General features: G+C 38.6%; 10 protein-coding genes and 1 long non-coding RNA gene across 19 annotated transcripts in view; 4 read left to right on the forward strand and 7 right to left on the reverse strand.

Annotated features, from left to right (window-relative positions):
* Nucleotides 1-351: 351 nt before the first annotated feature.
* On the reverse strand, nt 352-1,166 carry LOC148415018 (uncharacterized). The gene is made up of 4 exons (XR_015867373.1): nt 1,025-1,166; nt 812-901; nt 622-698; nt 352-526 (listed from the first exon to the last, which is right to left on the reverse strand). It is a non-coding gene; the product is annotated as an uncharacterized LOC148415018 (long non-coding RNA).
* Nucleotides 1,167-2,065: 899 nt separating this feature from the next.
* LOC148415019 (uncharacterized) lies at nt 2,066-7,112 on the forward strand. The gene is made up of 5 exons (XM_088429021.1): nt 2,066-2,217; nt 3,481-3,589; nt 4,095-4,205; nt 5,388-5,466; nt 6,585-7,112. Exons 1-5 carry the CDS (start codon nt 2,120-2,122, stop codon nt 6,674-6,676), a joined length of 489 nt encoding a protein of 162 aa, XP_088285147.1. The 5' UTR covers nt 2,066-2,119; the 3' UTR covers nt 6,677-7,112.
* On the reverse strand, nt 7,060-13,419 carry LOC148415020 (Y+L amino acid transporter 2). Its single transcript, XM_088429020.1, has 9 exons — nt 12,909-13,419; nt 12,195-12,320; nt 11,975-12,119; nt 10,659-10,782; nt 10,397-10,500; nt 9,764-9,860; nt 9,517-9,666; nt 7,874-8,057; nt 7,060-7,794 (listed from the first exon to the last, which is right to left on the reverse strand). The coding sequence occupies exons 1-9, from the start codon at nt 13,417-13,419 to the stop codon at nt 7,724-7,726; spliced, it is 1,512 nt and encodes a 503-aa protein (XP_088285146.1). The 3' UTR covers nt 7,060-7,723.
* Nucleotides 13,420-15,772: 2,353 nt separating this feature from the next.
* ripk2 (receptor-interacting serine-threonine kinase 2) lies at nt 15,773-28,958 on the reverse strand. 2 transcript variants are annotated; one of them, XM_088428696.1, is made up of 11 exons: nt 28,397-28,958; nt 27,754-27,907; nt 26,438-26,593; nt 25,984-26,141; nt 25,794-25,843; nt 25,549-25,710; nt 25,233-25,318; nt 22,554-22,664; nt 22,386-22,476; nt 21,080-21,286; nt 15,773-20,469 (listed from the first exon to the last, which is right to left on the reverse strand). In XM_088428696.1, the coding sequence occupies exons 1-11, from the start codon at nt 28,594-28,596 to the stop codon at nt 20,084-20,086; spliced, it is 1,761 nt and encodes a 586-aa protein (XP_088284822.1). In that variant the 5' UTR covers nt 28,597-28,958; the 3' UTR covers nt 15,773-20,083. The 2 variants fall into 2 exon arrangements, with proteins under 2 accessions (XP_088284822.1, XP_088284821.1); XM_088428695.1 differs by having other exon boundaries at nt 15,773-20,472.
* A 258-nt stretch (nt 28,959-29,216) lies between these two features.
* On the forward strand, nt 29,217-31,592 carry imp3 (IMP U3 small nucleolar ribonucleoprotein 3). Its single transcript, XM_088428699.1, has 7 exons — nt 29,217-29,435; nt 29,523-29,630; nt 29,995-30,069; nt 31,046-31,125; nt 31,224-31,275; nt 31,366-31,438; nt 31,541-31,592. The coding sequence occupies exons 1-7, from the start codon at nt 29,299-29,301 to the stop codon at nt 31,565-31,567; spliced, it is 552 nt and encodes a 183-aa protein (XP_088284825.1). The 5' UTR covers nt 29,217-29,298; the 3' UTR covers nt 31,568-31,592.
* A 496-nt stretch (nt 31,593-32,088) lies between these two features.
* Nucleotides 32,089-35,861, reverse strand: sec22ba (SEC22 homolog B, vesicle trafficking protein a). 2 transcript variants are annotated; one of them, XM_088428697.1, is made up of 5 exons: nt 35,822-35,861; nt 35,639-35,722; nt 34,561-34,670; nt 33,755-34,134; nt 32,089-32,682 (listed from the first exon to the last, which is right to left on the reverse strand). In XM_088428697.1, exons 2-5 carry the CDS (start codon nt 35,711-35,713, stop codon nt 32,528-32,530), a joined length of 720 nt encoding a protein of 239 aa, XP_088284823.1. In that variant the 5' UTR covers nt 35,714-35,722; nt 35,822-35,861; the 3' UTR covers nt 32,089-32,527. The 2 variants fall into 2 exon arrangements, with proteins under 2 accessions (XP_088284823.1, XP_088284824.1); XM_088428698.1 differs by lacking the exon at nt 35,822-35,861 and having other exon boundaries at nt 33,755-33,901; nt 33,974-34,134; nt 35,639-35,812.
* LOC148415024 (uncharacterized protein C1orf21 homolog) lies at nt 35,664-42,604 on the forward strand. 2 transcript variants are annotated; one of them, XM_088428704.1, is made up of 7 exons: nt 35,786-35,991; nt 36,067-36,226; nt 37,554-37,692; nt 39,413-39,492; nt 39,803-39,873; nt 40,693-40,756; nt 41,603-42,604. In XM_088428704.1, the coding sequence occupies exons 3-7, from the start codon at nt 37,602-37,604 to the stop codon at nt 41,639-41,641; spliced, it is 345 nt and encodes a 114-aa protein (XP_088284830.1). In that variant the 5' UTR covers nt 35,786-35,991; nt 36,067-36,226; nt 37,554-37,601; the 3' UTR covers nt 41,642-42,604. The 2 variants fall into 2 exon arrangements, with proteins under 2 accessions (XP_088284831.1, XP_088284830.1); XM_088428705.1 differs by lacking the exons at nt 40,693-40,756; nt 41,603-42,604 and adding an exon at nt 39,939-40,680 and having other exon boundaries at nt 35,664-36,226.
* Nucleotides 37,118-46,095, reverse strand: tsen15 (TSEN15 tRNA splicing endonuclease subunit). 3 transcript variants are annotated; one of them, XM_088428703.1, is made up of 7 exons: nt 45,863-46,095; nt 45,714-45,795; nt 44,850-44,985; nt 44,510-44,688; nt 42,528-42,570; nt 41,597-41,703; nt 37,118-37,720 (listed from the first exon to the last, which is right to left on the reverse strand). In XM_088428703.1, the coding sequence occupies exons 1-5, from the start codon at nt 45,908-45,910 to the stop codon at nt 42,533-42,535; spliced, it is 483 nt and encodes a 160-aa protein (XP_088284829.1). In that variant the 5' UTR covers nt 45,911-46,095; the 3' UTR covers nt 37,118-37,720; nt 41,597-41,703; nt 42,528-42,532. The 3 variants fall into 3 exon arrangements, with proteins under 3 accessions (XP_088284829.1, XP_088284828.1, XP_088284827.1); XM_088428702.1 differs by having other exon boundaries at nt 42,450-42,570; XM_088428701.1 differs by having other exon boundaries at nt 41,597-42,570.
* A 6,623-nt stretch (nt 46,096-52,718) lies between these two features.
* On the reverse strand, nt 52,719-56,812 carry LOC148415026 (Krueppel-like factor 9). Its single transcript, XM_088430180.1, has 2 exons — nt 56,010-56,812; nt 52,719-53,554 (listed from the first exon to the last, which is right to left on the reverse strand). Exons 1-2 carry the CDS (start codon nt 56,521-56,523, stop codon nt 53,313-53,315), a joined length of 756 nt encoding a protein of 251 aa, XP_088286306.1. The 5' UTR covers nt 56,524-56,812; the 3' UTR covers nt 52,719-53,312.
* A 1,859-nt stretch (nt 56,813-58,671) lies between these two features.
* LOC148415027 (E3 SUMO-protein ligase ZBED1-like) lies at nt 58,672-62,693 on the reverse strand. 4 transcript variants are annotated; one of them, XM_088428597.1, is made up of 5 exons: nt 62,535-62,693; nt 62,120-62,242; nt 61,760-61,936; nt 61,433-61,671; nt 58,672-60,264 (listed from the first exon to the last, which is right to left on the reverse strand). In XM_088428597.1, exons 2-5 carry the CDS (start codon nt 62,184-62,186, stop codon nt 59,449-59,451), a joined length of 1,299 nt encoding a protein of 432 aa, XP_088284723.1. In that variant the 5' UTR covers nt 62,187-62,242; nt 62,535-62,693; the 3' UTR covers nt 58,672-59,448. The 4 variants fall into 4 exon arrangements, with proteins under 4 accessions (XP_088284723.1, XP_088284722.1, XP_088284721.1 ...); XM_088428596.1 differs by having other exon boundaries at nt 61,760-62,242; XM_088428595.1 differs by having other exon boundaries at nt 62,120-62,693.
* An 815-nt stretch (nt 62,694-63,508) lies between these two features.
* Nucleotides 63,509-66,937, forward strand: part of apoltp (apolipoprotein lipid transfer particle homolog) — a 35,498-nt gene continuing 32,069 nt past the window's right edge. The window contains exons 1-9 of the mRNA XM_088430217.1: nt 63,509-63,615; nt 63,784-63,834; nt 63,981-64,147; nt 64,231-64,301; nt 64,488-64,650; nt 65,743-65,880; nt 66,277-66,454; nt 66,555-66,691; nt 66,872-66,937. The exon at nt 66,872-66,937 is cut by the window's right edge and continues 38 nt beyond it. Coding sequence (XP_088286343.1) covers nt 63,561-63,615; nt 63,784-63,834; nt 63,981-64,147; nt 64,231-64,301; nt 64,488-64,650; nt 65,743-65,880; nt 66,277-66,454; nt 66,555-66,691; nt 66,872-66,937 — 1,026 coding nt within the window. The 5' untranslated portion in view covers nt 63,509-63,560. The remainder of the gene's footprint in view (nt 63,616-63,783; nt 63,835-63,980; nt 64,148-64,230; nt 64,302-64,487; nt 64,651-65,742; nt 65,881-66,276; nt 66,455-66,554; nt 66,692-66,871) is intronic.

A 66,937-nucleotide genomic window follows, 5' to 3' on the forward strand; every position in this document is an offset into this window, starting at 1 on the left:
GTCACAGTCATTGTGGAACTCCTCTTTGTTTGTAGCTTCATGAGTGCATTATACTGCCTCCCAGTGGTCAAGTTGCACCCATCAGCAGCTGCAAACTTCTTTTGATTGTTGCAGTTTGTTGTAGTCATTTCTATAACTCTATAAATAAATGTTAATTGTTGAATCGCATTTTTAAGAAGTGCTTTTAGTAAGTTTTATTGTGTTGTTATCCCTCCACCATGCCCACATTTACGGTGTTTTGGGAAAAAAATAGCAGCAATCTTTTAATAATTAAGTCATTTCAATCATTTCACTCACAAAGACAAAATGAGATACCAGTGTCTTAGGTTCAGAGTAATCTTAAAACACATTTTTGTTTTCGTGAAATTTTACACATATGCTGCTTGAGAATTTCCTGTAAATTCTAAACCTTTGTAATGTTCTTCAATGTTAGAATGAAAAGCCCTTGTGAAAATAAGGGCTTCAGGTCATGTACAGACTGATGGATGAGTGACCCATTCAATTCCATCTGGAAACTTTCATAGAGCTGAAACACACAAATAATTTAATAGTATGTTCTGAATATGTTTAGGTCTTATGCAATACACAACAGAGTTATTTTGACGGATGGTTTCAAGTTACCTTATCCAAAAGGCGTTGCACATCTGTGCCATTTAAGTGAATTTGGGACAGAACTCTCATTTCCAAAATGGCCAAAGCTGTCAGCAAACACGAAATAACATGTGCACAATTTTAGAAGAATTCAAATAATTCAACAACAATTCAACCTGTATGGAAGTTGTAGACATGCGGAAAGAAAAAAAAAACTTGCTTGGCATTGTGGGAGTGGGAGACACAATGTTTGTGTCTGTCAACGGCTCTGCTGTAGGCGTGGAGGTCACAGTGGTAGAAGGGGCTACAACTATACCAACAAAAATGAATGTGATTTTTAACAAATATCTGCTTTGTTTTGTTTCTATTCTCTTGCCATCATTGTCAATTATTTGTAAAGGTCTTAATCTAGGAGATTCAAGAATTTACTCACTTCTTAGTGCAGCGCATGAGGTCAAAGAGACAATAATCAGTATCAGCCGGAGCATTATGAAGGTCGTGGCGGAGACAAAAAAATAAGTGCGAAATCAATCATGGGACAATGTTCCTTCTGTTCTCACAGATCTCCTTTGACCACTTGTGCCCTATACCAGGAAGAGAAACCTCATCATCACTCACAAGGTGTGTGCACAGTACTGCATTGTTGTCCTTGTCAAGTAAGAATTGAAAGACGAGCAGCGGGTTTAGTGGAAAAACAAGTTAACAACCCTGTAAAGTCAATTCAGAGATGTGCTTAATAAACATGTTTGAAGATAATTGCTGAAAAGATGTGCAAAGACTGACAACTTGGTAGTAGTTATTTGTGGAAAGAGCGTTGAACTGTTTATCAAATTTGAGTTTATCGAATTTATTTTTGGCGTGTGGCTATGGTGCCGCTCGATGCGTTTTGAAGAAGCAAAACGCACAATTTTAGACAACGTAGGACCCATTCATGACAGGTACTTATTTTTCACTGAGGATAAACTAATTCAGCTTTTTGTAAGTTCACAGCTTCAGCAAAGTAATGGATACTGATTTTGTTATGTATATGATTTATAGCATCAAGTAAATCTACTCTTTTTTTTCTTTTTTTTTGCTTACAAAGTTTTTGACTCAGTCGCTACTTCTGTTTTTTCCAATGACCTTTTACACAAGTGTCTGAATCTGTATATTTGTCAAATGTTTTTATTGCCTGCTGTGTATAATTAACTAAGGAACTTTCCATCAAGAGGAAGAAGGAACACTATAAATTGAAGCCAATAAAACCAAGAAAAATCTGATTATTTTCCTGGTGAAAAAAAAAAAAAAATGTCCTTGTAGTTTCAAATGTTTGTTTCATTTGCAAACTTGCTACATATTATGAGGCTACATCAGTTTCATATTCCCATGTCTCATCCAGTGTTAACTAATTTGTGATGGTTCTACACTGCAATGTTCCACATCACATGCCAGTTATCTTTTTAAGCCTTCACATCAGTTTGAGTGGACAAAAAGAGTCCATGCAGTGGAGCACAGAGCACATTCTGCTTTTTGTTAATCCTCTTCAATCATGGACCTAAGAATCCTGTTTACAGCTTCAGCTCTTATTCTCGGAGCAACATTCGCCATCTCGCTGGCGAACGGCACAGCACAGTGCAAAATCAAGTGGTGAGATTTCTTTTGGATTAGTAATGCTTTGCATCTTTATCTGTGCAATATTCAATGATACATTTTCATTCTTGTTTGTACTGCGATGCCATGTATTTGTCTCAGCCCTTAAGAAAACGAACACAAAATAAAGTTTGCATTTTTTTACAAGGAAAAACAGCACTATATAGTATTGTAATTTATAAATAAACACGGCAATAAAAGAGTTAAAAAAGAGGATGCAATTTCAATGAGAAGAGTACATTTGAAAGCAATATGGTATATAAATCATTACAAAAGGACTACCAGTACATAAAATGATCATTGTGAAGTATAACCCCAATATACTATCATATCTTTGAATGTTAATCATTGAAATGAATCACTTTCAAAAAACTATGTTCATGTTCATATATTTCTTTATAACCACAATGAATTAACAGCGATAATAGAACTTTAGTTTCACAATTGAAATCCAACAATTTGCTACTGTATTAGTTAGCTATTTGTGAGTAGCATACTAACACCAACGATAATTGTTCATTACCATCTTTTTCTATTATTTATTACAATAAAATATGATTAAAAAAAAACAATTGGTTTTGACCAATATTTTTGACAAAACATAATGTAGGGCAAAAAATAAAAACTGATTAGAGCTCATTAGCATTGAGGTCTCATCCAGCCTCATAGCAAGCACAGCCTTTTTTTAAACGGAGCAACATGATTGCCTATCCATCCGTTGTTCTTAATTTCACGAGGGCGGCAGGCATGCTGGATGGAAGCTATCCCAGCATTTTTGGCCATTTGGAGTGTCCAACAAACCTACCTTGCCTCTTTTGGGGGATTGAGGGAGGAAAACTGAATTTGATGGAGAATAGTTCCTCGTGTCATAAAGTAGATATTTCATACCGCACGTTAGATACAAAACTCTCAATCTTCACATCACTAGCAATGAAAAGGGCAACCATTTTGATTTTTGTGTATTTCGTTGATTATTGCTCAGTGGGTTAGCACACAGTTCAGGGAACTGAGTTCAAATCCAGCTGGCTGTGGCCTTCCTGTGCGGAGTTTGCATGTTCTCCAAGAGTCTGCGTGGGCTATCTCCGGGCAAACCGGCTTTCTCCCATACTCCAAAAACTTGCATAGCAGGTGTATTGGACACACTGAATTGTCCTTAGGTGTGATTTTGTGCGTTAATGGTTGTTCGTCCCAGTGTGCTCTTCGATTGGCTGGCAACCAGTTCAAGATTTTATGGTAAAACATCTAATGTTTGCTTTACAGGTTATTTGGCATCCCGTGTGAAGATGTTTATGGAACATTGGTGAACCAAATCAAGGCCTGGCAGATCCAACAAAGCTGCCTAGACGCAGGAGAGATATGCTCATATGAAGTCAGACCACTTTATTTTCCCTTTTTTTCAAAGAAAAAAAACTTTTTTAACAGCATTCCCCAGACATTTCATTAGGTACACTTGTACATTGCATTCAGCAAGTCAATAGATGAGCGAGTGCCTTGCTCAAGGGCACTTCAGCACTGAATGAAGTGATCAAAGAAAAATTGCTTAGAGTTGAAGCGAGAGGCTAGCACAACGGATTCTGCTGCTAGAATATTAGTGTGAATTTGTACCTGATATTGTTACTTGACAGGAGTTTGGCCTTTTCAAACAGAGCCACAGAAATGTAAAAATCTCATTGACACACTTGAGACAGCACAATGTTCTCATTCTGTTTACTCCTCAGTAAACGTCTTATTTGACCAAATAACAATCTTTGTCACTTTCACCGATTAGTTATGGCACCATGAGATTTGCCCAGCATGATGTTAACTGCAACCACAGAATAAGTGTGAAAAATAGATGTCATTTTGTCTAACCGTGAGTTGAAACCTTTTTCCAGCTCGTGTCAACTACTCCGTATGTGATAACAGCCACACATACGTCTCCAAAAACGAAAAAAGTCAACGACCTTCAGTTTCTTCTGGAGCAGTCCACCATTTGCAAAGTGACCGTATGTTATTTACACTTTTATTGCTTTAAAACCATTAGAACCAAATGTTCTACTTTTTATTTCCCAAGAGAACCTTTGTCACCCCTAGAACATGCAACCCGACATACACAAAACCTTACAAAATGAAGCTCATGGGCCTCCATTCATCCATCCATTTTCAACCACTAAATACACAGCAAACTGACGAGACAATAATGAACACCTAGACAAGATACAATTGGAGGAGGAAGCTGATTGGCTGACACACAGGTACAGGTTGACGAGGACAGGTGGGCAAAGGCATACTAACAAGACACAAAGGACAAGAACAACATGAATAATTAAGAATAAACACTAACACCACCCCAAAAACATAACTCCAGCATGTCCTGGGTTGTCCCCAGTAGTACATGCCTGGACCACCTTGATGACTTCAGCCCTAGAGCTAAGAGAGCCCACCGTGAAGTCCTCAGACTCCACTTCCTCTGAGGAAGATGTGTCTGTAGAGTTGAGAAGAATTTCGAAGTATTCTCCCCACAGGCTCACAACCCGCCGAGTTGAGGTCAGCAACGCCCTAGCTCCACTATACTACAGTGTTAAAGGTGCACTAATTCCCCCTTCTTAAGATGCCGAATGGTGGATGGGAATTTCCTCAAAGCCATTCGTAAGTCTTTTTTCCATGGCCTCACCAAATGCCTCCCACACCTGAGTTTTTGCCTCGGTGAACGCCAAAGCCGCACTCCGCTTGGCCGGCCGGTACCTGTAAGCTGCCTCCGGAGTCCCTCAGACCAGAGGCCATTAGGACTCCTTCCTCAGCTTGAGGGCATGCCTTCCCACTGGTGTTCACCAGCGGGTTCAGGGATTTGCACCACACCAGGCACAACCACCTTATGGTCAGAACTCCAACCAGCTGCCTCGACAATGGACATGGTCCAATCAGATTCAATGTCCACCACCACACCCAGGACGTGAGAAAAATTCTGCTGGAGGTAGGAGTTGAAACTCCTTCTGACAGGTGACTCTTCTAGACGTTCCCAACACACCCTCACAGTGTTTGAGTCTACCAGGTCAGACTGGCAAGCCCATAAACATTTACATCAAATTTAGTAAATCACAAAGCAAAAAAACCCTTCCCATTGGTCGTGTGTGTAAAGAAAGATGTATCTATTTGATGGCTGATCAAGGTGTTTGGGTCATATACAGGGAGAAGGAATATCTGAGACCTCCAAGGATCCCGCTGATAACAGCACCAACTTCTGTAGCCTCCAGAACCTGATGGATGGTCAGTACATGTACACAGGATGCATGATTGTTTATTCTTTTCATCTTGTGGAAGTTCTTTTTCCTACGCTGCTTCTACCATGTTTATGAGGATGCTGGACTATTTTTTTCAGCCTCTGGCTTGTAATGCCAATGCAATCTGTCCACAGCCTTTACAGTTAGTAGTGCTGACCCATATAATAAAACTTTATTAGAAATTGGATGGAGTGAATTAGATTACAATTCACTTTGATTGTGAGACTATTATGGAGAAAGATCGCTGTCAAAAAGACGTGTTTGCCCATTCATATTTGTACGACTCTCCCGAGACATGCGACACGATTTAACGTTTTTGCATTAATCTCTTCTTTGTATTAATAGCTTTTATCCTTTACATCCGTGGATCTGGATATCCAAAAGGAGATGTCATTTGCACCGTGCATGCGTCAAGCAGAAAAAAACGCCCCAATTAAATGTGAATTGAATGCCAAATTGCAGCTTTTGATAGCTCGTTAGGCTTCAATCTTAAAAAGACGTCATGTAATATTTGACAGTTTTTCATTCCAGACAGCAGGAGGCGCTGCATTTACCATTGTCTGAAGTTATAACTAACATGCCAGCCTCCGGAGAAGTGCAACCCCCATGTAAAATAATTGAATGATAACTAGACCTACGATTGTATTTTAAACATACTGTAGGTAGTTAAAAACACATTTATGTGCAAGTTTTTGAAATTTATAACCATTGAATTGATTCCGTCTCTTGCAGCTGGTGACCTCTGCTTGTAAAAACAAGCACTGCAGTCGACAAACATTAAATGGATTTGGAGTCACAGGTTATTAACTTGCAAGCTACGGTCGTAAATCTGTCAGTCCACTGAACACAATGTAGAGTCGGACTCACGCAAAAACAATTCAAACAACACGATTTAGAGCCATTTTAGTTTTTTTTTTTTTTAACTGTGATCTTACTCGATAGACTATAATATCAACTGGTTAGCAAATCACATCTGCAGCAATTCTCTCTAATCTAATCAGCATCTCTTGTGAATATGATGTATTCTATTTAATTTGCTTATAATTTTGTCTTGAATGAATATTGATTCGGTATTGGTCGTGACATGTACATTTCTTCTTACAGGAAGTAACCTGATTGAAGCTGAGGGATACAAACGCTTCACCAACAAGTGGATCTGTGCTGGCTTTGAGAATGCCAACTGCACATTATCATAAAAAAAAAAAAAAAGAAAGAAAATAATTTGCCAATATATTTTACGTATAGAAGTTTACAAATAGTGTTTCCTGATTGACATTTTACTTACCCCCCATCTAATGGTGTTTTTAACTGATAAAAGGCCAATAAAAAATTGGCTCTGTTACCTTAATATATATCAAATAAAGTGGATAAAAAATGTATGACGTCAGGATCAATCATGATAACTCTTTTAATGCAAGCCATTTAAGAAAAATGAGAGAACCTGCCAGACAATTTCAAGCATTTCTGACAGAGCATAGTTTAAAATTTTCAGGAACATTTTCTCCCCCCATTCCAAAACAACAACAACAACAACAAAAAATGTCAAATGACATTTATTGCTCATTGGTATTTTTTCCGTTGACATCCTTTTACATCAACGACTTTCAAAGTGTCAATGTAATAAAAGCAGCTCACTCCGAAACATGTGCTTGAACTGTATCAATGAAATCTACAGTGTAAAATCACAAAACACATGATACAAAAATCACAAAACACATGATACAAAGACTCTACAAATCTCACAAACAGTGGTACAATCCAAAAGTCCATACGTTGTAAAAGACTCTTTCAGTTCACTTTTCAGTCAAACAAAACAAGGTGCATAATTTAGAAGAAGGCTTTGTTAAAATCCTCATAGAAGATACTGAATGATCTCTACTGAGAAATACACGACTCCTAAAAAGTTAGGGATGTTGGGCTTTTACGTGAGATTTCTGGATCAACCAGAAATACACAAAATTCTTTACAGGTGAAGTGAAATTGACCTTCTCCAAACTGTTGGATGGACACGGAGGGACTCAGGGTGTATCACGTAACTTTTTGCGAGTAACGCCTATTGCTTTTTCAGTCACAAGTGCCTGCTCCCTCAGCCGACATTTGATACCTGCAGGCCTTTTTTTAAACTTGACCTGGTATATGACATCCTCACAGACACGTGCAGGCGTTGTTTTTCTGCTCGAGAAAAAAACATCAGCTCCTCCTTTTAAACGGCGGGTGGACTCGCGACACCGTTAGTCCGAAGCTCACTGTCTTTTCTCATCCGGTTGAGTCAAACAACAGTAGAGTAGCTTTTGGGTGTTTCTGGTGGCAAAAGCTGTTGACAAAGAAAATGAATAAGAATTTCATCCTGGAAATGTGAATAACACAAGACATTCACAATATGAGTCATTTACTGTTTAGCGTGCGCAGAAATTTGGGCCTCCTCTCCTCGGGCAAGTGGATGGCCACGAAATAAACAGGCACCCCCGAAAGAGCGATGGCAATGCCTATGAGGGAGTTGATGGTATCGCCGTACAGGGGGACAATGACTAAAAACAGGCTGCACAGGCAGTAGATGAATGGGAAGAACAAGGTCAGCTGTAGAGAGAGAAATTTACATATTATTTCATTTGAACGGAGATCTAACGAATGTCATTTTAATCTCACCTAAATCATTCTGAGAAACCCTTTAAACCTGTTTCTTTTAAATCTAGACACATTGTGTTTTAGTGGCGGATTCAAAGAATGGCTGCAACATTTAGTTTTGCGCAAGAGGGGCAGCGGTGCTGTTTTCTTTTATCAATCACCAGATAATAAGAAAATAACATTAAAATAAAGCATTGTCCATCATGAAAGACTTGCTCAAACATTGGGTCTTCTTTAATTTGACTTGGCAAAGGGCTTTGCATTGACTCGCTATTTTACTGTTTTAATTGCTGTCATTAACTGGAATCATAACATCCTACAGACAACACCAGTGGAATAAATTTCAGGTGACAAGAAAGGAGCATTGCGGAAGGCAAAGTCAATTTTACGTCTCTGCAAGCAAGGAACATTTCCGTTCAATATATATTTTCACATTTTCAGACTCACTACCCACACAGTTGGTATTTTGAAATAAAAGGTGACTGGTTTGGACACATCAGACTCCAAGACATTGCTTTAGAGGTTCCTGGCATTCCGGCCAATATATTTCAAGAAAAGCCCTCATGGGTAAGTGTTGCTCCCTGCCTTATTTAAAGATCCGTTTTCATGCATAATCATGATAACGTCTTTCTCAGAAATGATGCAGATGATGTTGTGGAGATGTTCAATTTGTCTTGCTAGCAGGTCCTATACAAACAATGGTATGTACCTGCTATTTAAATCACTAATAAAAGTGTAAAACTATAAAAGAATAACATATTATAACTTTTTAATCTCGTTTTCATCTGTAGAACACATTTTCTAATACGATATTAGTATGATAAATTAAATTCAAATTAGTCACCGATTTAGACCTTAATTTTATTGGACATAAAAAATGTATTGCAGTACAACACCAAATTCTTAACTACTTAATAATTATGTTCTAAGACACTGATTCTCAAAGTGTGGAACACATACCGCTAATGGCACTTGGGCACTTTCTAGTGGTACACAAAAGAACCACTACCTATGTTTTCTTTTCTAATAATAGGGGGGCGGCCATTTTACAATTTGCTGTGACTGAAAACACTGTAGCTTATGGCTCAGTTTATGAAAAACCATTGCGTTATATTTTTCTAGGTTTGGTCAGCTGATGTTTCCAAGCTGAAAATGAACATTTTATTGTAAATATTTTTTTTTCTTCACATCTTGACATAACATTAATTTTGGTACAAAACACTATAGTTTCATCATGAATATTTAAGTACTTTTTATTGCTGTTATTTAAGTGCATTTTCATGAACCCTTAGACCTTTTTTTTTCTTGTCACCTTCCATTCCCATTATGCATGCAGACATTTCAGAATACTGTACAGTATTGTGTTCAAGCATCTAGTTTCACTTGTCAAAAATTTATGCACACACAACACCTTCACGGGTCTGGGTCTGTCAGGCTGAGTGAAACGCAAATAGATGAGACCGGCCACAGACAAGCCCACATAGAGCCAGTAGCTAAAGCTGAAATAGTTGATAAGCTGGAACACGTCATCTACGCATAGAAAAATGAGGGCCATCAAGCACTGCAATGAGAACAAAAAAAAGCCCAAATCATTCATTGTCCTAATTGATTGAAATATACAGTATGTTACATTTACTTTCAAGATAAGCAGTTCTTACATTAAACAATAGTGCAGGGATGGGTGTGTAGCGCTCCAAATGGATCAAACTGAGCGTGTCAGGGAGATGACCCTCTCGAGCACCCACAAAGAACAACCTGCACCAAAAGGATATTTTATAGGTGAGATTTCCTGCACTTTCATTGGCACATTAGGGTAACGTGTGTTTGTGAAGAGTGGTAGCAAAAGTACGCACTCAGGTTTTACTACGACTACTCAACACCTACTAATTAAATTGGAAGTGAAGCATTGATACTCACATTGATATGTTTGGCGTTGCACGACTAGCCTAAACACGGCATTTTCATTAATATTGTGTTAGTGGACTATGACTTCAGCAGGAGAACGAAACAAAACAAACAAAAAAATGTTTTTAGCCATTCTGAGCAATAAAAAGTGAATATTTAATCCATACCTAATTCAGAGACTAAATTATTTTTCATTTATAGTTAATAAATTCAAAAAGTACATAATTTGTCACTTCCTGTCATCTCAAAATGACATCACATATGATCATGGCGCAGGTAACAACCAATTACGGCTAAGCCTTTGAACGTCACACGACCATACCCAGCAAACAAGTAAGTTGTGATTGGTCGTTAGAGCCTTACGTTTCGTGTCCCTTCAAGATTACCTCGAAGCAGCAATAATAGATGCATTTAGTCCTCCGTAGCAGGACATGGCCACTGACACAGGGATGATCCACTTGAATGGTCCCAGAACTTCATTCCCAAAAGTCTGTGAAATCAGATTTTGCACACTTCATTCGATTTAACGGCAATTGATTGACCACAGATATCATCCCATACAGGGAAGATACAGTACATGTTGAGTACTGTAGCTTTCCAGGAAGAGCTGGGCTATATTTAGGAGCAGAGTGGCTGGTGATGGCTCACCACAGCGACGGCGTCACTGGCCAGCAGAGAAGGCATGTCCAGAACCACGTAGTAGGCCACATTGGTCATTAGATAAATAATTGTCACAATAGGCATGGAGATGGCAATTGCCAGGGGTAGATTCCTTTGAGAAGAACAGCGCATTGTTATCAAAGAAACACTGTCACCAAGAAGAAAAATAAATAGATGATAATTCGTTCACTTCCAAAGACAAAATTCACATTTAATGAGCCAAGATATTAAATCCCAGGTAACTATATATTTTTTTCCATAAATCTATTTCTTTAGGCAAGTAATAACTAAATAATGGATTATTTTACGTGATTGAGTACCAAAAGCATCATATAATTTTGTAAATAAAGAACAGAATTAATTCATTACAGACATTCACAGTTGCTTAATTTTTTTTCCCCCATTATTTTCAAAGGTTTACGGTCTAGAGTGTCTGGTACCAAAGAAATCAAGTACTAATAATTAATCACTTTAGGTGCTAAATGTACAAAATTAATCAATTACTTTCAGTACTAGAGTAACTAATTAATTTAGTGGTTTAGTACCCAAAATAATCAATTACTTTTGTACTTAATTTATTCAATAAAAGCCTCATTTTATGCCTGGGTTTGAATAATTGGATTCTTAAAAAATGCAAATGTATGTCTTTGGGTATAAATCAAATAAAGAACAGCTATATACCAGGAAACCAAATGATAGATGTGCTGGAGTTTTTTTTTTCCCTCTTGATTTTGCAGACTATGTTACGGTTCAGTTATTGTGGCTTCTTTTATGGATAATTTTCATTTATGACGATAACGTTGTCTGCTGCAGTTTTTTTTTCCCTCTTTTTGTCAAAAATATCAATATTATTTTTAAAAAATCCAATCTTACTACATGGATTTTCAGTTATCACAGCCATTGAAGATTTGCCTCGCTATTTTTCTTGATATTTTTCCTCCTTAAATTATATGTAGTTATTTTTTTACAAAAAAAAAACGTATTGGGTATTTTTGGGAACATAACCCTCGTGATAAACAACATTTCATCAATATAATTAAGTATGCATGCATAAAGTACGATGATGGATTGACTTTTCTGAGGAAGACTGATCGGTAAAGAATTCATTGGGCGGGGTCATATTGTTGGTGGGTGAATGAAAGAACATGTTAAAAAAAATCACAGATATGCACAATCTAATTTTAAATGTAGCATTATGTTTGGACATAACAATGACAGAGATAACCTCAAACCAGCCTCTTGATTAATCGGAGCAAGTGTATTTTATTTTACGTTCACGCAAGTATGTGCATTCTTCGTATTACCTCTCTGGATTCTGAATCTCTTCTGTGACAAAGTTGAGCGTGTCCCAACCAGAATATGAGAACAAAGCTGAGTAAAGGGCCAAAGCGATAGCTGCAGGATCCGTGGAGGAACCCTCAAATGGGTTTTCAAAGCTTTTTGTCTTACCTATGCAAAAAAGTTGAGTTAGCGAAAGCCACTTTATGTTCACGTAGTCATTTTCATTGATTCACCACAACTTACCTTCGATCAATTTCAGGATTCCTACCATTATGATGAGGATGAGGGCTGAGAGTTTAGCATATGTGAAGATATCCTGGACCAAAGTCCCCCACTTCACACAGGCACAGTTGATAAAAATAAGCATGCCTTGAAGAAGCCAGAAGACAGAAGAAAAGGCAATGATTTAGCAAAATCTCAAAGAAGGGGTCCCAAGGCCTTCTCCATCACTGATTTTTCTAAATTATTAGTATGAAATCATCCATTCAATGGCTTACACCATAATGCACACAATCTAATTTGGAATCACATGGATCATGAGCTTCATCCATCCATGGTTAATTTTGCTGGGTTTACTGAATGAATTCGATTTGCTCTGCCTTTATTCTTAAGATTACATCTAAATGTATGTTAGGCTCTTCTTAATGCTTCCTTCCGTTTTTATTTTTACATTGAAATGAGCTTATCGATGGATGGACGGACGGACGGATGGATGGATGGATGGATGGATGGATGGATGGATGGACGGACGGACGGACGGACGGACGGACGGACGGACGGACAGACAGACAGACAGATAGATAGATAGATAGATAGATAGATAGATAGATAGATAGATAGATAGATAGATAGATAGATAGATAGATAGATAGATAGAGAGATAGATAGATAGATAGATAGATAGATAGATAGATAGATAGATAGATAGATAGATAGATAGATAGATGAAAGACTTACATAGACAAGCTGCTGCAATAAGGCGTACAGCATTGTGTGGAGGACTGCAGGTGGGGTAATAAGCCTCCACTAGGTAGTTGGCAAAAGTCAGCGAAATCACAGCTTGACTGGTCGGCTCGATGAGAAAGATGGACGTCCACAGACGGATGAAGGCCAGGAAGCCGCCGAAGGACTCCAGGATGTAGGCGTAACTGGCTCCAGATTTGGTGATGGTGGTACCCAGCTCGGCGTAGCACAAGGCCCCAAACACAGAGAAGATACCCCCCAGGGCCCAGATGATTAAGGAGAGTCCAAAAGAGGTGCTGTGCATAAGGACTCCCTTCGGGGAGACAAAGATCCCAGAACCGATCATGTTTCCCACGATGAGACAGACTCCGTTAAGGAGAGAGATTTCTCTCTTCATCTGCATTTTGTCGTCTTTTGGAACCTGTAAATCCTCATCAGATGGAACTCGAACTCTGGGGCATATTTTCTGGGATATGGCCTCCATCTTCTCTCTTATGTCACCCATTATCCTGGAAGTTTGGGGGAAGATACCAAAGAGCAGAACTTCATTCATAATATGCCACAGACAATCAGCAGCCACAATATTAGTTATGCCTACAATAAAGATTCACAAATGTTTTCTGTCGAGGCAAAAATTATTCCCAAAGACCCTCACACAATCCTGACACTATAAACATAACTACCCTGTGTTACAAAAATAAAATCGCATTTTAGACAGTCAGAACTTAGCCAAAGTTAAAGAAGAGAAGAAGGTCATTATAAGTTCAATATGTATTTTTATTTAGAACAGTCCATTTTTTTAATGAGGTCATTATAATATATTCTGATACTGAGGGCATTTAACAAGGGGGAAAAAAAACCAACGTTTTTGATTAAAAAAAAAACAAACTCATATTTTTTTTACCCACTGGAAAAATGCTGCAGTGTGATGAGAAATAAAAGTCAGATATTTAAGAAAAAAGTGATCAAAATTAAAAGCCAAAATGTCTTGCAATATCACAATGTTTAAGTTCAAGTTTACAAGTCAGTTATTTTAATGGATGAATTTAAAAATTACAACTATATGCTTGTAATATTTCAAATTTAACTTTGAGAAATACAACTTTAATTCTTCCAAAAAGATGTATGATTTTTATTATTTAAAAATGAAACTCTTCGACTCACTTAGGCATAGTTACTCGCTGGAACAAAATGGCACTGCAATAATTTCTTGTTCTGGCCAAAAAAGCTATTTTTCAGCTTACAATGGAAAATAGGTTAGATTAAGCTAGGCCATGAATATCGTCAGACGACATTACAAAGTTACAAATGTGAAATTTAGATTTCCCTCACCACGATGTTGAACTCAATGCTGAATAACTGCCAAAGTCTATGTGTATGAACAGGGTCATACAATAAAAAGGTCACGCGAGCTATCAAATTCCTACTTGGTATCATCAACAGGCCCTTTAATCGCTGCGGTCCAGTCAATGAGTGTTGACATGAAAATGAAAACCAAATTTAACTGATGAAATGTCCATGAAGACAACGGAAGTGACTTGCCTTAATGTTCAGACCAACCTCTGTTTTTCGTCACTCTGGGCTACAAATCCTGTCGTAATGGGCCGCCGGTGCTCCTCAGAACGAGGCCGTGAAATATTAGCGGGCTCACATGTGAGCAGCAGTACACAGCACGACGGCGGGTGAGGCGACCCTACGGTTTAGATCAACCCTACGGTTTGGATCAACTACATCTCACTGGTGTTTTTCCTAGCTCCTTGTCAAACTACATTCTCTTGTTCCCCTCTGTGCTATTTTCAGTCAAGGGGCAGACCTTGTCCCCTCCCCAACAGGAGAAAGAACAGGACACTACTGGGTCAAAACGCAAAGTCAACATGTTTGAGCACTGAAAGAACATGTAGATAGTATGAAAGAACATCTCAGCTAGAATGGCCTATATTTCCATATAGAGACTTGCTATACAGTAGATAGGCTCGTGTGATTGGCTCGTTACACATGCACCTATACATAGAAGTGAAGTTAGCGCCGAAAAAATGAAAATGATGGCAGCCAGGATTCAAAAGAAGAGCCCGTGTAGTGAATTTAGCATTTTTGTTCTGGATACAATTTGAAGATAATTGTTGAAAATGTATGAAAATATTGTTAAAATACAGTTATGTTTTGTGATGTTCGTGCTTTTTGTTTCTTTCGTGTCTTGGGTTTGAGTTTGTGTTGTTCTCAGTTTTTTATGTTTCTGGACCTCTTATGTCAGCGACTTGTTAGTGTGATTGCGTCCACCTGTCCTCGTCATCCTGCTTCCCTTGTGTCTGCCAATCAGCTCCCTGCTCTAATTGTCTCTTGCCCAGGTGTTCACAGTTAGCTCGTCAGTTTGTTGTGTGTGTTTTGTCCCGTTTCCTTTTAGTTCTTGTCGTCATTGTCATTGTCGAGGTTGCTGTAGCATTTGTGTCTGTGAGTTTAATTCCCATGTTCCTCCAAGTTTGTATTTATTTTTTTTATTACTATTGTACAGTAAGTATGTTTCTGGGTTTTTGTTTGGATGCAGTTTTTGTCCCTGTTCATTTTTGACCCTCGTCATAATAAATTATTATATTTTTAGCTTTTTTTTTAACCCTGCATATATATATATATATATATATATATATATATATATATATATATATATATATATATATATATATATATATATATATATATATATATATATATATATATATATATATACACACTATCTACTGTGTTGAACTGTTTTTCACCATTTTCCTGAATATTTGGAGCATGGCCAACACTCACACCACCCACAAAATAGGCTATAAGAACTTGTTCCATGTGGAAGAAATTGGTATTTACAAGACGTGATAGAGCATTTGAAAAATCGTTTTAATTAAACCACATAATCAGTGTTTCCCAACATTTATTGAGCCAAGGCACATAATTTAATACATCAGAAAAACGTCACAGCACATCGTCAAAAAACAAAAACAAAAATGTCACTAAATGCACTTACAATACAAAAAAAAAAGAAAAAGATCTTGTCTCACGAATGAACTTTCGGTCTGAATCTTTCGTGAACTAATAGCAACAGGTTATACCAGATACTGAAGTCTATTGAATCTTATGCCATCTAGTGGCAGAGAAGAGAACTGTTCTGCCTCTGAAATTTTCTGTACAATGTTTGTGCTGAATAAATACATTTCCCAAACAATGATGTGGAATTAGACAATTTCCCGTGGCACAACTGATTTACAGCGGTTGGAAATTCCTGGTCCAAATGTAAAAAAGCTCAACTATTGTCAGTAGAAAATGGTACACTATCAAACATGCTTAATTTATCAAACTCAGCTCTTTTTTTTTGTCTACCGAAGTAATTTAAAAGGCAAAACAAAACAAAACAAACAAAACAAAATTACTGATACAATAAGTAACTGAAACAAAAACACTTTTTACGCATTATAAGTCACCGAAGACACTGACTACGGTTTGACCTCTTGAAATTACATTTAACATCAGTAGGACTTGGACTTGAACAATCATTGGGTTAGTACCCTGTGAAGTATAATATTACCCACACTTTACCTGACAAAAGCAGCCAGTTTTCAAATGTTTGAGTTAATTAGTTGAGAACAGTAACCTAAAGTAGTGGTTCTCAAATTGAATTGAATTTGTAAAATACTTTACAATAAATTATGCTGTATTAGTTAAAATAAATAAATAAAAAAACATGAATGATTTTCCATACTTAAGATTTGGCCGATTCAAAAATCTCAGTGTTTGTAAAATTGAACATTTAAAATGTTCTGATGGTTTAAAAAAAAAAGTGAATTTGTTAATGTACAGTAACTTTCTGACATTTTTTCCCCCTCTAAATTAGCAACGTTGATTTCAATGGCATTTAGGTGCACACAATTATTGGCAGAATGTTCTTGGAAACATTTCTCCCCAAAGGTCTGTGAACCCTTGACTTAAGCACAACATTTTTTTGTACTCCATGCCTACCGAAAAAAAAGAGAACTAAGAATCGCTTTTCAGATATAAGTCACTGTCACAGCTACAACGCTATACAACTGAAGATTACGTTTGAGGAAGTGAAGGCAGCGATGAGGAAGCGATGCCACCAAACACAGCACACATACACCAAAATTAGCTTTGCAGGATGCTACTGTTCTTGGTCTGATTTCAGAGAAATAACAAACACTTATGGAAACCCGTTTGGACTATTCAGCACAAGGTCGAACATGGAGGTCCCCAATAGCCGGTCTGCGGCCCGGTACTGGTCCGTGGATCAATTGGTACCAGGCCGCATGTGAAATAATGAGGTTTTGGAACTGGTTTAGTTTATCCATCTGTGCTTTGTTTAGCTTGAACTTTGTTTATTTGGTGCTGCCTCTGGCTGCTGTTGATATTACATTTCGTAGTGAGAAAGGACATTGCGGCTTCAGTTGAGAGCAGTTCGTGACGCACGTTGTTCTATCTCTCTGTGAAATCTGGCACATGAGTGTCTCTAAGTTGTACTTACTTATTTCTCATTTATGATAGATAAGATACCCAAAATTAGTTTGTTGGTCCAACAATTTGTGACTATGGATAACATGCTAGCTAGCTAATGTTAGTTCTTATCTTCAGCATGTTATATTGTGCTGCCTTGTATGCGTTTAGCTCGTTAGCATTTTGGTTTGAAGCAGGTATTTCCCCTTGGTATATGTTAGCACATGCAAATATTTTGCATTGATAAGTACTCATTTGCATCGAATTAACGTTTGCATTAAATGAACATTTGTAATTCTGTTACATGACAGATTAATTTGTGTAGATTTTGTGTACCCCCGTCAAAGCTGATGCATTGTTAAAAAGTAGTTTTTCCTGACCACCGTGTGGAAGACAAACTGTGCACTACTACACAAACAGAAAAACTACATGACACCAGTCGGTCTGGGTTTTGATTCATATTTCCAGAATTGATTCCATTCGATTCACAAGGGCTCTGTTCAATTTGATTTTCAGTTCAGTTAAGGATGTCATGCAGTACTAATTTTTCTTTCACATGGAAGACACTCAGACACAAAAAGCACCCAACATCACATCACTGAGTACATGTAATGTACTGTAGCCTATTTGCTAATGCTACTACAAGCTACTGTACTGATGAGCCGTATTAGTCTCATGTTACTCGCCAACTAGCATCCTCTTCTACATGTTTATCACAGTAAAATATCACACAACAAAGGAATATACAACATAGAAAAAAAAAAAAATGGGTGCATGTTTGCATTGAGGTATAGCCTCTTAGCAGATGATGTGCTAACTGGAGCTCTATGCGAGGGCCCGTTTGATGGAAAACACCTCCTCGTGCCAATATACGCGTACGTGTGATACTGATGTGTGTTTTATGACTTTCACATTGTATTTCATACTAATTGTTTATTCATCAGGAAGTTCACTTAACTAGTCTCCTGACCATGTGTTAGAGATACGTATATGCTGCCTAGTGGTGGAATGCGGAATTACATAAATTCAAACACATTCTTTTGTTGTTGTTTTTTTAAACTCAGCCCAAGTCACCAGTGAGGCAGAATAGTTTAATTGAACCCTGTTTTTAGTTTGTTTCCAGCTTCTTAAAAGTGCTTCGATAACTTCATAAATATTTGTGTGAAAGCAGAGAATGTTTGCATTCTAAAATAGCTATATGTACAAAATCCAAGTGACTGCAAAATACAACATGCAATATCTCAAAGTGATGCTGCGTCATACAGCCACTAAAGAACGAGAGTATAAATACGTACAGAAAATCACTAACTTTACAAATTCAGTTCTCTAAATCAGTGGTTCTCAAACTGGAATTCATGTACCCCAAATAATGTGCAATATATTATGCCGTATAACTGAAAAAAAAGCATAAAGAAGCATACAGAGAATTATTGCAGGGTTTTAGAGAAAAGGCATAAAAGTTCATGACCTTTTTAAGGATAACGCCATCTTTCACAGATTAAAATGTATATCATTTTGAGAATAAAGCTGTATGTATTTTTGAAATCCACTTGCTAAAACGTGACCCCTTTTAATCTCTGACTAGTATTTTTTCCTTCTTCAAAAACAGGCACTTTTGAGGGTTGAAATGGTAGTTTTGTTCAATTGGCATTAGGATTATGAGGACACCCTTGGAAAATCCTTGTAAGGAGTCAACCCATACAATTTGACCCCCTCTGCTTTAGATGATCCTAAAGCCAAAGTCTTACAGCTACGATTGCTTTCCTAAGCACCTCACCATGTAGCATAAACACAGGCAAATAACAAACACATTTAAAAAAAAAAAAAAGGAACCAGGAAATAGACCCTTTCACAACATTTGTAAACAATAGGTAACAAAGTATTTTTAGGTAGCAAAAATGATCTAAAACACAAAAATATCCACTGCACTGCAAGATTTTGTACAAGTGTTAAGGTCTTTTCCAATATGAATCCATCTAAACCTGTGGGTAAGAGGGATAACATTAAATGTCAAAAAAAGATGTTGAGAGACTATCACAAGACTGCTTGGCAGCGTAGTAGCCACTACTAACAGGGAAGACTGGGAAGCAAACCTTCATCATTGGGTTTGCGGAAAGCATTTTTCGTAGGTGCATGTCTCTCTGACTCTTTGACATAATTTAGCGAAACAGAAACACGACTAAATTACAGTCGCTGCTTTCAATGTCTAAGAGTTCATCCGTGCCATTAACCCATTCAATGCCAGAGATGTATTTTTAAGGGTCCGGATCATTAAATCCCAGTTAATTAAATATTTCATTTCCAGATACTTAACTATTAAAACTTCTTAAGTATAAGGGATTGAATGTCTGGACTCTTAAAAAAAAAAAAAGTCAAATTACATCCCTGGCATTGAATGAGTTAATCTAAGCAACTGAAAACATTTTTAACTAGCCGGTTGACCTGTGATCATGTTCATGTCTTGGAAGCAATTGACTTCACAAAGCAACATCTTTGTGAGTTTCTGGCATGTGTGACGCGAGGCCACACGCATCCACATTTACTATCTTGGTTTCTCGATCACTTTGCTGGAGTTAGTTTGCTAGAATTGTCTTAGCTACCTGAAAAGAAATGTAACGTCACGGTGAAACGTTCCGCCGACTGATTCTTCGGCACAGCCTGCGATCTGGATAGTTGCCATTGCGGGACTACACGTTCCTGGGGTTGTTGTAGGACACGGAAAGCGGCGGCGCGCTGGGCACCAAGACCACGCCGACAGAGCTAATTTCGTTGGGGTATGGCTGGAGGCCCATTTGTTTGTTGTGGTGCAGCTTGTGGACGACCACTCTGCAGAAGTCTTCGCCGTGCCTGTGGCAGTTGTCCAGGAGTTGGCGGACCTTGGCGGCGCGCGTGGTCTGATTGACCACAAGTTCGTAATCCTCGCGCATCAGCATGGAGCGCGCCAGCAGGGCGTCTAAGCTCTGGTTAAGACAGGCTTCCGTCATCTGCGCCACAATCTCCTCGCGTCGCGTGGACATCCACTGGCCGATGGGACCCTGTGAAGGCGACGAGCTGCGCAATGAAGGTGAATGATCTGCTGGGAGGAAAGACACAAATGATTGGAAAATGTAGAAAAGCTACAAAGGTTGTGTTAAGAATTTTCACTCCCTCATCACTTTGTAGAGAAACCGTTTTAAACTAGATAATTCCATAGAATAACAAGGAAATAACATCCTAACAAAGAGTTAAGAACGATGGTGGCAGCATCATCCTTTGGGGCTGTATTAATTCAGCTGGACCTGGGGCATTAGAAAAGGTGGAGGGAATTATGAATAGTTTAAAATAGCAGACTTTGTTTAAAAAAAAAAAAAATCTGATATAAATAATAATTGTCAGTGAAAGCATACTAGAACATTTGATATGTATTTTAACCGCAGTGGCAAGTGTGTGCCGATTTTCAGTTCACACGCAGCCACATCCCATTCACTATACAAGGTGTGCACACGTGCAACCACAAAATCACGGTTATTTGTCTGTTTTCAAGATTTTTTTAAAAGTCAATTGATTTCGACGGATTACCGACGACTTTATTGGTGAAAAAAGCACAAGAACAATATCATTCGAAACGTTTTATATCCACTGTCTATAGTGGATCAGGAGTGATTTGCGCAAGCAAAATCTTGCTGACTGAAATATGCTCACACCTTGAGGCTTTGCGCAGTTTACATTGAGCGTGAGGGCCTCCAGGTGTGTTTCGTCTTCATTTATGGGCAGAGCAGCTTTGAGAGATTTGCTCAGGTCGTTGATAGGCCGGGCGCTCTGGAAACCATTCAGACTGTTGACGGAACAGAAGTCCTTCAGCGGGTCCGGGGGATCCAAACTATGAATGGGTATTGATGCCGGATGTCCCTCTGTGGTGGGACAAGAGAAAAAGTGAAGCGCAATCATGTGTGCTAAGCAACAGAGATTGTCAGGAGTCCTGTAACTTTTGATGCATGATTTCAGTAGGTTTTGCTTCCAAATTCATTTTGTCATATGACTAGTAAATTGATTTATTGTCAATAATATATATATATTTTTAAATAAGCAGTTTTAAATATACTGTACATTATAGCAGTGGTTCTCAAAGTGGGGTCTGCGGACCCCCAGGGGCCTATGGCCTGACTGCAGGGGGTCTGTGAAATAATTAGTGTTATTAATAAAAAATGTATATATATTTATGTTAAATTCATTTTATTTTAAATTATGAAAGTTTTCATGACTTCAACAAAGCAATAAATTCAACCGGTTTCATATATTTTTAAAAATTAAATTTTGAAATTTGTCAATATGCATTTTGTGTTTACAATTGCTTGCTAACGAGGTGATGAAGCCAGCAAAGCTAATGCTGTTTTTGACTAAATAATTGACGGCAACCTGTTTGGGGGAAATTGGTTATGAGGTGGTGTGCAATTTGCAAGGTTTATTTTCTAAACTTCAGTATAACTGAAAAGTAATGAATGTACTTGTTGTCAAATTCAATATGTTGCTAAATAAAAAGGCCACTTCTGTTTGGCTTGAATGTTTTTTTCGTTTTGTTTCCGCAAACAGGGTCCCTGACTCCAAAATGTTTGAGAATCTCTGCATTAAAGGGTTTAATTATTTATAATTATTTTTGTAAAAACAAAGTAAACATAAGTATTTTCATTTTTTAAGTTCCTAAATGTGAAATAATTGGTCCATTAATTTATTGTAATTAATAAGAATGAAACCATTAGAAAAGAAATTACTCTACATAAACATTTAGATTTTAATTTGTATAAATTTGATGTCTTTTATTACCTGTTCATATTTTCTTAATTCATTATAGGTGATTAATTATGAATAAGAACGTTTTAAACTGAGAATTTGGAGAATTAATAACCTGTTTGGTTTGTTTCTTTAATAGGTTCACAAATTGGATGTACTGTATGAGTAAAATAAAATGTGTGCAAAAACAAAACAAAACAATGGCCAAAGATAGCCTGTCACCTTTCGAAGGCTCCGTGTTGGTGCTGGTGAGAGCGCCCGGTAGTGATATGTCCGCTTCCTGGGATGAACCCGAGCCTGAGGTGGAGCTCTCCTGTCACACATCAATGGTGGAAGATTAACATTTGCAGCGTACGCCACATAATGAAATAACCATATATACTGAAATACATATAGGCCCGGCCACGGGCGAGGCGTGTCTTTCAGCCTTGTCCGAGTTTCATCCTCGGCTGTCTTCTCGCTCTCGGGCTGCGCTGAGCAACAGCTGGATTGCTGCCTCAGCTGTGGATGGAGAGGAAGGGAAATGCAACAAATAAGTGTTTCCTGACCTTTATTGCGCCATGACACATATTTTAAATCAGAATGACCTGATTGCAAATATTATAATCAATATTGCCACAAAAGAAACATATGCTGTAAGTGGGTGTAATAAAAATTTAAAAAAATAAATAAATTGAGCCGCTGAATGAAACCAGATACAGAACTGTTCTGACGCTACACACAACCCTACAATTTCAACGTAGTTTTCAGGTTTTAAAGGTTCAATTTTAAACTCATCGACTAAAAACAGCAAGATACACAAAGTAACTTACACAATTGCAAAAAAGTTACGTTGGCCAACGAAATAGAAAATGAAACAAAAACACTATATATACAACTTTTTTTTAAGTATATAGATCCATTTTACAGAGTACTAGTATATTTCAAAATCCGACCCAAAAACACAGCTAATTCAAACAGGCCAACAGTAACAATAAAGTCCTGAGAGAGAAAAAAACGAGAGCGAGGAGAGAGAGAAAAAATGAATTTTTGAAGCCTACAATGAAGTATAACTCAGTTCCTTTCCATGCAGGCGACGAACATCTTCTCTAAAATAGTGAAAATATAATTTTATTCAAATATTACAATTTTAACCTTGAAATAAATCACCAGTTTAAACTAAAACCTTGCAATTGCGTTTTCTCTGAAAGAATACAACTTTATTCTTGTAAAAAGTCTTTAATCTCAAAGAGCTTTGTTGTTTGTTTGTTTTGGATGCGTAGTCAGTGTAGCCATGAGCAACATCGAAGTTATTGTGAATTTGCAGTGTGTTTCCTTGATTTTTAATGTGTTGACATAACCAGACTAGTGAATGTAAGAGTAACAACCAAACGAAAAAACTTTTTTTTACATTCATCAATGGAATTGTCAATCTTGCTTAGCATTCACACTAACTATAAGCAAGAATATTTTACCATTCCACCTGCATTCAAATGCAATGGCTAAGAGGAAAATCCCTTTCCTCCTACATATGCACTCAAGTGTGCATTTAGACAAGCAAAAAGACACTAGAAAGAGGAAGGGCAACTTAAGGGGAAATTCGCTTAAGTGATGAACTGTCAAGCATTATCACTCCTGATTTTCTGTGAGTCACCTTCTGGGGGACTTTCTCAAGGATAAACTGCGAAACAAATGCACGTCATAGGCTTATATCACTCAGATAGGATGAGGAAAACACATGTCGTCCAGTATATTCATCATGTATAATTGTCTGAAGGCCTTTACACCCATCTTATTTGTATTCATTCTTTATTCCTCAAACTCCTGAACATGCATCTTCTTCCATACAACTCCGATACACACCATTCAAATTTCAACTTATTTCAAAAAATCATGTTATGGAGGTGCGAAATTTTTCATGTCAAATTTTCAGTTTTTCCAAAATTCAACATGTTTGATGCAAAACTTTCTCGTTTATTGCCAATAAGGCTGAGTTTCCCGGAAAGCTTGTTCAATATTCATTCCAAAGGCAAATTCAACATCACACATTTACTGTATATTATAGCATGTGGATTTTAAAAATTATATTGCTCAAGTTATTCAATTCACATTAGGACTGATTTTCAAAGTGGCTGAAATTCCCAAATTTCCACTGACCCAAAAAATAAATAAATAAAAATCAACATTTTCACCAATACAAAACCCACAAAGCTCTCCAAAAAACTCCCAGTTTCATCAAAACAGACTCACAGTAGGGGTGAAACGAGTACTCAAGTAATTTCAGTACCTCGGTTGAAAAAAATGCTTGAAGCATTTATTCTTTTCCCAGATACCAACAGAAAAAATGTCAAACAGCCAATCAATCACAGCAACAATTGTTAATGCTCTGCATAACAGTAAAACACCCCGGACATGCAGTGAGAAAACCAATTCCAAAACAAACTTTATCTTAACAAATAAAACATGAATGCCTTGGTGCAGTTTTATTTTGAAGTTGTTTCCTCTGTGTTATAATTATTTTTCACCAAATAAAAATATATAACTTGTGTTTTTACTAAAATATTCAATTTGAATTTTTTGTAAGGAAATCCGAATACCAAAAATACTCACAGATTCACAGTCTTCATTTGAAATTTCAAACATTCAACTCATTCAATTAGTACACCAAAAACTCAGATTGATCAAAAAAATTGGACACATTTCTGAATAGTTTCTAAAAAAACTTGTCGATTAACACATTCACCTTAATAGATGAACTTCATTCTCATTGCAACTTCCAAAAGTTCAGCACATTCAATGCACCTCAGAAATGATTTTCAACATGCAACAATATCCAACCCCACAAAATATTCCACAATCATTTTCCAGAGACAGATTTGGAAAAAAAAAAAAACCATTCATAACATACAAGATGTCTTGACATCATTCTATAGTTTTCGATATCAATCCAAATTTTTCAATATCATTCCAACCGCTCAAAATCAGTCCACTTTTCAATATATTTTCCATTCAAGGCATCATGTGCAATTTCTCGTTAATAGGTTCCTGAAACAGGTGAGTTTACAGACAAAAGAAAAATGTTGTACTGACCTTTGACTTCTTAATCTCTAGTACAGCCACAAGGAAGTCGATTTCAGTGAACTTCCTCACCATGGGCTCCAGCTCAATGAGACACTCTGAAATGACACAGCGTGACTTGACATCACATGAGCAGGAAACGAAGCATTTTCAGATTCGAAACATTCCAGAATTAAATTGCACAGCTTCCATGAGATATACACCAAATTATGTATTGCTTGCTCACGTTTGCATTTTTCACAATGGCATTCTCAAATCGCTGGATACTACATCTGTGGTAAACCACAATGAGTGTAAAATTTGGCTCTGAGAATATTCGCGTACTCACTGAGGAAGGAAGGTCGATCATCAGGGTTAGCGGTCCATCCGCAGGTCATTAGGCAAACAAGCGTATCTCTGCTGGGGATCTGATCGGACAAACTGGCATAGCTCGTGTCGGGACGCATCCCGCGAAGTACGTTGAACATGATCTTCATTGGGTTGGTCACTTCTGATGGACATACCGGTCACACAAAAGTCACATCAACATCAAGTCAACATATCGCAGACATAATAGGTGCAAAAAAAAAATACCGTCGTATGGAATTTGTCTGGAAAGCACCTCCCACATGATGATGGCGTAGCTTGAGATAAAAAGAGAGGAACAGGCAGAGACATTCTTATGAATAATAGCAATTCTGATTATTAAGAGAAAGAGCCAATTACTCGTGCCAACATGGTCACTTCAGTGTACACCTGAAATTGTTGACTAATGAAGCCTCACCTATACATATCATGTTTGACGTCAGCGCGGCGGCTCCTGGAGGGTTCGTACTCCTCAGGAGGCATGTAGATCACCGTGCCCCCGATTTCCAATGGTTTGGAACCTGAGCCTTTACTGACAGACAGCTGGCGCCACTTTGAAAGACCAAAATCCGCAATCTAGACGGCAAAATCATCAAGTTATAATTTAAATCTTTAAATCTTTAATTTAATTAAAAAAAACTAAATCTCTAGATATTTTTTTTCTCCCTACATTGAGGGGTTTTCGCCAACAATGTATAATTGTGGAATTTCAATCATTATACACAGTCACCGATTAGCTCCAAAAATCAAGCTGAGCATGATGACAAGAATGCCGAGGGGAGTATTAATCCCTAACAAATAGAAATGACGCTGTAATATGAAAATGCAGCTTTGTAGGAAATTGCACCAAGACTAAACCACTCAACACAGACCTTAACATGGAATTCGCTGTCCAACAAAATATTCTGTGTCTTCAGATCATGGTGTAAGAGGGGCGGGGACATGTTGTGAAGGAAGTTGACTCCCAAGGCGATTTCATATAGGACCCTCAGTCTCAGAGGCCAGGCGAGCACAGGGTACATGTCCTTCTACATATAAACCGCACACAAATTCAATTACAATGAGTTTATCAGGTGAGTTGATGCCTCAAACACTTGCTAAATAACTGGCTAAAAGACAAAAGGAAATTGCTCCTAATGACGGCTGGCTTGTCCTTAAGAAGTTTCACATGTGTTTCCAGGAAGAGCTACTGCATTAATAGGTGATGCATTCAAGAATGATCAAACAAAAGCAGAGATTAAACGCACGAAAAAGAAAACAACTAGATTAAACTTTTTTAGCTGCTTATCTAGGAATGTAGGGTGTTTAATCTAATGGGACAAGAATAAAATGAGCTCACCATGTAAACACCCTACATTCCTAGATAAGCAGCTAGTAAAGTTTGATCTAGTTGTTTTCTTTTTCGTGAGTAAAGCCACTGGATGAAAGTACAGTATTGAGTGTCACAGTTGGAAGTGACTCATCAGCGAGTGATCTTGCACTTAGATAATTTTTAATTTCGCCAGTCACTTTCTGTTCCATAAATGTAATCTTCCATTTAATATCAAGCACTTTTCAAATCGGCTTTCTACAGTGAGTTAAACAAAACAAAAACAGATTTTGTATTCTAAACATCTCACAAAGTGTTAGGAACCAGACTGGCCTTGTGACGGTTATGACATGGGACACACATACATACATATATTACATATATTTACATACATAAATACATATATATATATATATATATATATATATATATATATATATATATATATATATATATATATATATATATATATATAATATTATTTTTATATATATATATATATATATATATATATACATATATATATATATATATATACATATACATATATATATATATATATATATACATATACATATACATATATATACATATATACATACTTATATATATATATACATATATACATACATATATATATATATATATATATATATACATATATATACATATATACATATATATACATATATATACATATATACATATACATACATATATATACATATATACATATACATATATATATATATATATATATATATATATATATATATATATATATATATATATATATATACACACACACACACACACACACACACACACACACACACACACACACACACACACACACACACATACACACCACACACACACCTGATGTAGCAGTTGGTCCAGGGAGCCATTGCTCATAAACTCAGTCACAATGCAGAAGAACTCTGGCTCATTACAGATGCCAAAGATCTGGATGATGTAGTTGAAGCGGGCTTTGTGGAGGACCTCTGCCTCCTTCAGCAGACACGTCCTCTCTCTGCAACACAACCGTATAGAAATTAGACTTCATAACCCAAGGCACATTTTTTAACACCTATTTCATTTTTTTTAAATACTTTATTTTTTACTACAAATGGACTCTATGCAAACGACACACAGTGACCCTAGACAAATTATTTTCCTTAACTGCAAATTACAAAAGTATTTATCAATTGAGTTACAGCTTTTAGCAGTTTTTGAGTCTATGCATTCGGTTTCTGCTGAGTGTAATAATCCGACTGAAGTGAATCAGCAACTGTGTCATCTTGACAACATACCAAGGCATTACAATACGTTCTAGAGTATTATTACTTTCCGATTAGACCGGGGTTTTGGTGGAAACAAGTGTCTCAAAACGAAAATAGGTTAGTTTTATGACCAAAAAAAAGCTGAAGATTGGCTCAATAAAGGTTGGAAAACACTGACGCAAACCAAATGTGAAAGATCATAAGTCCATAATGTCACCACAGACATAAACAAGTGGTACCTTTCGCCGAACGGGGAGTCCAATTTGAGACACTTGATGGCCACAGTGGTCCTCCAGTCGGAGTGCTGAGCCTTGAACACGGTACCGAAGCCTCCTCTGCTCAGGTAGTACAAGTCGGTCAGCTTCTGGTAGGGAATCACTGGCAACGTACTGGTCAGACAGTCGACGTTCACGTAACCTGTCGCCGCGTGTGGCTCCATCGCCGAACGTGAGCCTTCTGTTTTGCGAATGTGTCCAATCCACTTTTCTGTCGCAAAAAGCAGAAGTGGTCTTTTCGAAATACGCAAGGAGGAGGAGCACTCCCGTGTTTTACACACATCTCATCACATTGCGTCGACGTGAGTGAGCGAGGCTAATGAAAACGAGAAAGAATGAATGGTGGGTGGAAGGCCCGAATACTGGGACGGTGGGCCCCGTGGTCAAAATTCAAGACGGGTGGTTTCACGGTTGTATCTTTCGTTTGCTAATTTGGCACCACCCGAAGAGACAACGCGGTCACTCGTGGACAGAAGCGGGCGGGTTTGTTATTGTACATGACGCCATGCTTCCTGGTTTGGGTGAAGCTGCCTTCACCGTCGTCGGAATCGACAGATTTCAGTGTCTGACAGCGAACAAGCTTGGGTGGAGAGATTTGTCTCCAAATTATTCGTACAAATACATCCGAAATTTCACATACATTTATTAGACCCGAGAATAATATCGAGACAAATGCTTTCCTGTGTGAATCTTACTTTGTGAAACTGCTTCACAAATGTTTTCCTGGCCATGACCAGAGGTGGCACTATTACACATCAGGCTTCCGGTTATCACCAACAAAAAATATTGTGTACTTCCTGTGTCTCCCACAGAGGAACATAACGTGGTAAACGAAGTAGCAGACACGCGAAAGTAATTGTTTCAAAATGGTTCGTAAATTGAAATATCATGAGCAGAAGTTATTGAAGAAGGTGGACTTTATTAACTGGGAGGTAGACAATAACATTCACGAGGTCAAAGTATTGAGGAGATACCATATCGAGAAAAGGGAAGACTACACAAAGTAAGCACTGTTAGCTTCTTTCACTGAAACAGGAGGCATGCACGTTAAAAGGTAAAAAGATGAGTCACATTGGTTTTGCTCTCTTAGGTACAACAAATTGAGTCGCAACATCAGGGAGCTGGCACAGAAAATCCGAGATTTGGACGAGAAAGATGGTTTTAGAGCTCAGAGTACACATCACCTACTCGAAAAACTGTGAGTGAAACTTAAAAACATTCCGAGACCCAAACATGACAAAAGGTTACAGTATGAATCTGTTCTCAATTTCAAGTGCCATTGGCAAATAGTATTTTTTTTCTAAGATGAGTTTTAATTTACCAATAGTGAGTTTTCCCATTTAACACAATGTTGAAGTGATATCTGAAATGAAAACAGTTCATGCACCATTGATTACTAATCTTCTGAAAATTTGATCAACAGTTGTCTGCTGCTGTACTTATTCAAATATAATGTTTCGTGTTTTGTGAATACACTTAATGTGTGGCCATAAAATAAGCATTCCAATGATCGATTTGCAAACAACACTTTTAGTGTAACTCATACACAATTTTCTAAACAGATACAGCGCCGGACTCATCCCCACCAAACAGAATTTGTCCCTCACAGAAAAAGTCACCGCCTCATCCTTCTGCAGGTAAAACTCTTACCGTTGTGTGTATGTGAATTACTGTGGCCATACTGTTTTAAGTCCAAACGACTCTATTTGGTCCAAAATGCTGCTGCTTCCCTCCTAACTGGTGCTCATAAGAGTGAGCACAAAACTCAAATTTTGGTCTGCCCGGGATTGTTATCTCTGTACATTTACATCCTCACATCTATCCGCGCCCTCGGGGCTGAGGACCAAAGGCTACTGGAGGTGCAGAGGACTTCACAGAGTCTTTTCTGTGGCTGGCCCCTCAATTTGAAATCACCTTCCCTTAGATGTCAGGCAAGCCCTCTCCTTGTTCAACTTGAACACTTGTCGAAAGACACATTTCATATCCCTTAGCTTTTGACTCAATATGGGACTTGGCACTGTTGTTTATATTTATTTGGTTTTGGTTTTATTTTCGATTTTTTTAGTTCATATTATCTGTATGTATGAATTATGTTTGCATAATTTGTGTTAATTTACTGTTATTGCATGACCAATCTCATGTACAGCACTTGGTATGCAGCAATGTTGGTTTCATCGTGCCATATAAATAAAGTTGAGCAGTTTTTCAGGAATATGAAACAGCAGAAATTACATTTAAGACCAGGACAAACTGGTTTCCTGTTAATTGGCATAAGGTTCTAAGAAAGTGACCAGGGTTACAGTTTGTTCAATTGTGCATTTTTATACCAAGTATCATCAAAAAATACTTCGCTCCCTAAGAACAGTACCCAACAAGATATTGCCCAACATTAAAATGCAGTATTGAAAGTGTTCTATTTGTGTATTATGTTGTGGATTTATTTTTCATCAATATTTCATATTTATGCATTATTAATTTGTATGTTAAAGGGACCTCTTGAAAATGACATGAGGCAACAAAGGGCTACACTTTAAAAACAATAATTAGCAAAACAAAGTGTACTTGAATTATTATATTGGCTCTCTTTCCGTAAAATATTTGTCACCACCACAGGAGGCGGCTTCCCTCCATCATGATGACCCTTCGAATGGCTCAGAACCTTAAAATGGCCATCACCTTTATCGAGCAAGGACGTATCCTCCAACTACAGTATATTTGCACATTTGTTCTGGATGGTTTTAATTGTTTTTCAAGTGAATATGTGTCTCAGTGGACCTTGACTTGATGGCAGATGTGCGTGTGGGCCCAGAGGTAGTCACAGATCCGGCGTTTCTCGTCACAAGGTCTGCAAAGTTATCTTCATTGATATACTTTGAAAACAAGCTGCTGTCGATTTTGGAATGTAGGAGTTTTTTTTTCTTTCATCTCTGCAGAAATATGGAAGATTTTGTGACGTGGGTGGATTCCTCAAAGATCAAAACGCATGTCATGAATTACAATGATGAGGTGAGGATTGCTCTTAACATTTTCTTGCATGTACCACTTCATGTTTAAAATAGACAAGATCACAGCCTCCTCATGGGGTTTAATTTGCCACTTCTTTTGCAGAGAGACGACTTTGACATGTTGGCGTGATTTTTTTTTGGGGGGGGGGGGGGGGGGGGGTTGAGCTATGCCCAGTCTTCAACGAGCTGGGATAAAACTGCAGACGTTCAACTCTGACATCAGCGAGGAGAAAATGACCAGACAGTGCAAATACCCACAATTTATGGAGACAAGCGTCGTCTCACCACACGTGAAACCAACATCTTTAGTCTCTATCCATCATTTCAAAATTGCCATGTGGTTCCTGTTATAGTCAAAAATTGCACATCTGGAAAGCAACCTAGTTATTTTTGATGTAATAAAATATAATTTGGTGATGCCTAACAAACTGAGCTAACTTTAGATGCTTTTTTTTAACTAAAGGATATTTCTAAGGAATAACATGCACACACTAACAAGTGTTACTCGCTTTTATAAAAGCAGATTTGTTTGCAGCTCAGATTGTGCCGTTCTATTTTAGTAAAGTGTCTGATAATAGGGTTTGTATGAACTTTGTATGTAAAACATACCGGTCTACATCAGTGGTATATGTTTGCAAGAAAACACTGACATTTGGATATACTTTTTAATCCTCAACTCTCAATATTGAACAATACATTTTTTGTCACAGTTTTGAAAGGCTTACCTTAAAGATCTCTGTCCCACATTGTGAAACTTATATTTCCCTAAACCATGTAAACTTAACTCATCACCACAGATCTGTTACGCACCACAAATAGCCTGCTTCCATGGCAAGACTTCCCCAAGCTCATGCTTCGCTCATTGTCTGTCATATGGCCACTGTTGGAACATTTACCTTAGCCATATGGTCACTGAACATGTATTAGATATCCACCTCACAACGAGTGCACTGGAATGTCAAGGATTCTGAGTAAATGCTCACACTGCTTTCTGTATTATAACCAATGAACAGCGGTTAAGGCATAGTGGCGATCAGTTTAAATGCGCTGCCCTCTGAGAAATCCCTCCAAAGATGGTGTCAAAATTGCATCAGAGCCACCAGAAGCGCACATAGATGATGAGCGTGATGAAGACGACGGCCACGGCGGCCACTTTGGCGTACGTGGAGCGGGTGTTGAGGTACTTGGCGTCGCTGCGATACTTCTTCGACAAGGTGGACAGATTGCTGGCTTTTGTGTCCAGCGCTGGTAGAAAAAAAGACAAAAGTGTCTACTATTTGTTTGAGAGATCAAAGTGTGCCCTGATCGCAAAAGAAAAAAAAATCACTACATATTAATGCTCTGTCAATTACAGTCATGCAAAGCTGTGTCTACTCTAGTGTAAAAGTATAGCTTGAGTGTATTATTTCGGCACCAAAGAACCAGTTGAATTAAGATGAGCTTCACTTAGGTCAGGCTAGGGCTGCACGGTTAATCAAATTTTAATTGCTGCCATGATTACTTAAACTGATCCTCGGCGATACATTTTAAAAGTCAAGCACCTTTTTTTCTTAAGTCAAATCAAGCACTTTGTCATCCTACCTACAGGGGGCAATGTTCCCACATGTTTACATTACAAAAGCCTCAGCTTTTCTCACCCTAATATCTTATTTACCAGTGTGAAATGGTGTTGAGTTTCTCACCTGATTCCTTATATATACACAATACAAGCTGTCAAGAGACCCATTTTGAAAAATCTGATTGGCAAAGATTATTGGAATAAATTTGACTTCAAATGACCGAAAATGACATTTTGGCTGCTATTTGATTAAAATTGGCCTATAAGTAACTAACATACTTGGTTCTAAGTACGCTTATTTTTTTCACTGGTTTGCACTCAGTAAGTTAGCTTTGTTGCCCTGTGTGCCAAGTTTTTGCCATGTCTTGGGTGAATTTTTTTACTTTATTTGAGTTTTTGTTATTATTTTTAAGTATCAAGCCTTGATGACTTGTTTATATACTGCTTGTTTAAAAAAAAAGAACAAAATAAAGACATGTTTGACCAAACATGATGAATAATCGTGATTTTAATATTGACCAAATTATTGTGATTATTATTTTGGCCATAATTGTGCAGCCATAGGTCGCGCCATAAAAACATAAAAACAAGTGTTGCTATCTTATGGTACAGTATCTGAATAGGCTCACTCAAAAAACAATATGTTGTTATAAAGTGTTCAAACATATATGCGTGTTTAGTTTTTGTAATGTGGCCAGAACATAATAATAGCTTAACAGTAATAATGACGATAATTAGCAGAACATAACGATAATTTACCTGAAAGTGCTTCTCCACGTTGCAGAACTTCTTCAATGTTGGTCACCATAATTCTTTGAACATCCTGCAACTCTGTGTTAATACTACCCAAGTTCCTCCTGGCTCTGCTGTCAATATATGACTTTTTGGTTTTCTGGATGTATGTGTCTAGAAGAAAAAATAATATAAATATGCACAAATTTGAGAACTCATTTTCACATACAACAAAAGAAGACGTACCAAACTCGATGAAGGAATACGGCCTTGTCACTGTGGAAATCTTCTTAGCGTACTGGTCATAAAACTCAGTGTGAAGGTCCTCGAGGTAGGCAAAGACATTTTTCTTGGGGAAAGACGGCTCGCAAAGGGACAAGTAGCAAACACCTTCTGCTATTAAATAACTGGAAATAAAATACACCAAGTGAACTACCAGAAAAATAACTGGACATTAAACAAGGATTTTACAAATATTTTCCCTTACAAATACAGTGAACCCCTTCACAGTACGTTGGCAACCCCACAATATTGTAAATTTAAAATGATGTATTTTTGCTTTGCCACTAATGTATAGGCAAGTCTAGTTGTCGTATGCTGTGTTTGTTTGTGTTGCTGCTTCATGTGTGTTTCTGTTAAGTGTAGCGAGTGTTTATAATAGCAATGAGTGAGCTGACGTGTTGAAGGAAATTACATGGTCTGGTTGAATATACTTTATATATATTTTCACCAGGTGGGTGTGAAACTGTATTTTTGGAATAAATACGCATTTTCTGTACTACTTTCTCATGATGCTACATATTTCTTCAAGCTCACTTCCTGTTTTGACTTACTGAAAGCTCATGTCCTTAGCTTCAAGGGTGCAGCGGTCTGGGCTTTGACCATTGAGTTTGCGGCACAGCTGCTTGGCTTGATTCTGATACTGCTGGAGGTCTCTTCCTGACTGATAATAACATTGCAATTAGTTAAAGTTCAGAGCAAGTCCATTTAAATTATTATCAAAAGGTAATGCAATTTACTAAGAGGAATACAGTCAGAGGACAAGAAATTTGAGCTTTGAACTCTTGAAACACCACAGCTGTGCATGAAGTAAAGTTATTTCAGCTCTTAAAGCATCATCCACGTCTTTAGGCGGACTGAGTAAAAAAGCAAGATGTGCAGAGCTGTCATCTGGACAAAAGGTGTCTACTTTTAATAATCTAGCCATCCAACAATCTGATTTCGCTTTTAACTCCAACATGTCACCACTATGTCGATGACTTAATTAATCTACAACTCAGGAAATGCTTAAAAAAGTGGGGGGCAGGGCAGTGAATTTTAGAGGGTGTTTCCAAAACGTTCAACTAGTACTGTACATTCAGCTTTTGGCCAGTGTGACCTGTCAAGATGAAAACTAATTGATCGACAATCAACACGCGTGGTTAATAACAACTGTCCCTGACCATAACGAAAGGCCAGTGATACATAGATTATGCAAGTAGATTCTAGTTTAGTTCCATATCGTTGACAAAAAAAATAAAACATCTTTAATGGACGCTCTTCCACTAGATGGCAGAGCAAACTATTAACGTGTATCCACATAATTTCCATTCATAAAACTGAAATACAGTATAAGAGTATTCCAATCAAGAGGCTAGCATTTTAAGATGCGTGAGAATCTTATCATTTTAATTATTTTTAGCTTTGTTTACATTTTTTCTGTTGTGGTGTGTCATGAGATTGGATGACCCGATTAATAGTGGATATTCTCATTTGAAATCAATGAGAAATGTCCAAATAAGCACGATTTTTTTCAAAAAAAACAGCGCCAAACTAGTGTAATCGTTTTTAACAGTCGTCATATTATCGCAGATGGGGGCGCGGCCATTAAATATTCGAAAAAAAAGTCTTTGAGTGAGCTTTCATTCAAACCTGGTCGGTCTCTTGCATGGAAGCGGCGAGCGGCAATCCGTCCGCCACACGAGCGATCATTGTCAGTAAAATCATCCTGCTGAGCTAAAAAAGAAAATCAAACGCGCAAAATTTAACAGCTCGGAGACACCAAACTTCTCAAAGGGTGTTTCTTTTTTTTTTTTTTTTTGTCTGTCAACTTGCCAATGCGGAAGAACTGAGCCGGACAGAATTGCGTGGTGCGCTGAAGAAATACGTCCGTAATGCAACAAAAGGCAGCGCAACAAGGCGGCGGATTTTTTCCATCGAGTCGAGGAGTCCCGCATAGTCGATTTGAAAACAGCACAGATATTTTTTGTTTTTTGATGTCAGAGGTCTGTTTTATTTAATTTCCCCCTATATAATGACTTGAATGGGTATTTATATCGACTTCGGGGTATAATCGACAGCATCCAGCGTCCGGCCAGACAGCTGGCAGACGGACTGACTGCATCTCGACTTCGGATGCTGCCTGCAACCAAGAGGCGCAGATGCGGTCTGTCTGGCCCCCAAAACCTCTCTAATCGGAAACACAAGGACTGACCCCTTAATCATGGATACCCCTGAGAGGTAACTTTCCCCTATCTTATTTGACAGTTGAAAATCTTTGCATCTCTAATGATGTGAGATGCCCGTTTTGTTTCTTTCGCCCGTTTTCACCGCTCATTACTTCTATGTGGCACATTTCCCACAATTCTCGCCTGCATCGGTGATAGTTTGAAAATTGTATCAAACCGTTAACGCGCAGTTCCCGACTAGAAATGCCGGGTGAGTGATTGTGGGCTGCAGTCAACACTAAGGTTAAAAAAAGATGGTTGTGTTGTTGTGTGTCTGGATCAGATAACTGCATGTGGACTCTCAGCTGGTTCATCAAGAGGGATCAATTCCTGGCCCACAGCCTGATGCAGCTCACTTTTATAGATCAGGTCTGTGGTGGATGGAGCAGCCGCCAGTTTAATCCTTGAGAGTGTAACAGAACCCCACCCCCACCCCTGGATACACTGATCAATGACCCCACTGAAAGGCCTGGTGAGAGAGAGAGATAGAGGGGGGAAAAGAGATCCATTGTTGCTGTGCAGCTGGCACCACCGTGCACCCTTATTGGCAAGATCAGCATGGATCGAGCCCCTCTCATCATTGTCAATCCGAGAAGGGCCGGGAATGAGATGAGCTTTAAACAGAGGGTGGTGCTGCTGCTGCTTCATGACTAATTGATTATGAGAAATAAGTGGTTTCAAGCTGCGGGTGGAGGGAATTCTGCCAGCACAGGGAGGGACACTTCTAAAAATGGGCATCTTGAAGCGGTGTATACTTTCTGGTTGTTGAGGTTATCCTGTGCTATATATCTGCTGTGGTATTAAGGAAGTAAATGTACTATTACTTTACAATTATTTGACAGGACAGGTTATCCCAGATATTAAATTAAAGTGAAATAAAAACAGTCACAGCAAGTAGAAAAACGTGTTTCAATGGTATTTATAGTGCATGAAAACTATTTAGATTATCAAAGACAAAATATTACATTTTCAATGCTAAAATTGACAAAATAACTAAAGTACCCTTTTTAAAACAATAAACAATAAACAAACGACATATATATATATATATATATATAAAATAAACAAACAGGACATATTTAGGACTTTTAAAGCATCTATGGTTTTATGTAAGTTTGGCATTCTTCACTCAAGGGTTGTCAAAATAATTTGATTACATGACATCCATCCATCCAATAATTGGTAAATTAACTAAATGATAGAAACGGTTTTGTAATACACTGTTTGCAAAATACAATTTTATACAAATACTCAATGAATTGATGCAATAATCAATCGAATAATTGAGGATGAAAATATCTGATAGTGACAGTGGACTTGACTCTCTCCCTTCCCTCCAGACTTGAGCGTGATGCCCGCGGGTGAGGAGGAGCGAGGCTGAGGAGGAGATGGGCTGCACCTCCGCCAAGCAGGTGTCTGCAGTGCCCAACAGTGAAGAGGACCAGAGCAAAGCCCACAGCAATGGTGACCTCTTCTCTGGTCAGTTGACTGCTACACATGACACAGGCTAAAATAGATAGATAAAATAGAGCTCTGTCTTGACACCTTCAAAGAGACATCAATGTTTAAAAATATTATATCCATCATAGTTCCCTATCCTCATATAATTGCTGAAAAATGAGTTTTTCTGGGTGCTGTTTCTAGATGCTCTAAATTGCCATAAGATTGTGTGAATGGGTTGGTTAACAGGAAAGTAGTAATTGATGCCAAGGAAATATACACTTCATAAGACAGGGATATTGTGAGAGACTCGGTGGATGTAACCAATACGGTATTTGTTTCATTTCAGAGATTTTTGCAGTCCAATTGTACAACACGCCTCATTTTGTGTTTTATCTGTTTTCAGCAATAAAAAGTCTTGTCTATTTTTAATTTGATCACTAACTTATTGTTTAAGTACAGTTAACAACTTTAAAAAGACTACTGAAAATGACCACATGTGCTTAAAAGGCTCAGGTCATGGCTAAATTGTTTCGGTCATGCGGCATTCACAACCTAAGCTCGGTTTGGTTTTGACCCGAGCCTTAAATACATCCATCCATCCATTTCCTGGAGCCGCTTATCCTCACAAGGGTCGCAGGCTTGCTGGTACCTATCCCAATCTGACTTGGGGAAGTAGGTGGGTGACACCCTGAACTGGTTGCCAGCCAATTGCAAGTCACACAGGGACAAACAATCACAGCCAAGGACAATTTAGTATGTCCGATACACCTGCCATGCATATCTCTGGAATGAAGCCGGAGTGCCAGGATAGAGCTCACACGGGCTCAGGGAGAACATGCAAACTCCACACAGGAAGGCAGGGGCAAGATGGATTTGAACTTGGGTCCCTGACCTGTGAGGCGAATCACTGCTCCTCCGAGCCGCCGCCTTGAATACATGTTGTCTTATTCAGTTGAGAGGAATCAAGAGGAATCAATTTTTTATTTTTATCAGTATTAGTGGTACTTAAAACATAATTTTTTGAAAATGGCAACATTTTAAAAATGTGATGTTTCGTACACTTTGACATAATTTTTGAAATTCGTATTTTTTGAACTCTAAACAATACAAAATAACATGAATTGGTAGATTTACTCCACATGAAGAAAACTGGTTTTGTAACACACTTTATTGCGAAGTAAAATTTTAGCGGGATGCTCAATTAATTGACAAAATAATCAATAAAATGATCAACTCTAAAAACATTTGACAGAAAAAAAGCTAACTGGCTTAATCACGCTCATAGTATTGTTTATGTTATTGTGAGCCCAAGTTAAAAGTCACTTGCAATTATATTACCATGGTAACGTTATTCTGGTTGTATTTTGCAGAGTAGTGATTCATTGAGGGTGATTTATTTTTCCTACAGTAGTTGGATGTTTGCATGCAATGAGTATTTTAAGCCTTTGCTCTCTGAAAGCGTGGGAGCCCGAGGAGGAAGGGCACAAGTGTGAGCGAAAACATGGCGAGAGGAGAATCAAGCTGACACCTCGTGTGTTTGCCACTCGCCAAGCATTGTGAAGAGAGGATTTGGGCCGCAGCGTGAGAAATCAAGTACATAATTACTTAGCCGAGAAGTGGAGTGCGAGAGCTTCATGTTAACTGAGAATAGAGGGAGGATTTGATCCTCGAGTGGGCTGCCGGGCGTTGCTGTCGTGGATTAATAAAAGGAGATGTGCTCCCCTCTGCCTCTTTTGTCTTTCCCATTCGCTCGCAGATGAGTACAAGATGAAAGGAGTGGAGAAAGTCAAGTATATCAGTGGAGAAGAGGCCGGAGTGGATTGCCAGGACAGCACGGTTTGTTATTCGTGATCAACATACTTCCATGTATTTTCTGACGAATGAATCAAATCAGTCAAATGCAAAACGATTTTTACTCATCTAAAAAAAACATTCAAAACGTTCAATCTTGAAAAGATTTAGTTGTGGGGGAGATGGCTCAAAGTTCGAGTTCATTCAGTACTTTCAATTGGTTAAAAATGCATGAGGATAACCACTATATTGTACCCAATTGTGGGAAAGAAGAGCAGATTTAAGTATACACAGTAGACAAAGGTACATATGATAACATTGATTACCGTTTATTTTTGTTTTTTAACTCCTGCAGGAGAAAAGCGCTTTACTTGGAAAAAGACTACACATGGATGAGACAGGATCAAATGAGGATGGAAAGATATTGTAAGTGTCAGCTTGCCTATCTTGTTAACATATTAACATCACGTTTGTGTATTATTTTGTTTTAGGGCAGGGGTCTGCAACCTGTGGCTCCGGAGCCGCATGTGGCTCGTTCGTCCTTATGTTACGGCTCACCGTGGTTTGGGAAAATAAGGAATGTTTGGTTCAGATCGACTACGTGGACGGCGCATTTGAATTGCAGTCAGTGAAGTTTGCATGATTGGGTCATAGGGCCACATCTATAGGATGTGTTTCATGCGTCGGGACACTGAAAGGTAATGCGGAACAGCCAATCAGTTTTGGGAAGGTAAAAACAGGAAACGGAAATATAGTGCGACCTTCCAGATTAAAAGCACACATTTTCAAAGTAAGATATAAACATTAAAATCTAAAGCGCTTGAAGAATTCTTAACAAAAAATAAATGCATGTAGACAAGGATGGACTCAAACGTTGGGTCAGTCTTCTTTTCTCGAAACCAAGGTAACAATCTTGGCAGGTATTTCAAAATATGTACCGTAACACAAGTCAAGAATTGAAGACTTCTTAACACAGAATAAATCTCATCTTAATTCCCCTGTTCTTAAACACGGATGGATTCAGACATTGGTTCAGCTTGCTTTCTTCTTTTAATGAAAATAATGTGGTACAACCTTGGCTAAAAAAAGCTGCTGTAATCAACTCCTCTGGCTGCTAACACCCAACTGATTGTCTTATCCGTGAAAGCCGGGTCAAAGTGGCTCTATGAATGTTAAAGGTTGCCGACCCCTGTTTTAGGGCAATCAGGTCACCCTGAATAGTCCTAACTTGTTTTGTCCTCACAGGAGCATTCATTCCTCAGAAAGCCAGCAAGAATTTTTCAGGATGCTTGATGAGAAAATTGAAAAGGTAAGATGATTATATCTTTGTATAAATACCGAATGACATCACTTGAAGTTAATTCCGACTGGCAAAACAGCATGCGTTGACGCCATAGCATCAACCATAAAGAAGTCTCAATCGGTCTTTGTTTATGATAGTGGTATTTTGGGGAAGATAATGGTGCATTATTATGTTCATAACTAACGAACCTGATTCGTTACTATTACTCTTAGTCTTCTCATAGAAATTCTAACTTGAGAATTTCCTCGAAGATGTTACAGTTATTAGGGTGTTTTAACTTGTAGCTTTGCAAAGTGGGCAATTTTTTCATTTTTGTTTGGGGGCGCTTTTCCCTGGATCATGCAGGAAATTCTTGTAGAATTTTATTAGCACCACAACCACACATTTTCAGCTTTCTTTTCTTGGAAAAAGTATTGTAGCTTTTGCATACTACCTGGCTTGTATTAGCATCAAGATGTGCGTACATAAAAACCACAACTTTCAAAACAGTATTACTTTCACTTCACGGTCACAGCGAGGGCCCGTTTGAGACTGTGGACAGGCTGGATGTGGCCCTTGGGCTGATCTTTGCCGGGGTCTGGTCTACAAGTATTGCTTCCCCATATATTTTCAAAAAGACATTTTCCTCATTTAAAGACTTGGAGAATCGTGACACTCCATGCTAACCATCAATCATTAGCACATCTATTATATTTTTCATTGTGTGCTAGCTTTACGCTAATGGAGGCGGAGTTGTTTGAAATAACATGTTTGAGGTTTGATTTGACAGTAGGTATTGATCTTTGTTTAATCCTGTGAACTGTTAAAAACGTGTTTGTGCTTATATAATAAGGATGTTTTCATTACCTCCAGGGTAGAGATTACTGCTCAGAGGAGGAAGACATGACATAGCCCCATGGTCAAGCATCCATCAGCTAGAGATGCCAGTATTGCAATGGGCAGTATCATTCCACCTGTCGAAGGGGCAGAAGGACACAACTCTGCTGAGCAATTTCTTGCCCTCCTGCTCGATACAAACCTCCTTGTCTAACCCAGCAACCAGAACTCAATGATGGTTCACGAGTTGATAAGACTTCGGTTTAGTTTACTTTATTGAAAAGCCATCACAGGATGTCAGGGATTTCGGGATCAAGAGGAACTCGTTCTTGAAAGTCAGTAACCACAGCTGGATGTTTACGACTAGTCAGAAAATAGGGCTTCATGCATGAATGTTTTTTCACTGGTATGTATTAATGGGGATGATAAAATACATATACATGATCCTAATTTGATCCTAAATTGGATGCCTAATACATTATTGGTGTCGAGTGGTGTTTCTCTCAATGGAAATCCCTTTGCCTTGAGACGTTTTCATGATTTTTGCACACATTTATGCACACTTAAAGAATGGCGATTAAAAAAAAAAGGATGAACAAGTGAATTGGAATTGTTCACGGAGCAAAATTATGCACACAGATGTTTCATGCATGAGGCCCATTGTCTACATCTGCCTCCCTGAAAATCACAAGGTTGGCTTCTTGCATTCCAGAAAACATTAATCATTCTCTTTCCTACAATTTCTGGGCCAAAACTAAATATTTGTGTGTCCGCCCACATTTCTTTTTAACATATTTATGTGAAACAAGGCTCAGGGTTGCTTCCTGTCTTCACCACACAAACTCTCACACGCACTCACATGGTTGGCTTACTATGTACTGACCTGCTTGGATATCGCGCCCAGATGAAGCCTGCTTGGGTGACGTCACATATTATTATTCAGCATCTGTATTTCACTCACCAGTGTTACTGTGTACGTATGTCCATGTTGGTCTTTTGTTTTTCTAGAAAAAAAATAAATATTTTTTTTTAAACTGATCTGGACCACTGTTGACCCAAATGTGATAAAACCTCAACCTGCCACAACTAATTTCTTTATTTTTGGTGCTATGTAATGTAAAGATGTTTCTGGGTGTTTATTCCACAACCTTGATACCCGGTAGGGATGGGTAAAAAAAAAAATAAATAAATAAAATAATATATATATATATATATATATATATATATATATATATATATATATATATATATATATATATATATACACATATATATTGATATAAAGAACAATCATTATTATTACTATCCTCTTCATTGCTCCAAATCTTTCTGTTACCCATAAATCAATCCGTAACCTACTTAAAACTTAATGTGTACTGTATAGCATTTTATAGTACAGTATTACCGAACTCTGCCACAAGATGGCGCGTATCTAGCACATGGTTGATGAGAGTTGGAGACAGTTGAGTTTTGTGACAAACGAAGCAATTTTTCAGCATGAAATTCAGGGTGCAAAATAATACCAAGCACTGATTATCAGCATTATGTCTTGGCTTCCCAAGACAATGACACATACACATACATTGATGTGAGAAGCTGTTTTTCAATGAATTGACCTCATGTTGAACGTTAGCAAGGCCGCTCAAATTTTTGAGTCTATGATTCGGTTCATAATTGGTTATCAACTAAAAATGATTTCCGTTTCAATATGTTCAGTTTATGAACAGGGAACATATAGAATATATTCAGTTTTCAATATGTGAATACTGTTACATGCATGAAAAAGATATCTACTGCTCAGTACATTCATGACAAACAAGGTATGAAAAACCTTTGCAAGTGAGCAGCTAAATTGAAAATCACCAGATACGTGACTGTTAAATCACTGAATCTGTGACTGTTAATACTCTATTCATTATCAACACTCCTGAAACTTTGCAATTCCCTCCATCTTTGTTGTTGTGCACCCTGCCACACAAGTTTGACTTCCAGAATGGGCTGTGTGGTGATGTCATGACAAAGTGCACCTCTGACTACGGAAGCTAACAAGAGGTAAATTTGTTTGTTTGTGTTAAATATTGCTTTTGAGACATTTTAAAACAATTCTGAATCATAGTAAATGAGAATCCTGATTATTCTGTGAATGCAGTTACTGTTTGTGATGTGTTTTCACAAAAACAGGCGTATGTCGGGATAGTTTTGAGTCTGACAATAACATGGATTTACAGCAGACATGTACAATAAACAAAAAAAAAGGTAGTTTTAAAATGCCTTTTGAGTAATCATGTACTCTAATAATGTATTGTAATAATAAAATAAATGACAATAACGTAATAACGTAGAGACAAAAAAACATTTGCAATCATGCCAAAGGGCAATTCGGAGTGTCCAATTCATTTACCACGCATCATGCATGTGTTTGTTTTTTTTTTTTTTAATCTTAATACCTGTCCATAAATTGTCAATAGAATCCCCAAATCGCCACTACTACCATAATTACATTACGAGTCAAAGTCACTCCGTTAGTAGTAGATTGTCATGTCAGGGTATCCAGGATATTGAAAAAAAACTGCTCATACACCTTTGCATATCTGCTCTTTTGAAGATATTTACTTACGCATGTATATGAAATGTCAACACAACTTTTTGTTTTGAATGGGCCCAGCCAGAGCCCAGATCTATATCCAGATGAAAACCAATGATGACCGGTAGGAAGAAGCATTTTGAAGAGCTTTTTCATGGGAGATTACATCAATGGCATGCCAGGTGAAAGTACTCCTTCCCATAAACATGTTAGCAAGCATTTTGGAGGTTTGATCATGTAAACTCAACATCAAGTTAAATGAACTAGGCCCCAACGCTATTTTCTAGTAGGGCGTCAGAGAAAACTGGAGTTCAAGAGTTCAACGTCCAAATAGACACACCATCATTTGTGTTTCGCACCGGATGTCGACTGCTGCTGTCGTCGCTTCCTGTGCTGCCGACGATCCACATCCTGAAAGGGGCCAGCCGGTGGATCGGGGGTCACCAAGCCATCGGTCAACCTCTGGTAGACCAGCGTGGAGTCCGAAGCCACGGCACACAGGAGCATAGGAAAACCTCGGTCCAAAACATGTCGTATACTGTGAAAGAAGGAAGTACCATTCCATTTAATATGTATTTGTACATATCTGTCTTTGTGTTGAAGATACATGCTGTTTTCTAATTTGCATATGGACATGTTCATATTTACTCAATCAGTGAGTTCCAGTCAAAGAAAAAAAGGAAGATTTTTCTCTCTCACTCGTTGTGGCTCAGAGACCGGTGCACGGGCAGCGGGAGAACTGACAGGATTGGTGATTCTTCCTTCTCTTTGGCCTCTAGCAAAACCAGCTGAAGTTCATCACTTTTAACACAGGACACCACTTTCCAGTGACGCACTGCAAACAGTAAAGCCAGGCAAGTCTTCTATTTAATTTATTAGGGATGGGGCAGGATCTTGCAAACAACACAAGATCTATATTCTTTTGACTTGTGTTTTTGAAATGGGATGCACAGGAGAATGTGCAGCCTGTTAAGGATCTGCGTGATTGTTAATACCCTGCATGACAATAAAACACACGGCCAAACGTTGCGGTGAATTAAAAATAAACCTCATCATCCTTAATATAACAACACGGCGTGTACACATGCGTGTGTGTGAGAGAGAATGTGTATACAGCATACTGTGTGTATATATATTTATTTTTTTTTAACAGCTGTTCATTTTAAGGTCCATGTACCAATGGTGTCACTTTATCGTTACTAGTAAGTCAAATTGGCACACTATTAGGACAACTGAATGTTGCTAGGAAACTAAAACTGGATGATTAGTCAGGGGCAGAGATTCCCTAGCATAAATGTCAGCCACTAGTGGGAAAAAAACACTGAGTAATATAAAGATGCTGTGTTACTGAGTAATATAAAGTTATTGTATACAGAGTAATATAAAGTTGGTGTATACTGAGTAATATAAAGTTGCTGCACTAGTATGATGTGCTAGTTATTCTACTAGTGCATAGGATAAAGATCGTAATGCTTTAACCAGCCCCATGTTATAGTATGTACGGTATATTCAGGAAATACATGTATAAAGAAAATCGAATTATGGCTTCCCTAAAAGACGTACCTTCAGTGAGATCCATGTAAACTAGGAAAGCAGCATGAACTTGTTCACAGTCTTCCACCTCGAGGTTCTTCATCTTGATATACTGAAAACAATAGACACTCGGTGTAGTTTAGCAGATCGATACCTCGTCCCATATCCAACACACTTACCGCTGGATGTAGAAGCATCCAGTTTGAAGATTTTCTTGGCATGTCCATGACTGACCAAAATAATAACAGACCCACGCCGCCGGATTATGTGACTCCTTAGAACTCTCCGCGTGGTTGCGGCCCTTATTTCATCATATTGGCGTAAAAGTGTCGCATAAAATACAGGAAATATTTCAGTTACCCCCTCACGCCGGAAACAAACTTAAAATTTCGAACACAACTTCACTTTACCCACTGACAATGTGTAACATTTAAATATGTTCGTCATGGAACCCTCAAAAACTTTTGTTCCGGCTATCGACCAAGCCACAGAGCGAAGGGAAAAGAAATCCGTAGTATATGTGTATAATACTGCTGTCCATTTTCTATTACTGCTTATCCCCACGAGAGTAGCTGGTTTGCTGGTGCCTAGCCGAGCCGTCTACGGGCAGTAGGTGGGTGACACCGGTGGACTGGTTGCAAGCCAATCACAAGGAACAGAGAGACAAACAACTATTCACACTCAAACTTGCACCCAAGGACAATTTGGAGGATCCAATGCACCCACCATGCATGTTGAAATGAGGGAAGAGCGCCATACCGGAGTGCCCGGAGAGGACCCACACCGGTAAGGGGAGAACATGCAAACTCCACAAAGGATGGCCGGGCAAACTGGAATTGAACCCCGGACCTCTAAACCAGTCTACCACCCATATTAAATATAGACATAATGGATTTATGTTAATTTAGGTTGAGCTGTTCACAAAATATTGACATTTTAAAATAGTTCTATTTTGGAAAAATATATTTACAATTAATCATGTTTTAATAAAATACATTGAGATGAATCTTTGTCACCCAACCAATGTAAAGGAAAACTGATAAATGAAACTAAAAATTTAAAGAGTGCCTTTTCATGTATTTTTAAATCAATAACAACCCACACCACACACAGTAATCAGGGAGTACAAATGCAATTGTAAGTAGCATGCAATGTAAGTATCAACTTCAAAACATTATTATACAGAACGTTATTTAATTAAATTTATTAAATGTATAAATAGAGCAGCTTGGTGGCACGGTGAATAGCCTATATACGCCTCACTGTCAAAGGGACCCGAGTTCAAATTCACCTCGCGTCTGCCTTCCTGTGTGGAGTTTTCATGTTCTCCCTGAGCCCGCGTGGGTTCTCTCCGGGCACTGTGGCTTCCTCCCACTCCACAAAAACATGCATGGCAGGTGAACTGGGCATACTAAATTGTCCTTAGGTGTGATTGCGTACGTGATTGGCTGTTTGTCTCTGTACCCTGCGATTGGCTGGCAATATATTCAGGGTGTCCCCCGCCTACTGCCTGTAGTCAGCTGGGATAGGCACCAGCAAGCGACCCTTGTGAGGATATACGGCTCTAGAAAATGGAAACGTAAGTCATGTGAATGATGTGCAGGCAGGATGAAAAAATGAAGTGGGCCATGGACACGGTGAGTCATTGACAATAATTAAATAAACATTTACATGTTTATTTAAAGGCTTGTTTGAAAATTTAGATCTTATATGTTAAAAAATCATTCTTAATGGGTTGTATGTTAAACGTTTGTATTCACTTAACTAAAAACTCATTAACTAATATTGAAGTTAATAGTTTTTTTTTTTTTTAAACGAGCAGAATTGATCATTTAAACAAGTAAAACCAACTACTATAATGGAAGGTTGTTTATGTCATGTAACTTCTGAATGCAGCTGTTTATGTGACACTTGAACAAGATTATGTCCATGCTAAATGCATGGTGTTGGTGCTGTTCAAGAGATTTGGCGCCATCATGTGACACGAATATTTTAAACTTGGATTTATTTATTTATTTATTTTATTGCATCGTGGCCCCCCCAGTGGCGAGGGTCGCCCCACTATTTGAGAAGGACTGCTTTTGGCAAATCTTTTCGAGATGCGGGGGGAATCCTCAATAATGTTCTTTCTCGAGGAATAATCACACAGTGAAATGATGTGTCAAATATTTCATGTCAAGATTATACAACATTAATCAATTCAATGCAACAAAATGTCTATACAGGGCATTACAGGGGTAGGAACTGTCAGTGGTAATGATGAACAAAGCATCACAGGGCACACAGAGACCAAACAACCATCCACACTCACAATCACACCTAAGGACAATTTGGAGTGTCCAATATATCTACCATCCATGTTTTTGGAATGTGGGAGGACAACAGACTGCCTGGAGAAGACCCAAGCGGGCACAGGGAGAAAATGTAAACTCCTCACAGGTAGGCCAGATCTGGAACATCTAACGGACGTTCTAATCAATCTTCCACCATGCAGCCCTGCATTGTTTGTATTTTTGTTATGTTATTTTGAAAATGTGTTCCTCAAAATTTTTCTGTTAAAGGTGATAAGGCAAATAATATTGTCTTTTCAATCAAATGTGATTATTACATGCTGCGAGCCACTAGAAAAAAATGAATGGTAGGCTCCAAATGGCCCACAGGTCACACATGCACTGTTTGGACGCCACAGATTTAAGCGAATATTCTTTTGCTGCCTTAGCATGTAAGGAAAAATGCCTGACACATTATAGCCTCCATTTTTCAATAGGGCACGGTTTTGTATTTGATGTACACGCCCATAGATGCAGACAAGAAATTTTGAAGCCTTGCCTTAAACAAGTTGGCCGTTTGCTAGTTATAGGTGTTGTCACCAACACGTCACTGTAGTTGGTGTGCCAAATTTCGACAGACAAATTATTGATTCATCACCCATTTTGGAACAAACACAAAAACACTTAAACTTTGGGCTTTTTATTGAAAAAAAAGGGGGCGAAGAAAAGCATTTTATGTCAAGCAAACAATGGAACACTTTTTTTTTTTTTAAAGATTAGCAGTTCCATGTCACAAAAGTAGTTATAAAAGGAATCAAACCACACAAATGATACATTTTGTAATAAATTAATCAGCTAAAGAGAAATAAACATGCTTGTGTCGCACCGGAGATCTAAAAGGCCTGATGCTGATAAGTTGAACAAACCTGAGAATATAAATATCAAAACAGCTTGTTGCAGCAATTATTTCACTCCACATTTCCTCCTCTTATCCTTAACTAGAGCCTTTGAATAGGTTTTTTTAAAAATTAAAATTAATGTAAAAAAGGCATTAATACAAAAACATCACTCCCTGTACAATGTGCATATCTCAATTGGTGTGGTGGAAAATGCTTTTTTTTCCCCCCCCTCAGTGAGGCAGCACATCAAAAGGAAATCCAAAGTGGATAAATGCATCCAACACAGCACATTCAGTGATAGGAACAATTTTGGACTGAGCTCTTTCACAATTTATATCTGTAGTGAAGTGACAAGACTTTTTTTTTTTTTTTTTTTTGCTTTCCATCTCTGCTTTGGAGCAAAATTCATGCAGCCGAGTCAACGCCACAAGTCAACAAAAGAAGTTCGTTGAGAAGTGAGAGAGTTGCAAAGTTGAAACGGGCTCTACAGGGGTCAAAACATGTTGGATGGTTTTTGCAGAAAAAAAAAAAGGAAAAACTGTGAGGTATGTTCTTATTGCAAGATGATAGCTTTAAAACCTGGAGAGTCTTTGTGAGGACACTTGTGTTTATATGAGAAAGAGGACATTGACTGAAAAGAGGAAGAAAACAGGTAGTTTGTGTGAATCTGTGTGAAAAACTGTCCATGCGTCCAAAGTCACTGCCAGCAGTAACCAAAAACTAATCAACAGGTGTCAAACACGTTTGAAAATATTTACACCAATGAGAACAGTTGTCATTGGTATGAACAGTATAAGACGGTATGAGTCAATATCAGCATGTGGTGCCTTTCAAGTTTTTTTTTTTTTTTTTAAATCTAAATTCAAGCTTTACATTGAAATTCATTGTGTTATGATGATGTTAAGTGGTTTGAAATGTACTTTGGTCATTTTTTGTATTTATTAATTTTATCACAAGCAGACATACATAGCAAGGTGTGCACCCTTTGTGACAGCATGGTCAAATGACAGGGAGGTGTTTTTTTGCAAGTGATTGCAGCAGAGGACATGCCGGACTGTCACTTATTGAGTTTCTGACAGGTTTTCAAATTTGCTGATATTCAAATGAGCGGGTGACAAGACACGATAGGGTGGTCATCTTTATGACTATGGTTATTTTATGAGCATTTTAGGAGCATTTGGAAAAACTTCGCTAAAAGACTTAAATGTATTATGAATTTCTAAACATTTGCTTCCACCAGCTCACATTTCACCATTACAGGATGAAGATGCTAAGCGTCCAACTACTTACCCAATATGATGAAATAAAAAAGTATCCCACAATATAAGTGTAAATAATCCCTGCAATTACCCACTGTTTCAGCTTTCATCAAAGAAAGACACATTTATGATCCCAACAAGGTGGACACATGCAACATATGACCACGTATATGTAGACATTACCACCATGGAGTTTTTTTTTTTTTTACTATAGGCTACACACTGTAGTTAATTAGTAGTTCATTAGTCTGGTATGCTTGCAAAAGTTTGGTCGTCGCTGTAAACCATTAGAAAAGAATTATTCTCCTTTTTACTGACGAGCGAGCGAGCGATCGTGATGAGGACAATCAAGGCACTTCATGTTGATATTGACTCATATATAGCGATGCACTAGTGGTTGTGGAACATGAAAAACAAAACATCCGCAACAAAACAACGAGAACAAACCACAGTCCGTCTGAAAAATCAAAACACATTTTTCCATCCTTTCTAAAAGCTTAGACTAAAAGCAGTTTGACAACCCAGCAACATATTTTCAAACGTTCCACAGTGTTTGCTTGAAGACGCATAGTAACACTGCCCTGACACTTTTTTAAGCGAAGTACTGTACCCCTGTAAGACAAGAGTGTCACATTGCATAAGGAGTATGTGTAAAGAGCCCAAAAAGAAGACAGAGTGTATATCCCTATACAATGATCAAACTGTAAACATGGTGCAAAGTAGTTTTAACATAGTTTAAGGCTTTCAAAGTCTCCTGAAGAGGTGTTGAGGCTAAATCAATTGGTCCATGCTGGACAAACAGTGTGGGAAAACTGAGGTTTGCTTCATTTCATCATGCTTTGTGAGTGAGTGAATGAGTTGCCCAGCGACACGTTTCATTCTGGTACCATCCAAGTAGTATGAATTATGTTACTCACACAAAGTTATGGGTATTAGCAACATTGCCAAGGCCTTTTTCAAAATATTTTTGGCACTGCTGTTAGCAACATTAACTTTTCTGAGTTAACCCCCCCCCCCCCCCCCACCCCAAAAAAAATAAAATAGGTCACACGAAAGGTAAAGTCCAAACGTATAGACTCAGCTAATGCTGAGAAGTTACTGAAATTCCCAGTGTTGATTTACAATGCCCTGTTGGACTTGAAGTCGGCAACAGATGGGTAGTGTTTTTCTTGGTGTTAGTGTGCATGTGTCTGTGTGCTGGACAATACAAAACCCTAGGAAGAAGAAAAAAAAAAAACATCTGGCCACACTGTAGAGGCATGTGGTTGTTTTGGGTAATTTTTCACCTTTTGTGATTAGATTTAAGGTGGCTCGTGTGATCAATCAAACAATGTTAACTTTGTCTCGCGGAGGTACACTAAATTAATGCTGACGTTTCATCCAAAATGCCATAGACTGGCTAAAGAAACTAGCATCAGCATTGGGGTACTTGGAACTCCCAGCTAAAGACTTTCTTTTCTAAGATTTGGGGACAAAAAAGGGCATGGGCTGCAATTGTAAGCAATATCTACTGAGTTCTACATTTGGAAACCAGGTCTTTCTCCAGCACATTTTGGTATTTGCTTTAAAAATGGTGGTTCACTGCTATCTCCTAACCAGTCCCTCCTAACACTAACACACAGGCTTTTACAAACAGAAAAGTTGAATCACATTATGTACCCGTTCTTATTCCTGACAGTAAATCTGTTTCACCAAGCAGTACTACATGAGCACCACATCACAAGTGTCTTACTTCTAAGGCTGTTTTGTGAGGAAAACCTGTTATCCTAAAGATATTCTGCTATCTGGTTTCACACTGGTTATTGACTTGATGCTTTGGGAGTGTAGCACATCAAGCGTCATATTCTAAGAGAAAACAATAAAAATTTAGGGGAAAAAAAAATCAAAGAAGAAACATAAAAGCACACACGCATACTCACCAACACACAGGCAAAGCCTTTCTATCAAGCCCATACTGTTACCCCTAATATAAGGACTACATCACATGTATTACTTCTGCCGCTAACTGCATTATACTTCTTTTTCTACATTAAAAGCTTAAAGCTTATATACATTTGCATCATTATTAGACATAATACTACTCCGTATTATGTGTCAGCGTTTCCAGGGTGCTAAAAGATGTTGGCTTAAGGATGGCGTGCAAAAAGCTCTCAAAGCTCGAGCCACTTCATGGCCAAAATAGTTGATCTATGGTTAGATTTGACAGAAAAGGAAGTAACTTTGATGATGCTTTAAATGCAATTTCAAAAAGGAATGTATCGCCACTAAAACTTGAAAAAAAAAAAAAGCCATGAAATCGGCAGAGCTAACAATTGAAAAACTCCTTTAGGTTGTGTCTGTGATAAACTATCATCACAATATTATTGTGCTACCCACAGTAAATAAACGTCACTATAGACTACGGCTACAACTTGCAAAGTAACCAAAAGATGACAAAGGAGATTCGGAGGTTGTGTTGCTGTGATGTGCAGATTTCAACAGAAAAAAAATCCCTGCAGATTTCGAAAGTCTGACGTGACTTTAGGGTTGGGTTGATTTGGTCAATTTAATTCTGCTTTTTCGATTCCAACTCTCATCAGATCTCCCGCCTGAGAAACGAAACCCAAATTCGTTCTGAAGCAAAAATTTATTTTCAGTAAAACTTAACCATGTCATGAACGTCTGTCTTAAATGATAAAGCATTTTGTAATTTTATTTTACTAACAATATACACTAAATATATAATGCCATCATTTGCTGGTGTGATTCTTCCAGCAGATATGTTATGTCCAAAACTAGACATACAAAACCTTGTATGACATAAATGAATTGTGCAGCTTCACATTTGACCATATTTCTCTTCCATTTGCTTCTCTTTTGTGGCAATTTCAAAAGAGAGCGCAACGGAGTCAACTTTAATTCCAGGAATCGATTAAGTGGAATCGAAAAGCACATCAAAATCTGTAGTTAAAGATTTGGAACTGGTCCCATTTTTCTACACAGCCAACGATAACCAAACCTTCATACGATGCAGGGGCAAAGTGGTCAAGTGACTCCGGTGCAGGATGTACAGCTATCGTTACTTGCCCCTCACATCCAGCTGTGTTTTTTTTTTTTTTTTTTTTACGTGCGCGTTCTAAGCACAACATAGCAAAGCTTAACTCCCCACCCCCCCTCAATAAAACAAAATGTAGCTGGTCCCCCCCAAGTGACTACAACCCTCTAATGGTGGATAGCCAGGCTAGGAGAGGACATGCCCTTGTTGCGCCCCAACATGGCAGGCTGGAAGTCAGGGTGACGGCGGGCGTGCTTGATCAGATGGTCGCTGCGCATGAAGCGCTTGTCGCACAACGGGCACAGGAAGCGTTTCTCGCCCGTGTGTGTGCGCGTGTGGCGAGCCAGCTCGTCGGAGCGGGCAAACTTCTTCTCGCAATCGGGCCAGGTGCATGGAAACGGCCTCTCGCCTGAAAAACAGGAGCACCACACCGATGGATTAAGCTAAAAATACACTTGGTCGTCTGTCCTGATGGCAGATAACTCTACTGATTATCCTATCAACTAGCACAGTAATTTTGCTTTATTTAACAACAAAAGGTGCAGGTTATATTGTTTTCCATAACTGAAAGGCATCCCCAGTTTACACTCCGAAAAATCAGTGACGTTAAGCGTATGCGCCGGGTGGCACAGTGAAAGGGTGGTTAGCGCATTCGCCACACAGTTCAGAGTCCTGAGTTCAATTTCAGCTCGCGCCGGCCCTCCTGTGCCAAGTTTGCATGTTCTCCCTGTGCCCGAGTGGGTTCTCTCTGGGCACTCTGACATCCTCCGACATTTCAAAATCCTACACAGTAGAGGAATTGGACATACTAAATTGTCCTTAGGTCAACACGGTAGACTGCGGGCAACACATTGGGCACCATAGAGGGTCTAACACTATGATCAATGTCAAAGAGGTTGTAATCCTTAAAGCAACAGATATTTGAACACAAACATGGTAATAACATATTATTTAAGTTCTAAAACAAACAACTCTCAAATTAGTTGTGACTGTTTTGTTCACGTTACATCATCAATTAACATATATTAACTAAAACTAATTACTGTACATTTGACTGTATTTTATTGCCCCCTGGTAGTCAAAGCACACACATGCCTGAAGCAGGCTGATTAAATTAAAGCCATTGAGAGACATTTTAAACCCTAATTCTATATTTTTCATTACTGTATGATTTAATGAATTCCAATACTGCATACTTTTGTTTTCTTCTTTAAAAATGATGTTAGATTTGTTTGTGGAGCTTGAATGGATTATATTCATTTCAATAATGAACGTAAGAAATACAAGTGTTGAGACAGAAGTGTGGTTAAAAAACATATCAAGTCAAGGCAGCACTTTATTGTTGTAAGTATCTGATGAGCACTTTGGTCCAAGTTACCTCAAGATTTTCTGCTTTAGCCAAAGCTGGTCTAATATAAAAGTAGTGCTTGTGTTAGCACCTACTTGTGTGATCTCTGTGCGAAAAAAAACGACGCTGAAGTGCGTGGAGGAGCTTTTGGTGCTGGGCCACCATCTTGTGGATTTATGGATAATTGCAAACTTTTTTTTTTTTTTTTTTTTAGGAGGGGGGCATGCTGTCATTGATATCGTGTAGTTACTGTAGTATATTTGTTTTAAAGGCACGCCAATATGCAGAAACGCACCATTAAATTGCATGATTACTTCATCAGTAATTGCGTTTCTCAATATGGACCATACCCATGTTATTGTGTGTGAATGTGATCCAAACAATAATAAACAAGAATTCAGATTCAACAGTTCTTCCCCTACGATACCGCAGGCCTCCAAAAGTCGAGCGGATGATGCTCGGAGCCATTTTTAAGATCACAAAGCCAGACCACGTTGTTGTTGCAGACCACTTTGTGGGCGTTCCCATCGCAGTTTTCTTTACGCAATTTCCTGTCCTTAATCCATTTGCGCCAGGTGAACGGCTCCAAAAACATCACCTCCCCCATCATTTTGCGAAAAAAGTACCATACGCACGGAAGTAAAGTTTAAAAAAAAATCGTAATTAAGGTACAACATAAACATTTACATTTCTGTACAAATTAGACGTTGCATGAACCTTGGATCGTTTACTGTAGCCCCAAGCCCACACACACACACACACACACACACACACACACACACACACACACACACACACACACGCGCGCGCGCGAAAGACATACAAATGACTGGCCAGTATTGGGGGTAGGGGAGGGGGCAGCTTTAGCCCACGCAAAGGAGGATTACAGTTGATACATGTCTTCAACATACTAAACTAAATACGCTCATTTAATGCGATAACATATAAGTTTGAATTTAATGTATTTTCCAAAGACCTCCTAATGACTCGCGACGTTCAATACAATCGGTCTTTTGCACAAAAATGCTCACTGAACTGTATGGGGAAACTGAAATGAGCATCCAAATTGAGTGTAGTGTGCTGCCACCAAGAGGGGAGATAGCGTCTGGCAACGCAAACACGCAGGTTTCGTCTTACGTTCATTTCATATGCAAATCGAGTCGGGGAAGAGGTTCGTCACCGGTTTTAACGTCCAGCCCAGTTCTTTTGTTAGTTTACTTCTTTGTTGGCGTCGCTAAGGGGGTAGTTTTTTTTCTCTCTCTCTCTCTCCTCCTCTGGTGGCTTTTGTTCGACAACAGGTTGTGGGTCACATTCGACCAAAAAAAAAAAACTACTATAAAGACAAGCTAGGATCTTACAAAGCGGAAGCAAGCCCGTCGATGCACTAAAAAGTTAATAGAATACGTTTTTTTCGGTGTTGCCTTCACGGAAGTTACGGAAAAGGAATAGATTGAGCTAAAGGCGTCAAACCATGCGCCAGAGAATAATGTGACCTCACTCACTGTTGTTTCCATACCTGTGTGGGTCCGGATGTGTGCTTTCAAGTGGGATGATTTCCCGTAAACTCTGTCGCATCCGTCAAAAGTGCAGTGGTGCCTCTTCACGGGGGAACGCGGGGGCCCCACGCCTCCTCCTCCAGCCGCTCCCCCCCTCGGCGGTTGCTGTCCGGGCACCGGGGTAGCGGAGGGGGTCATGGTAGGGGTGGTGGGGTCGGACAACGTGGTGTAACCGCTCTCCCCACCGCACGACGAGTTGCTGCTCTCAGAGTAGGCCGACATGGGCCGGAACTTGCCGTGGAGGTCGGTGAGGATCCCGGCCACAGTCACCATGTTAGCCCCTTCCAACCTCAGGGTCTCCCGCACTTCGCGGTCCTCGCTCGAGCCGTCGTGCTCCCCGGGGAGCAGGCCCGCTGTGGTACTCGGCTGGCTGGCGGCGAGGGCCAGCGGGGTGGGTCTGTGCAAAACGGGACCACTCGATATAGAAACCAAACACTCTGCGGCGAAGTAGTCGGAGGACGCGCTGACCGACATTGTTTGTCTTGGGGTCAAAAAAGTAGGGGAAATAAACGAGGTGTGGGGGGTGGTGGTCCAGCAGGCAGGAGAGGCTAACTACTGTAGACTACTCTCGACCTCGTTTTCACCAAACTCGATGTAATCGCACTTATAAACCCCATAAAGAGCTCCCGCGGTTCCGTAATAGTCCTGCACATCAAAGAAGTGTACAACGGGTACTAAAAGTGGGTTAAAATGGTGCCAATTCCGCCGAGCCAACATGCGTGTACCCCACCGACTGACGGCTCATTGTGTCTGAGACTAGTGAGGCGAGCCGGTGGTAAACCTACGCCCCCTGATCCGGACTACGGCGGCGTTCAGGGTCTATGGTTTTTAAGACTTGCCATTTTGTACGTGTGTGATTTGGGGCAAAACCAACCCTTTCGTTTCATTTTTGTGAGCAAAAATTCTAGATTTTAGCATTTTTATATACAAACATGGTTTTGATAGCCAACGTAGCTCATAAATTGCTCCGAGGTTCGCCCGCGATTAGTTCTGTAACCTGATTGTCATGCTTCCGATTTTCTCCTGAGCATGAACGCATCTTTAACGACAGACTGCCTGACGTCGCTGCACGGGCGTGGACCAGTGGTGGCCTGGCGGGTGCATCGTGGAAGGCTGGCAAGCTTGAGCTTCGGCTAAGCTAGGATGGTGGGAGGAGTGCATGATGAAAGGCGTGTGGGATGTTGGGTCTTTTTAAAGTAAAAAATGTGCACGGCCTCCAGCTATCCACTGTTTGCATTTTTAAGGTCCAAAACAGAGAAACTAGATGGCTCTATTCTCTTACACGTCATGGATTGATGTTAGGCTTAGTTTATGCAAAAAAAACAAAGTAGTCACACCCTTGTCTCTTGGGGAGTACATTTTATTAATACTCGTTAAATGTCTGATCGAATCTTCTATGAAAAAGTACTGACTTTGAAATGTCCCGAAGCTGTCCTCCATTATCATATATAAGAAAGAGGTATTCCAAGTTGTAATTCATGAAGCAAATACAATCCTACTCGAACATCTGAACATTATTTAGGGTTTAATCAGAGGCAATATAGATTGGTGGCATTTGTCTGCTTCTTACCATTTGACATGAGATTGAATCTGATTGGTCAATTCTTAAAGAGCCACATCCGCTGCAATGAGTGGGTACACGAAATTCTGCAAACACATTGTCATGTCACAGGTTTCGGCACTTGAGTTGAATAATCACCAATATAATATAGATTTGTAAATTCAAATATCTCCTCAATAATATTTTACCAACAAATATAAATTATATTTATTTGATCAAAGATAACTTCCAACAGGAGACTGGTCAAAGTGCAAACATCATATATTGTATTGTCAGTTATTTTATTTTTTTTCTTGCTTATTTTGAATGCACACAAATCTTTCTATTCTGACACCAAAAGAGAACGTGACATGGTTGACCTGATGATTTTGTTGAGCATTACATTTTGCAAAAACAATCCTAAACAGTCTCTCGTATTCTTAAGGGTATACAACATATGGCTTTCTGTCATGTTTCGTGTAAATACGTCACTTTGAAGCATAGGCTGTCTGTGGTCACATGATGGCCTTGCTCCGATTGATTGGTCAGATGGAGTCAAATAGTTGCATCGGTGAGAGTCATGTGACAAGTTTCATACAAGTAATAAATGCAGATACCGTAGAGATTGTGGGTGTAATAGAGCTCAAAATAACATTCTTTACAAGAATACTCAAGGAAAGGCATTAATTGTATCTAAATTAATCCTATGTAAATTATACTACTCTTACAAGTGTAATTTAGTCAACAAAAAATGACAAACAAAAATTGGAAAACATTTTCATCAATGGAATCCTATAAATATGAAAATACTTTTTGAGAAAAGACAAAAATGAACTGAAACTGCTTATTGTGTTTTTGTAACACTGTGTATCTGTAACTACATAAGGTAGGTAAGTTGTTTAAAAATTAGTTTACATTACCCTATACAGTACTTAGTGACTCTCTCATCTTGCACGTGACAAAGATTCCATGCAATAAAAAAAAAAAGATTACCGGCTAAACAAAAACTACGAATACAACTTTTATACCTACTTCTGATTTAAAGGGTTAACTCTAAAATTATGAAATTATGACCATGAAAATGAACTAAGACATTGGAAGGTTTTTATTCAAAACATAAAAAGGTTGTTGTGATCCTGCAGCATGCAGACCATAAATACATATTTTGAACACTTATGACAACAAAACAGTCAAAACAAAAGGTGCATGGATTGTGCAAAACACAAAATTTTATCTCCTGATGTAGGATATTTTGTATCCAGATCTCTATAAATATCCCATAAAAGAATTTTGTGACATGAAATAAATGTTAATTTTCTCTTATGTTTTCTCCTTTAATTCATAAAACACAAAAAACATGCATATGTGTTGAAAATAAAACACGTCTGTAAAACACAAATTTTCCATGGAATGCAAGTGAAATGAATGTCACTTTTTTTTTTTTTTTAACATCAGGGGAGACACATTGAGAAGATTGGTTAGCACGACCGCCTAACAGATCAGAGGTCCCGGGTCAATTTCAGTTTTCTCTGGCCTTCTTGTGTGGAGTTTGCATGTTCTCCCCATGACTGTTTGGGTTTCCTTCGGGCACCCCAACGTCCTTCCACATTCAGAAATCATTCATGGTAGGTACAATAAATGCTAAATTGTCCTCAGTTGTGATCACAACTCTGAATGGTTATTTGTCCTTGTGTGCTCTGCGATTGGCTGGCAACCAGTGCAGGATGTCCCCTGCCCAAAGACCACTGAGATAGGTATTAGCTTGCCAGAGACCCTAGTGAGGATGAGCTGGTATAGGAAACGAATGGATGGAAGTTTACATAACATTAAAAATATATATACGGTATCTATTTTTTGTTTCAAGTCTTGGACAGGTTGACAGATAGGAAGACAAGCTGGTCAACTCTTTCCGGCTTGAGACACAAGCTCCTCCACGATGAGATGATCTCAGTGGCACCGAAAATCTCCTCGGATGGAAAACTAGTAGCGGGAATGCACAGGTATTTTTTGGCAAGTTTGGCCACTAATGGATAGTTGACCTCATGCTGCCTCCACCACATGTGAGGATCTTCCTCAGGATCCAAGTCAGCTGTCTGCAGGTACATGATGAGCTCCACTTCGACGGCTGCTCTGCTTGGCTTTGACGTGCTTTGCCAATTGGGTGCTCCTGCTTTCTTGAAGTAGCTGGACAAACTCTTCTTGGCTTTCTTGGCTGTCGGGATCTCAATTTCATCCGCAGATGGCACTGGAATGGGGATTGCTGGTGCTGCTGTTTCAACTCCAGCTGCAAGTAGCTCCATTTCTGCAACAGCTCTTGTCTTGATGAGGTTGATTTGGTTTTCCCTTATGTAGGCTGTTTTAAATCGTGGATCCAAGAGTGTAGTCATGTCAAGGAGATTCTCAGTGGCGTCGTCGGCATATTTGTCACTGAGGTAGCTCAGTATTCCCTCTTGAATGGTTCTAGTAAGCGAGGAGTCATCATCTTGAGACTTGAGAATTTGGTGCTTGAAGAGGTGTAGGATTGGTTTAATGTACGACACACTAACATACTCCTCTCCAGGAAAAGCATCTGTAAATTCCATGAGAGGGCTTAATGCCTTGCTAATGGACTCCAAAGTTTTCATATCTTGCTTGGTTGGAATCAGATGCCTCACTTTACTGTCCTCGCAGAGGACCTGGAAATGCATTCAAATGTTATTCGAAGGAAAGCATCAATATATTATTAGACCAATGCTGATTTTTGTCAGAAAAAAACACTAATCACAGATTAATGGGCTGATTAATAATAATAATAAAAAAATCTATTAAACAAAACACCATTTGTTTCCATCCAATACATTTCACTAGGCGTTAATTACAATTGGATTTTCACTATTCATGGGCCGGCCTGATACTTACTCCACACAAATAGCAGGAGTCAACAGAAACTTTCCTTTTCGGTTCACAGAATGCATTGTGTGGCACAATTAATGAAGTTGTAAGAATGTTAATTCTTGTCATATGTGTCTGTGTTACTAGTGGCTATGCACAGTGACATTTATGCCTTAATTTATGTTGCACTACATATTTTATGACTGAAACAAACTTTGACTTAAGGTTGTGTGTAGTGACATCCCTTTGCATAACTTTCATGCATTGTTCACTAAATCATGCGCGGAATGGCCTGCTCAACCAAATTCATGATATATATTAATTTAAGGAGATGCAAGGTCACAGAATGAATTTATGTGTAGTAAATAATGACACAAGTATTACCTGTGTACAACTGTTGTAAATGTTTACAGTACATAAAGACGAACATTTTAAATAATCTATATTTGAAGTGCCATATTCAGACCTAACTAATTGAACATGAAGAAACATAGTTAATTGTTGACTAAATATATTGGATACTTAGGTGTGCTTGTGAGTATTAATGGAGTGTTTTTCTTTGTGTGCCCTGCAAGTGGCTGGCATCCAGTTCAAGGTGTACCTCACAAACTGCCCAAAGACAGCTGGGATTGGCTCCAGCATGCCCGCATATCATGTGAGGACAAGCGGTTACAATAATGGATGTATTCATTTTTACTGCTGAAAATGGCTATTTAAGAATCCGTTAGTCGCATAAGTTTCATTCAAATATAACATTTTTAATCTTAACAAATGATCTTGACTTACCATTTAACATCCAACATTACATTGTTACGTAAAAGAAACAAAACAAAAGTACATTGGCCATCCTTGCTGTGATGTAAAGACGCGTCCTCTAAGCACTAGCGTTTATACATTTACAGTAAATTTCATTCACTATTCATACAATTACTAACTGATATTCTCTTGACGTGCATTTGTGTTTGTGTGTACCTGTTTAACAGCTTTCTCCTGCTCGATAAACCTGCTGATCATCTGTTGTCTTGAGCACCATCTTGTGGGTTTCTCGCTTTTGAGCTGGTGAATGGGCAGGTCCAGTTCCACCTGAGCCTTGGCCAGGTCACATCTTCTCTTGAATGAATTGGCAACGGTGCCTGTCACCCGCTTGCAGATTTCAATTGCATGTTTCACTTGTGCTTGAGTTTCAGCAGATGGAGTTTTCAGACTGTTCTCTTTTACACAGAAAAGGAGGACGCAAACTTAATTGACTATATTTGGACAAAATAAACACAATTTAGAGTCAGACATTGTTCTGCTCACCTATTGCCAGCTGCAGAAGATGCCCAAAGCAATGCAGCCTGTTCCACTCATTCAGGTGCAGTGCACTATTGCTATTAGTTGCACCATCAGTGGTCACGCAGATCAGCATATCCTCATGCAGCTCCCACGATTCAAGTACTTCTCTGAGGACAGTGGCCATCATCACCTCCGTGTAGTCTTCGGGTAAGTATATTGTTTGTAAGCATCGGCTAATGAGGGTCCAGTCATTGTTGATAAAATGAACTGTCAGACTCATATACGGCTGCGTAACTCCGCAGGTCCACAGATCAGTTGTTAGTGCGTAATATTCCACATTTTTAAGTTCTTCAGTAACCTTTGCACGACATTCTTCATACATACGTGGCAGCTGGACGTCACTGAAGTGTTTTCGATCTGGCATGTTGTATCTGGGGTCGAGTGTTTTCATCAATGCCCGGAAGCTCTTCTTTTCGACAGTATACGCCGAGGCCGTGTGTTCAGATACTATAAATTCAGAGATGGCATCGGTAATTTCGCGGTGTCTGCGAGACTGCTCGTCATACGGAATACATTTGGTCAACGATTCTTTTCGGACCTTTAGGTCTATTTTTTTCGTTCCGTTGCTGTGTAGTTGAGGTGTGCCGTTTATGCTTTCTCGCAACCTCAAACTCTCGATGTAAAGTTCTCCATGTCGTGACTTTAAGTGATAGAAGAGATTCGACGTGTTCGAGTCGCTGGTAGCGATTTTACGGCGGCATGTTTTGCAGATGACAGTTTTCTGCTCGATGTCTGATACCTTAAATCCAAACCAAAGCCAAACCATGGAACTGCGGTTCCCTCTCTTTGGCACCAACTCTTCCAAGTCTTCCATCTCCTCTTTAAACTCTCTTTTCACTTCGAACATTGCTAAACTCCCCTCGGCTGCCATGCTGTTTACGTCCATTCAGCAGTGCCGTAAAACGTGGATGTACTGTAATGTTCAACGGTGACGTCAAAAAACTGCCGTAAATCAGAAACGTCGCTGCAGTTAAATCTGACGCGATTCATTCAAACGCCTTCATTGATTATTCATACTCCGCCAGAGTAGAAGATGAGAAAAAAGTGACGATATAGTATAGTGTGAATAGTAATGATCTACAGTATACATTAGGGATTAATACGAGTTTTAGCCGTTTCGTGACTTCATCCTATATCTAAAAACGGAAACTCATTTTGTAATATTTTAATAGGACATTATCACGTGATATATATATATATATATATATATATATATATATATATATATATATATATATATATATATATATATATATATATATATATATATATATATATATATATATATATATATATATATATATATATATGTGTGCGTGTGTGTGTGTGTGTGTGTGTATGCATGTGTGTGTGTGTAAGTTGTTCCAATTGTGTGAAGTTAGTTGAGTTGTCAAAATTTGTCCAAAGGACAAATTATATCTCATCAGTGGGGTTACTTATATCCCTAAACATCTGTATGTATGAATGTACTGTTGCAGTTTTCACATTTCTATCGGACTTCCTTTCTGGCTAAAATGCCATATGTGCCATGCTCTTAGTTCAGCTACTTTTAGGTGTCAGTGTTGTGTGAAGTGATTGGTCGAGGGTGTGTTTGTAGCTCCAGCTTCTAAGGTATTTCCTGATTGGTTGCTGTGAGCAGTGTGGGTCACTGTGGAGACCCTCATACAAGTGTGGTCTTTCAGTGGTTGGGAACAGTGCTCCGTTTTCATCTCACTTTCATGTGGAGCCTCTGAGGCAGAAGGACCGGTCTTGACTTAGGGCTGCAATGGCAATGCCCTGGTTTTACTGTCTCTATTTTGCATTTTTTGGTCTCCTGTATGGTGAGTTTAATTGTTTGTGTATTGTTTCACTTTGTGTGCAAGTAGCCCTCCGAAGAAGACAGGAGATGCAATATGAAGCGCTGAGTGTGGAAGCAAACCATAATTTCTTTGGGTGTATTTTTGAAATCTTATCAACATGTGTGAGATGTGCCTTTGCTTGCTTTACAGTAGCTGATTGCCTCCAGTCAAAATCTGATCTCTGTGATTCAAGTTGTGCGGGTGAGAATAGTTTGTGAGAGTTTGGTCATATCATTTAAATGATTTTTATGAAAAAAGATCCATCTGAATGATATAAGCTATTTCTTACAAAAAGTAAACACGTCCCTTGAAATCTCATTTATAATGTTATTGCTGCACGGCCTTAGCCTTTCCTACCTCTGACGTGTCCTATCAGAGAAGGGTGAGGTATACTTACAGGTATAAAGCGGCAATCACCACATCCCTGCACGGGTCGAATGCTGGCAGAAATGGACTGGTACTGGACTCTTTGGTTGATATTGATGCCATCTCCGAGTGTCATCTAATAATGCAGGTTAGAGCCTGAAACATAAACATACTGTAAATCTTTCATTGTTGTGATTGATGTTTGATTATAATGTGGGAATTGTGTCATAGATAAGAAATCCACAGATAAAGCGACTATCCCCTCAAAAGGAACACTCTGTGCCTAGATTGAAAAGATTGAGGTAATCTGAAAATATGCATGCATCTTTGCATTGGTTTAAGGTATGTGTTCAATGTATGTGATTTTTATCCTTTATTTTTGCTCAAGTGCTCAAGCCTTAAAGCATGATGATGACATTTGATACTTGCCGCACGCGTCTGTTTTTGAGTTTCTACAAGCTCACTCATCTGGTGTTTTTTTTTCTTAGGGAGTCGCTGGAGAGAACACCCCTGAAGTTCTCCCTAAGGGGGGGAAAGGTTTTAACCCTGTGTATCCAGGAGGAGGAGCAGGTGTGGACATTAAACATTAAAAGGGCATTTCTGAGCATGCTCCAGACCTCCCACACAGAATCCAAACATTCAGAAATCGAGGTGAGATCTGGTCCTTTTTTATGTTAATGGTTCCGACATCATAGACTATAGTAAACTTCTGGATCATATTTATCAGTTTGTTGGCATCAAGAGCACATTTCTTGATTTCTTCATCATCCCTTGCCCTTGCCTGAGTTTTATGGTTTTCCCCAGGAACCAATTCTAGAGTCTAACACAGCGATCACGGACCTTTGTAAAACTGAAAGTTACTTCTTTGGGTACTGAGTAATAAGAAAGGCTATTAGTTTGATGCATACTTCTGAAATGATAAATTTCCTCAAAGTATCTCTCATAATGTTATTGTTTTAGGTTGATTAATGTTATAGGCTTTTGTGTGAAGATGGCGATCATGTTAAAGATTCCTCACGCGAATTAAGAAACACATTAAGAAACAGCTGTAATAAGTTTGCAAATCAAGTGTAAGATGTAATGTAAATGCAATATATAATTTTTTAAATTCTTAGAAAACCATATTGTTCTCTCACTTGTAAGCTATTTACAGAACAGGCCTGCTTTGGGGCTACCAAGTTCCCGCGGGCACAGCATTGGTGAACCCTGGCCTAGCGCATTTCTGTCTTTACACACTGCACCAAGGCAACATCATCAGAACATTGAATACTTCGTTCTGTTTCTACACAATTGTCTCCTAAAATGAAACCCCTTTTAAATGTAGCCTCTTCTACGCTGTCTTGAAAAAAAAAGACATAATGAATTTCTGGTTGGAAAATAACTTCCTTAAGTTAAATGATGACAAAAGTGATGTCATTGTCTTTTGGCCCTTCTAAATCTTAAATTCATTGCTAATAACCTTGGTAGCCTTACCTCTTATATATTATACCACTCTCATACACAGTGTTATTTTAGACTCCTATCTTGACCCTGGTAAAACAGTCTAAATTGTTGTGAAGACCTGTTTTTATCCATTCAGATCAATTGCTAAACAAATTGGTTCTGCAAATGACCTGGAAAAAAAAATCAACCATGAATTCAAGACATTACAAATATTGTGACTCTTCATTAGTCAAGCTAATGATGTTTTCACTTAGAGCATAATCACATTTCTCTAACTTTGGTAAAATGCTCCCTTCTCAGACTGATGTGCATGGGACATGTGCCAGCTTGTATGAAAAACGAGGACGATTACTGCTGAAAACCAGGTTTCTGAAACAGTGTCTACAATCGAGGCTTGCACATTTCTGGACTCATTCTGTAGCTCTAACAGGTGACACGGTGAGTTAAATCCCAATGCCTATTTTTTGTTTAATAAAAATAATGAAAGAAGGTCTAGAAAGAAAGAAAGAAAGAAAGAAAGAAAGAAAGAAAGAAAGAAAGAAAGAGTGTTTTTACATTTCAATTAATCTTCAGTTGACAGGCACCTTGGAGCTACCTCACATCTTACCTGACACATGACACACCTTGTATAAGTTCATACATTATAAACATGAAAGAACAATAAAATATACCATTAATTTTTAACAGAATTTTAGCTTTATGCATCAGTGCTGCTTGAGCAATCAAAATAAGTGCCTTAGTTTGAACCAAGAAATACTGTGATTAAAAAAAAAATATTGGTAAAATTAAAAAAATAAGATTACTAAACCCTATTCTCGTTTGCCTGATCAACAGTCAGTGGAATCAGAGCTGCGTTGTATTCAGGCATATGGATCTGCAGTTATGGAAGAGGTCAACTGCACTGAAACTGTATCCATAGCAACGTGGTCCAAAACCACAGGGCAGGTAAAGACGCAAACTGAGACAACTTTGCAGTTGCTCAGAGCCCAACCAGGCACCATTTCAGTAGCAGGTAAGGGACGGAAAACAGATGAAATTTTCTGATGTGCCGCATAGAATGGAAAAGTCACAATACCACCAATGTGATGTAAAGTACGTTACTACTCTGGCAGATTCTTTAGGCTTTGGGACACAAACTGACCTGCAGTTTGAGGACGAAAGAGCTGCAAGACCTGGAAATATTTTCACTCCTCATCAAATCAGTCACACAATCAAGATTTTGTGTAGCATCACATCACGTCCACAAGAGGTAGGCTTAAAAACAGCTTTAGCGGACCCTGATAGTACTTTTAACAAAACTTTAGGGGCACCGGTAAAGTTTCCATAACTTTTTAGGATTAGTGTGAATTGGTAAAGCTGCCATAAAATATGTCAGCTAACCTTACAAAGGTACAGGGGTTCATGAACGATTTTTTTTAAACACTCCTAGGTGTCGCATTGGTTTCTTCAGTTGGCTTTTCAGCTCCGAGAGCTGACTCTACCACAGCTCAAGACA

This window comes from Hippichthys cyanospilos, chromosome 12 (genome assembly GCF_059441005.1).
Source record: "Hippichthys cyanospilos isolate Australia breed blue-spotted pipefish chromosome 12, RoL_Hcya_1.0, whole genome shotgun sequence".
Classification (NCBI taxonomy): Eukaryota; Metazoa; Chordata; class Actinopteri; order Syngnathiformes; family Syngnathidae; genus Hippichthys; species Hippichthys cyanospilos.

What these genes read in the sequence shown, in the direction of transcription:
- LOC148415019 (XM_088429021.1), top strand. Translation starts at nt 2,120, where the DNA reads ATGGACCTAAGAATCCTGTTTACAGCTTCAGCTCTTATTCTCGGAGCA. An exon ending in GCACAGTGCAAAATCAAGTG is followed by an intron (nt 2,218 to 3,480) that starts GTGAGATTTCTT and finishes TTTGCTTTACAG; the next exon opens with GTTATTTGGCATCCCGTGTG. An exon ending in GAGAGATATGCTCATATGAA is followed by an intron (nt 3,590 to 4,094) that starts GTCAGACCACTT and finishes ACCTTTTTCCAG; the next exon opens with CTCGTGTCAACTACTCCGTA.
- LOC148415020 (XM_088429020.1), bottom strand. Translation starts at nt 13,419, where the DNA reads ATGGGTGACATAAGAGAGAAGATGGAGGCCATATCCCAGAAAATATGC. An exon ending in TATTGCAGCAGCTTGTCTAT is followed by an intron (nt 12,321 to 12,908) that starts GTAAGTCTTTCA and finishes GGCTTCTTCAAG; the next exon opens with GCATGCTTATTTTTATCAAC. An exon ending in CCAGTGACGCCGTCGCTGTG is followed by an intron (nt 10,501 to 10,658) that starts GTGAGCCATCAC and finishes CTGATTTCACAG; the next exon opens with ACTTTTGGGAATGAAGTTCT.
- ripk2 (XM_088428695.1), bottom strand. Translation starts at nt 28,596, where the DNA reads ATGGAGCCACACGCGGCGACAGGTTACGTGAACGTCGACTGTCTGACC. An exon ending in TGGACCAACTGCTACATCAG is followed by an intron (nt 26,594 to 27,753) that starts GTGTGTGTGTGG and finishes GTTTATATGTAG; the next exon opens with AAGGACATGTACCCTGTGCT. An exon ending in CAACACGGAGCCTTCGAAAG is followed by an intron (nt 21,287 to 22,385) that starts GTGACAGGCTAT and finishes GTCCCACCACAG; the next exon opens with AGGGACATCCGGCATCAATA.
- imp3 (XM_088428699.1), top strand. Translation starts at nt 29,299, where the DNA reads ATGGTTCGTAAATTGAAATATCATGAGCAGAAGTTATTGAAGAAGGTG. An exon ending in ACCGCCTCATCCTTCTGCAG is followed by an intron (nt 30,070 to 31,045) that starts GTAAAACTCTTA and finishes TCACCACCACAG; the next exon opens with GAGGCGGCTTCCCTCCATCA. An exon ending in TCATGAATTACAATGATGAG is followed by an intron (nt 31,439 to 31,540) that starts GTGAGGATTGCT and finishes CTTCTTTTGCAG; the next exon opens with AGAGACGACTTTGACATGTT.
- sec22ba (XM_088428697.1), bottom strand. Translation starts at nt 35,713, where the DNA reads ATGATTTTACTGACAATGATCGCTCGTGTGGCGGACGGATTGCCGCTC. An exon ending in CCATGCAAGAGACCGACCAG is followed by an intron (nt 34,671 to 35,638) that starts GTTTGAATGAAA and finishes TGTTATTATCAG; the next exon opens with TCAGGAAGAGACCTCCAGCA. An exon ending in GCTAAGGACATGAGCTTTCA is followed by an intron (nt 34,135 to 34,560) that starts GTAAGTCAAAAC and finishes TTTTATTTCCAG; the next exon opens with TTATTTAATAGCAGAAGGTG.
- LOC148415024 (XM_088428704.1), top strand. Translation starts at nt 37,602, where the DNA reads ATGGGCTGCACCTCCGCCAAGCAGGTGTCTGCAGTGCCCAACAGTGAA. An exon ending in CAATGGTGACCTCTTCTCTG is followed by an intron (nt 37,693 to 39,412) that starts GTCAGTTGACTG and finishes ATTCGCTCGCAG; the next exon opens with ATGAGTACAAGATGAAAGGA. An exon ending in AATGAGGATGGAAAGATATT is followed by an intron (nt 39,874 to 40,692) that starts GTAAGTGTCAGC and finishes TTGTCCTCACAG; the next exon opens with GAGCATTCATTCCTCAGAAA.
- tsen15 (XM_088428703.1), bottom strand. Translation starts at nt 45,910, where the DNA reads ATGGACATGCCAAGAAAATCTTCAAACTGGATGCTTCTACATCCAGCG. An exon ending in GGATGCTTCTACATCCAGCG is followed by an intron (nt 45,796 to 45,862) that starts GTAAGTGTGTTG and finishes TATTGTTTTCAG; the next exon opens with TATATCAAGATGAAGAACCT. An exon ending in ACAGCAGCAGTCGACATCCG is followed by an intron (nt 42,571 to 44,509) that starts GTGCGAAACACA and finishes TTTTTTTTCTAG; the next exon opens with AAAAACAAAAGACCAACATG.
- LOC148415026 (XM_088430180.1), bottom strand. Translation starts at nt 56,523, where the DNA reads ATGTCGGTCAGCGCGTCCTCCGACTACTTCGCCGCAGAGTGTTTGGTT. An exon ending in ACACATCCGGACCCACACAG is followed by an intron (nt 53,555 to 56,009) that starts GTATGGAAACAA and finishes CCTGTTTTTCAG; the next exon opens with GCGAGAGGCCGTTTCCATGC.
- LOC148415027 (XM_088428594.1), bottom strand. Translation starts at nt 62,681, where the DNA reads ATGGACGTAAACAGCATGGCAGCCGAGGGGAGTTTAGCAATGTTCGAA. An exon ending in TCTTCTGCAGCTGGCAATAG is followed by an intron (nt 61,672 to 61,759) that starts GTGAGCAGAACA and finishes TCTGTGTAAAAG; the next exon opens with AGAACAGTCTGAAAACTCCA. An exon ending in AGGAGAAAGCTGTTAAACAG is followed by an intron (nt 60,265 to 61,432) that starts GTACACACAAAC and finishes ATGCATTTCCAG; the next exon opens with GTCCTCTGCGAGGACAGTAA.